Genomic DNA, 66,726 nt, shown 5'->3' on the forward strand with positions numbered 1-66,726 from the left:
TATCCATCACTTCCATTTGTAACCAATAAAAATGTTAATTAAAGCATGCCGAACAGCAGAGTGACCGATGTTGTTGTGTGTCTTTGTGGAGAAGCTGAGCTGGAGAGAGACAGACTCAGCCACAAGTCCTGGTCCTCAGGGAAGGGGAGGGCATTGCGCCCTGAGCTCAGGAGCTGGGTTTAACTCCCTCTGTCCCACCCTCTCCAACCTGGCCTCCCCATTACCTCTCCCCTACTCTTTCTCCTCAATTCTCTCTCTCTCTCTTTCAGTTCACACTCTCTTTCTCAACCCTCTCCCTCATCCCCCTTTCTCTCTCACACACTCCCCCCACTCCCCCAACGCCGGTTCCTCCACCTAACTCCACTCTTCCCTCTCCCCTCTCTCTCTCTCTCATGCCATCTCTGACTCCCTCCCACAATTCCATCTCTACTCCTCTGTTTTTCGCACTCTGATGCTCACCCTCTGTCTTAGCTCCTCTGTTTCAGCCCCTCTGTTTCTCACCCTCTGTTTCAGCCCCTCTGTTTCAGCCCCTCTGTTTCTCGCCCTCTGTTTCAGCCCCTCTGTTTCTCGCCCTCTGTTTCAGACCCTCTGTTTCTCGCACTCTGCTTCTCACCCTCTGTTTCAACCCTTCTGTTTCTCGCCCTCTGTTTCGCGCCCTCTGTTTCAGACCCTATGTTTCGCGCCCTCTGTTTCAGCCCCTCTGTTTCAGACCCTCTGTTTCAGACCCTCTGTTTCGCGCCCTCTGTTTCAGCCGCTCTGTTTCGCGCCCTCTGTTTCGCGCCCTCTGTTCTGCGCCCTCTGTTTCAGACCCTCTGTTTCAGACCCTCTGTTTCAGACCCTCTGTTTCGCGCCCTCTGTTTCAGCCCCTCTGTTTCGCGCCCTCGGTTTCGCGCCCTCTGTTTCAGACCCTCTGTTTCAGACCCTCTGTTTCTCGCCCTCTGTTTCAGACCCTCTGTTTCGCACCCTCTGTTTCAGACCCTCTGTTTCAGACCCTCTGTTTCTCGCTCGCTGTTTCGCGCCCTCTGTTTCGCGCCCACTGTTTCAGACAATCTGTTTCAGACCCTCTGTTTCATCAACTCTGTTTCGCGCCCTCTGTTTCAGCCCCTCTGTTTCAGCCCCTCTGTTTCAGACCCTCTGTTTCAAACCCTCTGTTTCAGACCCACTGTTTCTCGCCCTCTGTTTCAGCCCCTCTGTTTCAGACCCTCCGTTTCAGCACCTCTGTTTCACACCCTCTGTTTCAGACCCTCTGTTTCAGACGCTCTGTTTCTGGCCCTCTGTTTCAGCCCCTCTGTTTCAGACCCACTGTTTCGCTCCCTCTGTTTCAGACCGTCTGTTTCAGACCATCTGTTTCTCGCCCTCTGTTTCGCGCCCTCTGTTTCGCGCCCTCTGTTTCAGACCCTCTGTTTGTCGCCCTCTGTTTCTCGCCCTCTGTTTCGGCCCCTCTGTTTCTCGCCCTCTGTTTCGGCCCCTCTGTTTCTCGCCCTCAGTTTCAGACCCTCTGTTTCGCGCCCTCGGTTTCGCGCCCTCGGTTTCAGACCCTCTGTTTTAGACCCTCTGTTTCTCGCCCTCTGTTTCGCGCCCTCTGTTTCAGACCCTCTGTTTCAGACCCTCTGTTTCTCGCCCTCAGTTTCAGACCCTCTGTTTCGCGCCCTCGGTTTCAGACCCTCTGTTTTAGACCCTCTGTTTCTCGTCCTCTGTTTCGCGCCCTCTGTTTCAGACCCTCTGTTTCGCGCCCTCTGTTTCAGACCCTCTGTTTCAGCCCCTCTGTTTCAGCCACTCTGTTTCGCGCCCTCTGTTTCGCGCCCTCTGTTTCGCGCCCTCTGTTTCTCGCCCTCTGTTTCAGACCCTCTGTTTCAGACCCTCCGTTTCAGCCCCTCTGTTTCGCGCCCTCAGTTTCGCTCCCTCTGTTTCAGACCCTCTGTTTCAGACCCTCTGTTTCTGGCCCTCTGTTTCAGCCCCTCTGTTTCAGACCCTCTGTTTCAGACCCTCTGTTTCGCACCCTCTGTTTCAGACCCTCTGTTTCAGCCCACTGTTTCTCGCCCTCTGTTTCGCGCCCTCTGTTTCAGACCCAATGTTTCGCGCCCTCTTTTTCAGGAAATCTGTTTCAGCCCCTCTGTTTCAGACCCTCTGTTTCAGACCCTCTGTTTCGCGCCCTCTGTTTCAGCCCCTCTGTTTCAGCCCCTCTGTTTCGCGCACTCTGTTTCGCGCCCTCTGTTTCGCGACCTCTGTTTCAGACCCTCTGTTTCTCGCCCTCTGTTTCAGACCCTCCGTTTCAGCCCCTCTGTTTCGCGCCCTCAGTTTCGCTCCCTCTGTTTCAGACCCTCTGTTTCAGACCCTCTGTTTCAGCCCCTCTGTTTCGCGCCCTCTGTTTCAGACCCTCTGTTTCAGACACTCTGTTTGTCGCCCTCTGTTTCTCGCCCTCTGTTTCGGCCCCTCTGTTTCTCGCCCTCAGTTTCAGACCCTCTGTTTCGCGCCCTCGGTTTCGCGCCCTCGGTTTCAGACCCTCTGTTTTAGACCCTCTGTTTCTCGCCCTCTGTTTCGCGACCTCTGTTTCAGACCCTCTGTTTCGCGCCCTCTGTTTCAGACCCTCTGTTTCAGACCCTCTGTTTCAGACCCTCTGTTTCGCGCCATCTGTTTCGCGCCCTCTGTTCCGCGCCCTCTGTTTCAGACCCTTTGTTTCTCGCCCTCTGTTTCAGCCCCTCTGTTTCAGCCGCTCTGTTTCAGACCCTCTGTTTCAGACCCTTTGTTTCGCGTCCTCTGTTTCAGCCCCTCTGTTTCAGCCCCTCGGTTTCGCGCCCTCTGTTTCGCGCCTTCTGTTTCAGACCCTCTGTTTCAGACCCTCTGTTTCAGACCCTCTGTTTCGCGCCCTCTGTTCCGCGCCCTCTGTTTCAGACCCTCTGTTTGTCGCCCTCTGATTCAGCCCCTCTGTTTCGCGCCCTCTGTTTCGCGCCCTCTGTTCCGCGCCCTCTGTTTCAGACCCTCTGTTTCAGACCCTCTGTTTCGCGCCATCAGTTTCGCGCCCTCTGTTCCGCGCCCTCTGTTTCAGACCCTTTGTTTCTCGCCCTCTGTTTCAGCCCCTCTGTTTCAGCCGCTCTGTTTCAGACCCTCTGTTTCAGACCCTTTGTTTCGCGCCCTCTGTTACAGCCCATCTGTTTCAGACCCTCTGTTTCTCGCCCTCTGTTTCGCGCCCTCTGTTTCAGACCCTCTGTTTCGCGCCCTCTGTTTCAGACCCTCTGTTTCAGACCCTCTGTTTCAGACCCTCTGTTTCGCGCCCTCTGTTTCGCGCCCTCTGTTCCGCGCCCTCTGTTTCAGACCCTCTGTTTCTCGCCCTCTGTTTCAGCCCCTCTGTTTCAGCCGCACTGTTTCAGACCCTCTGTTTCAGACCCTCTGTTTCGCGCCCTCTGTTTCAGACCCCCCGTTTCGCGCCCTCTGTTTCGCGCCCTCTGTTTCGCCCCCTCTGTTTCAGACCCTCTGTTTCTCGCCCTCTGTTTCAGAACCTCTGTTTCAGACCCTCTGTTTCGCGCCCTCTGTTTCAGCCCCTCTGTTTCGCGCCCTCTGTTTCAGACCCTCTGTTTCAGACCCTCTATTTCTCGCCCTCTGTTTCAGACCCTCTGTTTCAGACCCTCCGTTTCAGCACCTCTGTTTCGCACCCTCTGTTTCAGCCCCTCTGTTTCAGACCCTCTTTTTCAGACCCTCTGCTTCGCGCCCTCTGTTTCGCGCCCTCTGTTCCGCGCCCTCTGTTTCAGACCCTCTGTTTCAGACCCTCTGTTTCTCGCCCTCTGTTTCAGACCCTCTGTTTCAGACCCTCCTTTTCAGCCCCTCTGTTTCAGACCCTCTGTTTCTCGCCCTCTGTTTCAGCCCCTCTGTTTCAGACCCTCTGTTTCAGACCCTCTGTTTCGCGCCCTCTGTTTCAGCCCCTCTGTTTCAGCCCCTCTGTTTCTCGCCCTCTGTTTCGCGCCCTCTGTTTCAGACCCTCTGTTTCGCGCCCTCTGTTTCAGCCCCTCTGTTTCAGACCCTTTGTTTCAGACCCTCTGTTTCTCGCCCTCTGTTTCGCGCCCTCTGTTTCGCGCCCTCTGTTTCAGCCCCTCTGTTTCAGGCCCTCTGTTTCAGGCACTCTGTTTCGCGCCCTCTGTTTCGCGCCCTCTGTTTCAGACTGTGTTTCGCGCCCTCTGTTTCAGACCCTCTGTTTCTCGCCCTCTGTTTCGCGCCCTCTGTTCCGCACCCTCTGTTACAGACCCTCTGTTTCAGACCCTCTGTTTCTCGCCCTCTGTTTCAGCCCTTCTGTTTCAGTCCCTCTGTTTCAGACCCTCTGTTTCGCGTCCTCTGTTTCGCGCCCTCTGTTCCGCGCCCTCTGTTTCAGCCCCTCTGTTTCGCACCCTCTGTTTCAGACCCTCTGTTTCAGACCCTCTGTTTCAGACCCTCTGTTTCGCGCCCTCTGTTTCGCGCCCTCTGTTTCGCGCCCTCTGTTTCAGACCCTATGTTTCGCGCCCTCTGTTTCAGCCCCTCTGTTTCAGCCCCTCTGTATCAGACCCTCTGTTTCAGACCCTCTGTTTCTCGCCCTCTGCTTCAGACCCTCTGTTTCGCGCCCTCTGTTTCGCGCCCTCTGTTCCGCGCCCTCTGTTTCAGACCCTCTGTTTCAGACCCTCTGTTTCTCGCCCTCTGTTTCAGACCCTCTGTTTCAGACCCTCTGTTTCGCGCCCTCTTTTTCAGCCCCTCTGTTTCAGACCCTCTGTTTCAGACCCTCTGTTTCGCGCCCTCTGTTTCAGCCCCTCTGTTTCGCACCCTCTGTTTCAGACCCTCTGTTTCAGACCCTCTGTTTCAGACCCTCTGTTTCGCGCCCTCTGTTTCGCGCCCTCTGTTTCGCGCCCTCTGTTTCAGACCCTATGTTTCGCGCCCGCTGTTTCAGCCCCTCTGTTTCAGCCCCTCTGTATCAGACCCTCTGTTTCAGACCCTCTGTTTCTCGCCCTCTGCTTCAGACCCTCTGTTTCGCGCCCTCTGTTTCGCGCCCTCTGTTCCGCGCCCTCTGTTTCAGACCCTCTGTTTCAGACCCTCTGTTTCTCGCCCTCTGTTTCAGACCCTCTGTTTCAGACCCTCTGTTTCGCGCCCTCTTTTTCAGCCCCTCTGTTTCGCGCCCTCTGTTTCAGACCCTCTGTTTCAGACCCTCTATTTCTCGCCCTCTGTTTCAGACCCTCTGTTTCAGTCCCTCCGTTTCAGCACCTCTGTTTCGCACCCTCTGTTTCACACCCTCTGTTTCAGACCCTCTGTTTCTCGCCCAATGTTTCGCGCCGTCTGTTTCGCGCCCTCTGTTTCATACAATCTGTTTCAGACCCTCTGTTTCAGACCCTCTGTTTCATCCACTCTGTTTCGCGCCCTCTGTTTCAGCCCTTCTGTTTCAGACCCTCTGTTTCAGACCCTCTGTTTCAGACCCTCTGTTTCTCGCGCTCTGTTTCGCGCCCTCTGTTTCGCGCCCTCTGTTTCAGACCCTCTGTTTGGCGCCCTCTGTTTCGCGCCCTCTGTTTAAGACCCTCTGTTTCGCGCCCTCTGTTTCAGCCCCTCTGTTTCAGACCCTCTGTTTCAGACCCTCTGTTTCTCGCGCTCTGTTTCGCGCCCTCTGTTTCGCGCCCTCTGTTTCAGACCCTCTGTTTGGCGCCCTCTGTTTCGTGCCCTCTGTTTAAGACCCTCTGTTTCGCGCCCTCTGTTTCAGCCCCTCTGTTTTAGACCCTCTGTTTCTTGACCTCTGTTTCGCGCCCTCTGTTTCAGACCCTCTGTTTCGCGCCCTCTGTTTCAGCCCCTCTGTTTCAGCCCCTCTGTTTCTCGGCCTCTGTTTCGCGCCCTCTGTTTCAGACCCTCTGTTTCGCGCCCTCTGTTTCAGCCCCTCTGTTTCAGACCCTTTGTTTCTCGCCCTCTGTTTCTCGCCCTCTGTTTCGCGCCCTCTGTTTCGCGCCCTCTGTTTCAGACTCTCTGTTTCAGACCCTCTGTTTCGCGCCCTCTGTTCCGCGCCCTCTGTTTCAGACTGTCTGTTTCTCGCCCTCTGTTTCAGCCCCTCTGTTTCAGACCCTCTGTTTCAGACCCTCTGTTTCAGACTCTCTGTTTCAGACACTCTGTTTCGCGCCCTCTGTTTCAGCACCTCTGTTTCGCGCCCTCTGTTTCGCGCCCTCTGTTTCAGACCCTCTGTTTCAGACCCTCTGTTTCTCGCCCTCTGTTTCAGAACCTCTGTTTCAGACCCTCCGTTTCAGCCCCTCTGTTTCTGGGCCTCTGTTTCGCTCCCTCTGTTTCAGACGCTCGGTTTCAGACCCTCTGTTTCAGACCCTCTGTTTCAGACCCTCTGTTTCGCGCCCTCTGTTTCGCGCCCTCTGATTCAGACCCTATGTTTCGCGCCCTCTGTTTCAGCCCCTCTGTTTCAGCCCCTCTGTTTTAGACCCTCTGTTTCTCGCCCTCTGCTTCAGACCCTCTGTTTCGCGCCCTCTGTTTCCCGCCCTCTGTTCCGCGCCCTCTGTTTCAGACCCTCTGTTTCAGACCCTCTGTTTCTCGCCCTCTGTTTCAGCCCCTCTGTTTCAGACCCTCTGTTTCAGACCCTCTGTTTCGCGCACTCTGTTTCAGCCCCTCTGTTTCGTGCCCTCTGTTTCAGACCCTCTGTTTCAGACCCTCTATTTCTCGCCCTCTGTTTCAGACCCTCTGTTTCAGACCCTCTGTTTCAGACCCTCTGTTTCAGACCCTCTGTTTCTCGCCCTCTGTTTCAGCCCCTCTGTTTCTCGCCCTCTGTTTCTCGCGCTCTGTTTCGCGCCCTTTGTTTCGCGCCCTCTGTTTCAGACCCTCTGTTTGGCGCCCTCTGTTTCGCGCCCTCTGTTTCAGACCCTCTGTTTCAGACCCTCTGTTTCAGCCCCTCTGTTTCAGACCCTCTGTTTCAGACCCTCTGTTTCGCGCCGTCGGTTTCGCGCCCTCGATTTCAGACCCTCTGTTTTAGACCCTCTGTTTCTTGCCCTCTGTTTCGCGCCCTCTGTTTCAGACCCTCTGTTTCGCGCCCTCTGTTTCAGACCCTCTGTTTCAGACCCTCTGTTTCTCGCCCTCTGTTTCGCGCCCTCTGTTTCGCCCCCTCTGTTTCAGACCCTCTGTTTCTCGCCCTCTGTTTCTCGCCCTCTGTTTCTCGCCCTCTGTTTCAGACCCTCCGTTTCAGCCCCTCTGTTTCGCGCCCTCTGTTTCAGACCCTCTGTTTCTCGCCCTCTGTTTCGCGCCCTCTGTTCCGCACCCTCTGTTTCAGACCCTCTGTTTCAGACCCTCTGTTTCGCGCCCTCTGTTTCAGCCCCTCTGTTTCAGATCCTCGGTTTCGCGCCCTCGGTTTCGCGCCCTCGGTTTCAGACCCTCTGTTTTAGACCCTCTGTTTCTCGCCCTCTGTTTCGCGCCCTCTGTTTCAGACCCTCTGTTTCGCGCCCTCTGTTTCGCGCCCTCTGTTTCAGACCCTCTGTTTCAGACCCTCTGTTTCAGACACTCTGTTTCAGACCCTCTGTTTCGCGCCCTCTGTTTCGCGCCCTCTGTTCCGCGCCCTCTGTTTCAGACCCTCTGTTTCTCGCCCACTGTTTCAGCCGCTCTGTTTCAGACCCTCTGTTTCAGACCCTCTGTTTCGCGCCCTCTGTTTCAGCCCCTCTGTTACGCGCCCTCTGTTTCGCGCCCTCTGTTTCGCGCCCTCTGTTTCAGACCCTCTGTTTCTCGCCCTCTGTTTCAGACCCTCCGTTTCAGACCCTCCGTTTCAGACCCTCTGTTTCGCTCCCTCTGTTTCAGACCCTCTGTTTCAGACCCTCTGTTTCTCGCCCTCTGTTTCGCGCCCTCTGTTTCAGACCCTCTGTTTCGCGCCCTCTGTTTCAGCCCCTCTGTTTCAGCCCCTCTGTTTCAGACCCTCTGTTTCAGACCCTCTGTTTCGCGCCCTCTGTTTCGCGCCCTCTGTTCCGCGCCCTCTGTTTCAGACCCTCTGTTTCAGACCCTCTGTTTCTCGCCCTCTGTTTAAGCCGCTCTGTTTCAGCCCCTCTGTTTCTCGCCCTCTGTTTAAGACCCTCTGTTTCTCGCCCTCTGTTTCAGCCGCTCTGTTTCAGCCCCTCTGTTTCAGCCCCTCTGTTTCAGACCCTCTGTTTCAGACCCTCCGTTTCAGCCCCTCTGTTTCTTGCCCTCTGTTTCGCTCCCACTGTTTCAGACCCTCTGTTTCAGACCGTCTGTTTCAGACCCTCTGTTTCTGGCCCTCTGTTTCAGACCCTCTGTTTCAGACCCTCTGTTTCAGACCCTCTGTTTCGCGGCCTCTGTTTCGCGCCCTCTGTTTCAGACCCTATGTTTCGCGCCCTCTGTTTCAGCCCCTCTGTTTCATCCCCTCTGTTTCAGACCCTCTGTTTCAGACCCTCTGTTTCTTGCCCTCTGCTTCAGACCCTCTGTTTCGCGCCCTCTGTTTCCCGCCCTCTGTTTCAGACCCTCTGTTTCAGACCCTCTGTTTCTCGCCCTCTGTTTCAGCCCCTCTGTTTCAGACCCTCTGTTTCAGACCCTCTGTTTCGCGCCCTCTGTTTCAGCCTCTCTGTTTCGCGCCCTCTGTTTCAGACCCTCTGTTTCAGACCCTCTATTTCTCGCCCTCTGTTTCAGACCCTCTGTTTCAGACCCTCCGTTTCAGCACCTCTGTTTCGCACCCTCTGTTTCAGACCCTCTGTTTCAGACCCTCTGTTTCTCGCCCACTGTTTCGCGCCCTCTGTTTCGCGCCCTCTGTTTCAGACAATCTGTTTCAGACCCTCTGCTTCAGACCCTCTGTTTCATCCACTCTGTTTCGCGCCCTCTGTTTCAGCCCTTCTGTTTCAGACCCTCTGTTACAGACCCTCTGTTTCTCGCCCTCTGTTTCAGCCCCTCTGTTTCTCGCCCTCTGTTTCTCGCCCTCTGTTTCGCGCCGTCGGTTTCAGACCCTCTGTTTCTCGCCCTCTGTTTCAGCCCCTCTGTTTCAGACCCTCTGTTTCGCGCCCTCTGTTTCAGACCCTCTGTTTCAGACCCTCTGTTTCTCGCCCTCTGTTTCTTGCCCTCTGTTTCGCGCCCTCTGTTTCTGACCCTCTGTTTCGCGCCCTCTGTTTCAGACCCTCTGTTTCAGACCCTCTGTTTTAGACCCTCTGTTTCTTTCCCTCTGTTTCGCGCCCTCTGTTTCTGACCCTCTGTTTCGCGCCCTCTGTTTCAGACCCTCTGTTTCAGACCCTCTGTTTCTCGCCCTCTGTTTCGCGCCCTCTGTTTCAGACCCTCTGTTTCACGCCCTCTGTTTCAGCCCGTCTGTTTCAGACCCTCTGTTTCAGACCCTCGGTTTCGCGCCCTCGGTTTCGCGTCCTCGGTTTCAGACCCTCTGTTTTAGACCCTCTGTTTCTCGCCCTCTGTTTCGCGCCCTCTGTTTCAGACCCTCTGTTTCGCGCCCTCTGTTTCAGACCCTCTGTTTCAGACCCTCCTTTTCAGCCCCTCTGTTTCTCGCCCTCTGTTTCAGCCCCTCTGTTTCAGACCCTCTGTTTCAGACCCTCTGTTTCAGACCCTCTGTTTCGCGCCCTCTGTTTCAGCCCCTCTGTTTCAGCCCCTCTGTTTCTCGCCCTCTGTTTCGCGCCCTCTGTTTCAGACCCTCTGTTTCGCGCCCTCTGTTTCAGCCCCTCTGTTTCAGACCCTTTGTTTCAGACCCTCTGTTTCTCGCCCTCTGTTTCGCGCCCTCTGTTTCGCGCCCTCTGTTTCAGCCCCTCTGTTTCAGACCCTCTGTTTCAGGCCCTCTGTTTCAGGCCCTCTGTTTCGCGCCCTCTGTTTCGCGCCCTCTGTTTCAGACTGTGTTTCGCGCCCTCTGTTTCAGCCCCTCTGTTCCGCGCCCTCTGTTTCAGACCCTCTGTTTCAGACCCTCTGTTTCTCGCCCTCTGTTTCAGCCCCTCTGTTTCAGACCCTCTGTTTCTCGCCCTCTGTTTCGCGCCCTCTGTTTCAGACCCTCTGTTTCTCGCCCTCTGTTTCTCGCCCTCTGTTTCGGACCCTCTGTTTCTCGCCCTCTGTTTCGGCCCCTCTGTTTCTCGCCCTCAGTTTCAGACCCTCTGTTTCGCGCCCTCGGTTTCAGACCCTCTGTTTTAGACCCTCTGTTTCTCGCCCTCTGTTTCGCGCCCTCTGTTTCAGACCCTCTGTTTCAGACCCTCTGTTTCGGACCCTCTGTTTCAGACTCTCTGTTTCGCGCCCTCTGTTTCGCGCCCTCTGTTCCGCGCCCTCTGTTTCAGCCCCTCTGTTTCAGCCGCTCTGTTTCAGCCCCTCTGTTTAGAGCCGCTCTGTTTCAGACCCTCTGTTTCGCGCCCTCTGTTTCGCGCCCTCTGTTTCAGCCCCTCTTTTTCGCGCCCTCTGTTTCGCGCCCTCTGTTTCAGACCCTCTGTTTCTCGCCCTCTGTTTCTCGCCCTCTGTTTCAGACCCTCCATTTCAGCCCCTCTGTTTCGCGCCCTCTGTTTCGCGTCCTCGGTTTCAGACCCTCTGTTTTAGACCCTCTGTTTCTCGCCCTCTGTTTCGCGCCCTCTGTTTCAGACCCTCTGTTTCGCGCCCTCTGTTTCAGACCCTCTGTTTCAGACCCTCCTTTTCAGCCCCTCTGTTTCTCGCCCTCTGTTTCAGCCCCTCTGTTTCAGACCCTCTGTTTCAGACCCTCTGTTTCAGCCCCTCTGTTTCTCGCCCTCTGTTTCAGCCCCTCTGTTTCAGACCCTCTGTTTCAGACCCTCTGTTTCAGACCCTCTGTTTCGCGCCCTCTGTTTCAGCCCCTCTGTTTCAGCCCCTCTGTTTCTCGCCCTCTGTTTCGCGCCCTCTGTTTCAGACCCTCTGTTTCAGCCCCTCTGTTTCAGACCCTCTGTTTCAGACCCTCTGTTTCAGACCCTCTGTTTCTCGCCCTCTGTTTCGCGCCCTCTGTTTCGCGCCCTCTGTTTCGCGCCCTCTGTTTCAGACCCTCTGTTTCAGACCCTCTGTTTCTCGCCCTCTGTTTCAGAACCTCTGTTTCAGACCCACCGTTTCAGCCCCTCTGTTTCGCTCCCTCTGTTTCAGACGCTCTGTTTCAGACCCTCTGTTTCTGACCCTCTGTTTCAGACCCTCTGTTTCAGACCCTCTGTTTCAGACCCTCTGTTTCGCGCCCTCTGTTTCGCGCCCTCTGTTTCAGACCCTATGTTTCGCGCCCTCTGTTTCAGCCCCTCTGTTTCAGCCCCTCTGTATCAGACCCTCTGTTTCAGACCCTCTGTTTCTCGCCCTCTGCTTCAGACCCTCTGTTTCGCGCCCTCTGTTTCGCGCCCTCTGTTCCGCGCCCTCTGTTTCAGACCCTCTGTTTCTCGCCCTCTGTTTCAGCCCCTCTGTTTCAGACCCTCTGTTTCAGACCCTCTGTTTCGCGCCCTCTTTTTCAGCCCCTCTGTTTCGCGCCCTCTGTTTCAGACCCTCTGTTTCAGACCCTCTATTTCTCGCCCTCTGTTTCAGACCCTCTGTTTCAGACCCTCCGTTTCAGCACCTCTGTTTCGCACCCTCTGTTTCACACCCTCTGTTTCAGACCCACTGTTTCTCGCCCAATGTTTCGCGCCGTCTGTTTCGCGCCCTCTGTTTCATACAATCTGTTTCAGACCCTCTGTTTCAGACCCTCTGTTTCATCCACTCTGTTTCGCGCCCTCTGTTTCAGCCCTTCTGTTTCAGACCCTCTGTTTCAGACCCTCTGTTTCAGACCCTCTGTTTCTCGCGCTCTGTTTCGCGCCCTCTGTTTCGCGCCCTCTGTTTCAGACCCTCTGTTTGGCGCCCTCTGTTTCGCGCCCTCTGTTTCAGACCCTCTGTTCCGCGCCCTCTGTTTCAGACCCTCTGTTTCAGACCCTCTGTTTCTCGCCCTCTGTTTCAGCCCCTCTGTTTCAGACCCTCTGTTTCTCGCCCTCTGTTTCGCGCCCTCTGTTTCAGACCCTCTGTTTCTCGCCCTCTGTTTCTCGCCCTCTGTTTCGGACCCTCTGTTTCTCGCCCTCTGTTTCGGCCCCTCTGTTTCTCGCCCTCAGTTTCAGACCCTCTGTTTCGCGCCCTCGGTTTCAGACCCTCTGTTTCTCGCCCTCTGTTTCGCGCCCTCTGTTCCGCGCCCTCTGTTTCAGACCCTCTGTTTCAGACCCTCTGTTTCTCGCCCTCTGTTTAAGCCGCTCTGTTTCAGCCCCTCTGTTTCTCGCCCTCTGTTTAAGACCCTCTGTTTCTCGCCCTCTGTTTCAGCCGCTCTGTTTCAGCCCCTCTGTTTCAGCCCCTCTGTTTCAGACCCTCTGTTTCAGACCCTCCGTTTCAGCCCCTCTGTTTCTTGCCCTCTGTTTCGCTCCCACTGTTTCAGACCCACTGTTTCAGACCGTCTGTTTCAGACCCTCTGTTTCTGGCCCTCTGTTTCAGACCCTCTGTTTCAGACCCTCTGTTTCGCGGCCTCTGTTTCGCGCCCTCTGTTTCAGACCCTATGTTTCGCGCCCTCTGTTTCAGCCCCTCTGTTTCATCCCCTCTGTTTCAGACCCTCTGTTTCAGACCCTCTGTTTCTTGCCCTCTGCTTCAGACCCTCTGTTTCGCGCCCTCTGTTTCCCGCCCTCTGTTTCAGACCCTCTGTTTCAGACCCTCTGTTTCTCGCCCTCTGTTTCAGCCCCTCTGTTTCAGACCCTCTGTTTCAGACCCTCTGTTTCGCGGCCTCTGTTTCGCGCCCTCTGTTTCAGACCCTATGTTTCGCGCCCTCTGTTTCGCGCCCTCTGTTTCAGACCCTCTGTTTCAGACCCTCTGTTTCTCGCCCTCTGTTTCAGAACCTCTGTTTCAGACCCTCCGTTTCAGCCCCTCTGTTTCTGGGCCTCTGTTTCGCTCCCTCTGTTTCAGACGCTCGGTTTCAGACCCTCTGTTTCAGACCCTCTGTTTCAGACCCTCTGTTTCGCGCCCTCTGTTTCGCGCCCTCTGATTCAGACCCTATGTTTCGCGCCCTCTGTTTCAGCCCCTCTGTTTCAGCCCCTCTGTTTCAGACCCTCTGTTTCTCGCCCTCTGCTTCAGACCCTCTGTTTCGCGCCCTCTGTTTCCCGCCCTCTGTTCCGCGCCCTCTGTTTCAGACCCTCTGTTTCAGACCCTCTGTTTCTCGCCCTCTGTTTCAGCCCCTCTGTTTCAGACCCTCTGTTTCAGACCCTCTGTTTCGCGCACTCTGTTTCAGCCCCTCTGTTTCGTGCCCTCTGTTTCAGACCCTCTGTTTCAGACCCTCTATTTCTCGCCCTCTGTTTCAGACCCTCTGTTTCAGACCCTCTGTTTCAGACCCTCTGTTTCTCGCCCTCTGTTTCAGCCCCTCTGTTTCTCGCCCTCTGTTTCTCGCGCTCTGTTTCGCGCCCTTTGTTTCGCGCCCTCTGTTTCAGACCCTCTGTTTGGCGCCCTCTGTTTCGCGCCCTCTGTTTCAGACCCTCTGTTTCAGACCCTCTGTTTCAGCCCCTCTGTTTCAGACCCTCTGTTTCAGACCCTCTGTTTCGCGCCGTCGGTTTCGCGCCCTCGATTTCAGACCCTCTGTTTTAGACCCTCTGTTTCTTGCCCTCTGTTTCGCGCCCTCTGTTTCAGACCCTCTGTTTCGCGCCCTCTGTTTCAGACCCTCTGTTTCAGACCCTCTGTTTCTCGCCCTCTGTTTCGCGCCCTCTGTTTCGCCCCCTCTGTTTCAGACCCTCTGTTTCTCGCCCTCTGTTTCTCGCCCTCTGTTTCTCGCCCTCTGTTTCAGACCCTCCGTTTCAGCCCCTCTGTTTCGCGCCCTCTGTTTCAGACCCTCTGTTTCTCGCCCTCTGTTTCGCGCCCTCTGTTCCGCACCCTCTGTTTCAGACCCTCTGTTTCAGACCCTCTGTTTCGCGCCCTCTGTTTCAGCCCCTCTGTTTCAGATCCTCGGTTTCGCGCCCTCGGTTTCGCGCCCTCGGTTTCAGACCCTCTGTTTTAGACCCTCTGTTTCTCGCCCTCTGTTTCGCGCCCTCTGTTTCAGACCCTCTGTTTCGCGCCCTCTGTTTCGCGCCCTCTGTTTCAGACCCTCTGTTTCAGACCCTCTGTTTCAGACACTCTGTTTCAGACCCTCTGTTTCGCGCCCTCTGTTTCGCGCCCTCTGTTCCGCGCCCTCTGTTTCAGACCCTCTGTTTCTCGCCCACTGTTTCAGCCGCTCTGTTTCAGACCCTCTGTTTCAGACCCTCTGTTTCGCGCCCTCTGTTTCAGCCCCTCTGTTACGCGCCCTCTGTTTCGCGCCCTCTGTTTCGCGCCCTCTGTTTCAGACCCTCTGTTTCTCGCCCTCTGTTTCAGACCCTCCGTTTCAGACCCTCCGTTTCAGACCCTCTGTTTCGCTCCCTCTGTTTCAGACCCTCTGTTTCAGACCCTCTGTTTCTCGCCCTCTGTTTCGCGCCCTCTGTTTCAGACCCTCTGTTTCGCGCCCTCTGTTTCAGCCCCTCTGTTTCAGCCCCTCTGTTTCAGACCCTCTGTTTCAGACCCTCTGTTTCGCGCCCTCTGTTTCGCGCCCTCTGTTCCGCGCCCTCTGTTTCAGACCCTCTGTTTCAGACCCTCTGTTTCTCGCCCTCTGTTTAAGCCGCTCTGTTTCAGCCCCTCTGTTTCTCGCCCTCTGTTTAAGACCCTCTGTTTCTCGCCCTCTGTTTCAGCCGCTCTGTTTCAGCCCCTCTGTTTCAGCCCCTCTGTTTCAGACCCTCTGTTTCAGACCCTCCGTTTCAGCCCCTCTGTTTCTTGCCCTCTGTTTCGCTCCCACTGTTTCAGACCCTCTGTTTCAGACCGTCTGTTTCAGACCCTCTGTTTCTGGCCCTCTGTTTCAGACCCTCTGTTTCAGACCCTCTGTTTCAGACCCTCTGTTTCGCGGCCTCTGTTTCGCGCCCTCTGTTTCAGACCCTATGTTTCGCGCCCTCTGTTTCAGCCCCTCTGTTTCATCCCCTCTGTTTCAGACCCTCTGTTTCAGACCCTCTGTTTCTTGCCCTCTGCTTCAGACCCTCTGTTTCGCGCCCTCTGTTTCCCGCCCTCTGTTTCAGACCCTCTGTTTCAGACCCTCTGTTTCTCGCCCTCTGTTTCAGCCCCTCTGTTTCAGACCCTCTGTTTCAGACCCTCTGTTTCGCGCCCTCTGTTTCAGCCTCTCTGTTTCGCGCCCTCTGTTTCAGACCCTCTGTTTCAGACCCTCTATTTCTCGCCCTCTGTTTCAGACCCTCTGTTTCAGACCCTCCGTTTCAGCACCTCTGTTTCGCACCCTCTGTTTCAGACCCTCTGTTTCAGACCCTCTGTTTCTCGCCCACTGTTTCGCGCCCTCTGTTTCGCGCCCTCTGTTTCAGACAATCTGTTTCAGACCCTCTGCTTCAGACCCTCTGTTTCATCCACTCTGTTTCGCGCCCTCTGTTTCAGCCCTTCTGTTTCAGACCCTCTGTTACAGACCCTCTGTTTCTCGCCCTCTGTTTCAGCCCCTCTGTTTCTCGCCCTCTGTTTCTCGCCCTCTGTTTCGCGCCGTCGGTTTCAGACCCTCTGTTTCTCGCCCTCTGTTTCAGCCCCTCTGTTTCAGACCCTCTGTTTCGCGCCCTCTGTTTCAGACCCTCTGTTTCAGACCCTCTGTTTCTCGCCCTCTGTTTCTTGCCCTCTGTTTCGCGCCCTCTGTTTCTGACCCTCTGTTTCGCGCCCTCTGTTTCAGACCCTCTGTTTCAGACCCTCTGTTTTAGACCCTCTGTTTCTTTCCCTCTGTTTCGCGCCCTCTGTTTCTGACCCTCTGTTTCGCGCCCTCTGTTTCAGACCCTCTGTTTCAGACCCTCTGTTTCTCGCCCTCTGTTTCGCGCCCTCTGTTTCAGACCCTCTGTTTCACGCCCTCTGTTTCAGCCCGTCTGTTTCAGACCCTCTGTTTCAGACCCTCGGTTTCGCGCCCTCGGTTTCGCGTCCTCGGTTTCAGACCCTCTGTTTTAGACCCTCTGTTTCTCGCCCTCTGTTTCGCGCCCTCTGTTTCAGACCCTCTGTTTCGCGCCCTCTGTTTCAGACCCTCTGTTTCAGACCCTCCTTTTCAGCCCCTCTGTTTCTCGCCCTCTGTTTCAGCCCCTCTGTTTCAGACCCTCTGTTTCAGACCCTCTGTTTCAGACCCTCTGTTTCGCGCCCTCTGTTTCAGCCCCTCTGTTTCAGCCCCTCTGTTTCTCGCCCTCTGTTTCGCGCCCTCTGTTTCAGACCCTCTGTTTCGCGCCCTCTGTTTCAGCCCCTCTGTTTCAGACCCTTTGTTTCAGACCCTCTGTTTCTCGCCCTCTGTTTCGCGCCCTCTGTTTCGCGCCCTCTGTTTCAGCCCCTCTGTTTCAGACCCTCTGTTTCAGGCCCTCTGTTTCAGGCCCTCTGTTTCGCGCCCTCTGTTTCGCGCCCTCTGTTTCAGACTGTGTTTCGCGCCCTCTGTTTCAGCCCCTCTGTTCCGCGCCCTCTGTTTCAGACCCTCTGTTTCAGACCCTCTGTTTCTCGCCCTCTGTTTCAGCCCCTCTGTTTCAGACCCTCTGTTTCTCGCCCTCTGTTTCGCGCCCTCTGTTTCAGACCCTCTGTTTCTCGCCCTCTGTTTCTCGCCCTCTGTTTCGGACCCTCTGTTTCTCGCCCTCTGTTTCGGCCCCTCTGTTTCTCGCCCTCAGTTTCAGACCCTCTGTTTCGCGCCCTCGGTTTCAGACCCTCTGTTTTAGACCCTCTGTTTCTCGCCCTCTGTTTCGCGCCCTCTGTTTCAGACCCTCTGTTTCAGACCCTCTGTTTCGGACCCTCTGTTTCAGACTCTCTGTTTCGCGCCCTCTGTTTCGCGCCCTCTGTTCCGCGCCCTCTGTTTCAGCCCCTCTGTTTCAGCCGCTCTGTTTCAGCCCCTCTGTTTAGAGCCGCTCTGTTTCAGACCCTCTGTTTCGCGCCCTCTGTTTCGCGCCCTCTGTTTCAGCCCCTCTTTTTCGCGCCCTCTGTTTCGCGCCCTCTGTTTCAGACCCTCTGTTTCTCGCCCTCTGTTTCTCGCCCTCTGTTTCAGACCCTCCATTTCAGCCCCTCTGTTTCGCGCCCTCTGTTTCGCGTCCTCGGTTTCAGACCCTCTGTTTTAGACCCTCTGTTTCTCGCCCTCTGTTTCGCGCCCTCTGTTTCAGACCCTCTGTTTCGCGCCCTCTGTTTCAGACCCTCTGTTTCAGACCCTCCTTTTCAGCCCCTCTGTTTCTCGCCCTCTGTTTCAGCCCCTCTGTTTCAGACCCTCTGTTTCAGACCCTCTGTTTCAGCCCCTCTGTTTCTCGCCCTCTGTTTCAGCCCCTCTGTTTCAGACCCTCTGTTTCAGACCCTCTGTTTCAGACCCTCTGTTTCGCGCCCTCTGTTTCAGCCCCTCTGTTTCAGCCCCTCTGTTTCTCGCCCTCTGTTTCGCGCCCTCTGTTTCAGACCCTCTGTTTCAGCCCCTCTGTTTCAGACCCTCTGTTTCAGACCCTCTGTTTCAGACCCTCTGTTTCTCGCCCTCTGTTTCGCGCCCTCTGTTTCGCGCCCTCTGTTTCGCGCCCTCTGTTTCAGACCCTCTGTTTCAGACCCTCTGTTTCTCGCCCTCTGTTTCAGAACCTCTGTTTCAGACCCACCGTTTCAGCCCCTCTGTTTCGCTCCCTCTGTTTCAGACGCTCTGTTTCAGACCCTCTGTTTCTGACCCTCTGTTTCAGACCCTCTGTTTCAGACCCTCTGTTTCAGACCCTCTGTTTCGCGCCCTCTGTTTCGCGCCCTCTGTTTCAGACCCTATGTTTCGCGCCCTCTGTTTCAGCCCCTCTGTTTCAGCCCCTCTGTATCAGACCCTCTGTTTCAGACCCTCTGTTTCTCGCCCTCTGCTTCAGACCCTCTGTTTCGCGCCCTCTGTTTCGCGCCCTCTGTTCCGCGCCCTCTGTTTCAGACCCTCTGTTTCTCGCCCTCTGTTTCAGCCCCTCTGTTTCAGACCCTCTGTTTCAGACCCTCTGTTTCGCGCCCTCTTTTTCAGCCCCTCTGTTTCGCGCCCTCTGTTTCAGACCCTCTGTTTCAGACCCTCTATTTCTCGCCCTCTGTTTCAGACTCTCTGTTTCAGACCCTCCGTTTCAGCACCTCTGTTTCGCACCCTCTGTTTCACACCCTCTGTTTCAGACCCACTGTTTCTCGCCCAATGTTTCGCGCCGTCTGTTTCGCGCCCTCTGTTTCATACAATCTGTTTCAGACCCTCTGTTTCAGACCCTCTGTTTCATCCACTCTGTTTCAGCCCTTCTGTTTCAGACCCTCTGTTTCAGACCCTCTGTTTCAGACCCTCTGTTTCTCGCGCTCTGTTTCGCGCCCTCTGTTTCGCGCCCTCTGTTTCAGACCCTCTGTTTGGCGCCCTCTGTTTCGCGCCCTCTGTTTCAGACCCTCTGTTCCGCGCCCTCTGTTTCAGACCCTCTGTTTCAGACCCTCTGTTTCTCGCCCTCTGTTTCAGCCCCTCTGTTTCAGACCCTCTGTTTCTCGCCCTCTGTTTCGCGCCCTCTGTTTCAGACCCTCTGTTTCTCGCCCTCTGTTTCTCGCCCTCTGTTTCGGACCCTCTGTTTCTCGCCCTCTGTTTCGGCCCCTCTGTTTCTCGCCCTCAGTTTCAGACCCTCTGTTTCGCGCCCTCGGTTTCAGACCCTCTGTTTTAGACCCTCTGTTTCTCGCCCTCTGTTTCGCGCCCTCTGTTCCGCGCCCTCTGTTTCAGACCCTCTGTTTCAGACCCTCTGTTTCTCGCCCTCTGTTTAAGCCGCTCTGTTTCAGCCCCTCTGTTTCTCGCCCTCTGTTTAAGACCCTCTGTTTCTCGCCCTCTGTTTCAGCCGCTCTGTTTCAGCCCCTCTGTTTCAGCCCCTCTGTTTCAGACCCTCTGTTTCAGACCCTCCGTTTCAGCCCCTCTGTTTCTTGCCCTCTGTTTCGCTCCCACTGTTTCAGACCCACTGTTTCAGACCGTCTGTTTCAGACCCTCTGTTTCTGGCCCTCTGTTTCAGACCCTCTGTTTCAGACCCTCTGTTTCGCGGCCTCTGTTTCGCGCCCTCTGTTTCAGACCCTATGTTTCGCGCCCTCTGTTTCAGCCCCTCTGTTTCATCCCCTCTGTTTCAGACCCTCTGTTTCAGACCCTCTGTTTCTTGCCCTCTGCTTCAGACCCTCTGTTTCGCGCCCTCTGTTTCCCGCCCTCTGTTTCAGACCCTCTGTTTCAGACCCTCTGTTTCTCGCCCTCTGTTTCAGCCCCTCTGTTTCAGACCCTCTGTTTCAGACCCTCTGTTTCGCGCCCTCTGTTTCAGCCTCTCTGTTTCGCGCCCTCTGTTTCAGACCCTCTGTTTCAGACCCTCTATTTCTCGCCCTCTGTTTCAGACCCTCTGTTTCAGACCCTCCGTTTCAGCACCTCTGTTTCGCACCCTCTGTTTCAGACCCTCTGTTTCAGACCCTCTGTTTCTCGCCCACTGTTTCGCGCCCTCTGTTTCGCGCCCTCTGTTTCAGACAATCTGTTTCAGACCCTCTGCTTCAGACCCTCTGTTTCATCCACTCTGTTTCGCGCCCTCTGTTTCAGCCCTTCTGTTTCAGACCCTCTGTTACAGACCCTCTGTTTCTCGCCCTCTGTTTCAGCCCCTCTGTTTCTCGCCCTCTGTTTCTCGCCGTCTGTTTCGCGCCGTCGGTTTCGCGCCCTCGGTTTCAGACCCTCTGTTTTAGACCCTCTGTTTCTTGCCCTCTGTTTCGCGCCCTCTGTTTCTGACCCTCTGTTTCGCGCCCTCTGTTTCAGACCCTCTGTTTCAGACCCTCTGTTTCTCGCCCTCTGTTTCGCGCCCTCTGTTTCAGACCCTCTGTTTCACGCCCTCTGTTTCAGCCCGTCTGTTTCAGACCCTCTGTTTCAGACCCTCGGTTTCGCGCCCTCGGTTTCGCGTCCTCGGTTTCAGACCCTCTGTTTTAGACCCTCTGTTTCTCGCCCTCTGTTTCGCGCCCTCTGTTTCAGACCCTCTGTTTCGCGCCCTCTGTTTCAGACCCTCTGTTTCAGACCCTCCTTTTCAGCCCCTCTGTTTCTCGCCCTCTGTTTCAGCCCCTCTGTTTCAGACCCTCTGTTTCAGACCCTCTGTTTCAGACCCTCTGTTTCGCGCCCTCTGTTTCAGCCCCTCTGTTTCAGCCCCTCTGTTTCTCGCCCTCTGTTTCGCGCCCTCTGTTTCAGACCCTCTGTTTCGCGCCCTCTGTTTCAGCCCCTCTGTTTCAGACCCTTTGTTTCAGACCCTCTGTTTCTCGCCCTCTGTTTCGCGCCCTCTGTTTCGCGCCCTCTGTTTCAGCCCCTCTGTTTCAGACCCTCTGTTTCAGGCCCTCTGTTTCAGGCCCTCTGTTTCGCGCCCTCTGTTTCGCGCCCTCTGTTTCAGACTGTGTTTCGCGCCCTCTGTTTCAGCCCCTCTGTTCCGCGCCCTCTGTTTCAGACCCTCTGTTTCAGACCCTCTGTTTCTCGCCCTCTGTTTCAGCCCCTCTGTTTCAGACCCTCTGTTTCTCGCCCTCTGTTTCGCGCCCTCTGTTTCAGACCCTCTGTTTCTCGCCCTCTGTTTCTCGCCCTCTGTTTCGGACCCTCTGTTTCTCGCCCTCTGTTTCGGCCCCTCTGTTTCTCGCCCTCAGTTTCAGGCCCTCTGTTTCGCGCCCTCGGTTTCAGACCCTCTGTTTTAGACCCTCTGTTTCTCGCCCTCTGTTTCGCGCCCTCTGTTTCAGACCCTCTGTTTCAGACCCTCTGTTTCGGACCCTCTGTTTCAGACTCTCTGTTTCGCGCCCTCTGTTTCGCGCCCTCTGTTCCGCGCCCTCTGTTTCAGCCCCTCTGTTTCAGCCGCTCTGTTTCAGCCCCTCTGTTTAGAGCCGCTCTGTTTCAGACCCTCTGTTTCGCGCCCTCTGTTTCGCGCCCTCTGTTTCAGCCCCTCTTTTTCGCGCCCTCTGTTTCGCGCCCTCTGTTCCGCGCCCTCTGTTTCAGCCCCTCTGTTTCAGCCGCTCTGTTTCAGCCCCTCTGTTTAGAGCCGCTCTGTTTCAGACCCTCTGTTTCGCGCCCTCTGTTTCGCGCCCTCTGTTTCAGCCCCTCTTTTTCGCGCCCTCTGTTTCGCGCCCTCTGTTTCAGACCCTCTGTTTCTCGCCCTCTGTTTCTCGCCCTCTGTTTCAGACCCTCCATTTCAGCCCCTCTGTTTCGCGCCCTCTGTTTCGCGTCCTCGGTTTCAGACCCTCTGTTTTAGACCCTCTGTTTCTCGCCCTCTGTTTCGCGCCCTCTGTTTCAGACCCTCTGTTTCGCGCCCTCTGTTTCAGACCCTCTGTTTCAGACCCTCCTTTTCAGCCCCTCTGTTTCTCGCCCTCTGTTTCAGCCCCTCTGTTTCAGACCCTCTGTTTCAGACCCTCTGTTTCAGCCCCTCTGTTTCTCGCCCTCTGTTTCAGCCCCTCTGTTTCAGACCCTCTGTTTCAGACCCTCTGTTTCAGACCCTCTGTTTCGCGCCCTCTGTTTCAGCCCCTCTGTTTCAGCCCCTCTGTTTCTCGCCCTCTGTTTCGCGCCCTCTGTTTCAGACCCTCTGTTTCAGCCCCTCTGTTTCAGACCCTCTGTTTCAGACCCTCTGTTTCAGACCCTCTGTTTCTCGCCCTCTGTTTCGCGCCCTCTGTTTCGCGCCCTCTGTTTCGCGCCCTCTGTTTCAGACCCTCTGTTTCAGACCCTCTGTTTCTCGCCCTCTGTTTCAGAACCTCTGTTTCAGACCCACCGTTTCAGCCCCTCTGTTTCGCTCCCTCTGTTTCAGACGCTCTGTTTCAGACCCTCTGTTTCTGACCCTCTGTTTCAGACCCTCTGTTTCAGACCCTCTGTTTCGCGCCCTCTGTTTCGCGCCCTCTGTTTCAGACCCTATGTTTCGCGCCCTCTGTTTCAGCCCCTCTGTTTCAGCCCCTCTGTATCAGACCCTCTGTTTCAGACCCTCTGTTTCTCGCCCTCTGCTTCAGATCCTCTGTTTCGCGCCCTCTGTTTCGCGCCCTCTGTTCCGCGCCCTCTGTTTCAGACCCTCTGTTTCTCGCTCTCTGTTTCAGCCCCTCTGTTTCAGACCCTCTGTTTCAGACCCTCTGTTTCGCGCCCTCTTTTTCAGCCCCTCTGTTTCGCGCCCTCTGTTTCAGACCCTCTGTTTCAGACCCTCTATTTCTCGCCCTCTGTTTCAGACCCTCTGTTTCAGACCCTCCGTTTCAGCACCTCTGTTTCGCACCCTCTGTTTCACACCCTCTGTTTCAGACCCACTGTTTCTCGCCCAATGTTTCGCGCCGTCTGTTTCGCGCCCTCTGTTTCATACAATCTGTTTCAGACCCTCTGTTTCAGACCCTCTGTTTCATCCACTCTGTTTCGCGCCCTCTGTTTCAGCCCTTCTGTTTCAGACCCTCTGTTTCAGACCCTCTGTTTCAGACCCTCTGTTTCTCGCGCTCTGTTTCGCGCCCTCTGTTTCGCGCCCTCTGTTTCAGACCCTCTGTTTGGCGCCCTCTGTTTCGCGCCCTCTGTTTCAGACCCTCTGTTTCGCGCCCTCTGTTTCAGACCCTCTGTTTCAGACCCTCTGTTTCTCGCCCTCTGTTTCAGCCCCTCTGTTTCAGACCCTCTGTTTCTCGCCCTCTGTTTCGCGCCCTCTGTTTCAGACCCTCTGTTTCTCGCCCTCTGTTTCGGACCCTCTGTTTCTCGCCCTCTGTTTCGGCCCCTCTGTTTCTCGCCCTCAGTTTCAGACCCTCTGTTTCGCGCCCTCGGTTTCAGACCCTCTGTTTTAGACCCTCTGTTTCTCGCCCTCTGTTTCGCGCCCTCTGTTTCAGACCCTCTGTTTCAGACCCTCTGTTTCGGACCCTCTGTTTCAGACTCTCTGTTTCGCGCCCTCTGTTTCGCGCCCTCTGTTCCGCGCCCTCTGTTTCAGCCCCTCTGTTTCAGCCGCTCTGTTTCAGCCCCTCTGTTTAGAGCCGCTCTGTTTCAGACCCTCTGTTTCGCGCCCTCTGTTTCGCGCCCTCTGTTTCAGCCCCTCTTTTTCGCGCCCTCTGTTTCGCGCCCTCTGTTTCAGACCCTCTGTTTCTCGCCCTCTGTTTCTCGCCCTCTGTTTCAGACCCTCCATTTCAGCCCCTCTGTTTCGCGCCCTCTGTTTCGCGTCCTCGGTTTCAGACCCTCTGTTTTAGAACCTCTGTTTCTCGCCCTCTGTTTCGCGCCCTCTGTTTCAGACCCTCTGTTTCGCGCCCTCTGTTTCAGACCCTCTGTTTCAGACCCTCCTTTTCAGCCCCTCTGTTTCTCGCCCTCTGTTTCAGCCCCTCTGTTTCAGACCCTCTGTTTCAGACCCTCTGTTTCAGCCCCTCTGTTTCTCGCCCTCTGTTTCAGCCCCTCTGTTTCAGACCCTCTGTTTCAGACCCTCTGTTTCAGACCCTCTGTTTCGCGCCCTATGTTTCAGCCCCTCTGTTTCAGCCCCTCTGTTTCTCGCCCTCTGTTTCGCGCCCTCTGTTTCAGACCCTCTGTTTCGCGCCCTCCGTTTCAGCCCCTCTGTTTCAGACCCTTTGTTTCAGACCCTCTGTTTCTCGCCCTCTGTTTCGCGCCCTCTGTTTCGCGCCCTCTGTTTCAGCCCCTCTGTTTCAGACCCTCTGTTTCAGGCCCTCTGTTTCGCGCCCTCTGTTTCGCGCCCTCTGTTTCAGACTGTGTTTCGCGCCCTCTGTTTCAGCCCCTCTGTTCCGCGCCCTCTGTTTCAGACCCTCTGTTTCAGACCCTCTGTTTCTCGCCCTCTGTTTCAGCCCCTCTGTTTCAGACCCTCTGTTTCTCGCCCTCTGTTTCGCGCCCTCTGTTTCAGACCCTCTGTTTCTCGCCCTCTGTTTCTCGCCCTCTGTTTCGGACCCTCTGTTTCTCGCCCTCTGTTTCGGCCCCTCTGTTTCTCGCCCTCAGTTTCAGACCCTCTGTTTCGCGCCCTCGGTTTCAGACCCTCTGTTTTAGACCCTCTGTTTCTCGCCCTCTGTTTCGCGCCCTCTGTTTCAGACCCTCTGTTTCAGACCCTCTGTTTCGGACCCTCTGTTTCAGACTCTCTGTTTCGCGCCCTCAGTTTCGCGCCCTCTGTTCCGCGCCCTCTGTTTCAGCCCCTCTGTTTCAGCCGCTCTGTTTCAGCCCCTCTGTTTAGAGCCCTTCTGTTTCAGACCCTCTGTTTCAGACCCTCTGTTTCGTGTCCTCTGTTTCGCGCCCTCTGTTCCGCGCCCTCTGTTTCAGACCCTCTGTTTCTCGCCCTCTGTTTCAGCCCCTCTGTTTCAGCCCCTCTGTTTCAGACCCTCTGTTTCAGACCCTCTGTTTCAGACCCTCTGTTTCGCGCCCTCTGTTTCAGCCCCTCTGTTTCGCGCCCTCTGTTTCGCGCCCTCTGTTTCAGACCCTCTGTTTCAGACCCTCTGTTTCTCGCCCTCTGTTTCAGAACCTCTGTTTCAGACCCACCGTTTCAGCCCCTCTGTTTCGCTCCCTCTGTTTCAGACGCTCTGTTTCAGACCCTCTGTTTCTGACCCTCTGTTTCAGACCCTCTGTTTCAGACCCTCTGTTTCGCGCCCTCTGTTTCGCGCCCTCTGTTTCGCGCCCTCTGTTTCAGACCCTATGTTTCGCGCCCTCTGTTTCAGCCCCTCTGTTTCAGCCCCTCTGTATCAGACCCTCTGTTTCAGACCCTCTGTTTCTCGCCCTCTGCTTCAGACCCTCTGTTTCGCGCCCTCTGTTTCGCGCCCTCTGTTCCGCGCCCTCTGTTTCAGACCCTCTGTTTCAGACCCTCTGTTTCTCGCCCTCTGTTTCAGCCCCTCTGTTTCAGCCCCTCTGTTTCAGACCCTCTGTTTCGCGCCCTCTTTTTCAGCCCCTCTGTTTCGCGCCCTCTGTTTCAGACCCTCTGTTTCAGACCCTCTATTTCTCGCCCTCTGTTTCAGACCCTCTGTTTCAGACCCTCCGTTTCAGCACCTCTGTTTCGCACCCTCTGTTTCACACCCTCTGTTTCAGACCCACTGTTTCTCGCCCAATGTTTCGCGCCGTCTGTTTCGCGCCCTCTGTTTCATACAATCTGTTTCAGACCCTCTGTTTCAGACCCTCTGTTTCATCCACTCTGTTTCGCGCCCTCTGTTTCAGCCCTTCTGTTTCAGACCCTCTGTTTCAGACCCTCTGTTTCAGACCCTCTGTTTCTCGCGCTCTGTTTCGCGCCCTCTGTTTCGCGCCCTCTGTTTCAGACCCTCTGTTTGGCGCCCTCTGTTTCGCGCCCTCTGTTTCAGACCCTCTGTTTGGCGCCCTCTGTTTCGCGCCCTCTGTTTCAGACCCTCTGTTTCAGACCCTCTGTTTCGCGCCGTCGGTTTCGCGCCCTCGATTTCAGACCCTCTGTTTTAGACCCTCTGTTTCTTGCCCTCTGTTTCGCGCCCTCTGATTCAGACCCTCTGTTTCAGACCCTCTGTTTCGCGCCCTCTGTTTCAGCCCCTCTGTTTCAGCCCCTCTGTTTCTCGCCCTCTGTTTCGCGCCCTCTGTTTCAGACCCTCTGTTTCGCGCCCTCTGTTTCAGCCCCCCTGTTTCAGACCCTTTGTTTCAGACCCTCTATTTCTCGCCCTCTGTTTCGCGCCCTCAGTTTCGCGCCCTCTGTTTCAGACCCACTGTTTCAGACCCTCTATTTCTCGCCCTCTGTTTCGCGCCCTCTGTTTCAGACTGTCTGTTTCGCGCCCTCTGTTTCAGACCCTCTGTTTCTCGCCCTCTGTTTCGCGCCCTCTGTTCCGCACCCTCTGTTTCAGACCCTCTGTTTCAGACCCTCTGTTTCTCGCCCTCTGTTTCAGCCCTTCTGTTTCAGACCCTCTGTTTCAGACCCTCTGTTTCGCGCCCTCTGTTCCGCGCCCTCTGTTTCAGACCCTCTGTTTCTCGCCCTCTGTTTCAGCCCCTCTGTTTCAGACCCTCTGTTTCAGACCCTCTGTTTCAGACCCTCTGTTTCGCGCCCTCTGTTTCAGCACCTCTGTTTCGCGCCCTCTGTTTCGCGCCCTCTGTTTCAGACCCTCTGTTTCAGACCCTCTGTTTCTCGCCCTCTGTTTCAGAACCTCTGTTTCAGACCCTCCGTTTCAGCCCCTCTGTTTCTGGGCTTCTGTTTCGCTCCCTCTGTTTCAGACCCTCTGTTTCAGACCCTCTGTTTCAGACCCTCTGTTTCAGACCCTCTGTTTCGCGCCCTCTGTTTCGCGCCCTCTGTTTCAGACCCTATGTTTCGCGCCCTCTGTTTCAGCCCCTCTGTTTCAGCCCCTCTGTTTCAGACCCTCTGTTTCTCGCCCTCTGCTTCAGACCCTCTGTTTCGCGCCCTCTGTTTCCCGCCCTCTGTTCCGCGCCCTCTGTTTCAGACCCTCTGTTTCAGACCCTCTGTTTCTCGCCCTCTGTTTCAGACCCTCTGTTTCAGACCCTCTGTTTCGCGCACTCTGTTTCAGCCCCTCTGTTTCGTGCCCTCTGTTTCAGACCCTCTGTTTCAGACCCTCTATTTCTCGCCCTCTGTTTCAGACCCTCTGTTTCAGACCCTCCGTTTCAGCACCTCTGTTTCGCACCCTCTCTTTCACACCCGCTGTTTCAGTCCCTCTGTTTCTCGCCCAATGTTTCGCGCCGTCTGTTTCGCACCCTCTGTTTCAGACAATCTGTTTCAGACCCTCTGTTTCAGACCCTCTGTTTCATCCACTCTGTTTCGCGCCCTCTGTTTCAGCCCTTCTGTTTCAGACCCTCTGTTTCAGACCCTCTGTTTCAGACCCTCTGTTTCTCGCCCTCTGTTTCAGCCCCTCTGTTTCTCGCCCTCTGTTTCTCGCGCTCTGTTTCGCGCCCTTTGTTTCGCGCCCTCTGTTTCAGACCCTCTGTTTGGTGCCCTCTGTTTCGCGCCCTCTGTTTCAGACCCTCTGTTTCGCGCCCTCTGTTTCAGCCCCTCTGTTTCAGACCCTCTGTTTCAGACCCTCTGTTTCGCGCCGTCGGTTTCGCGCCCTCGATTTCAGACCCTCTGTTTTAGACCCTCTGTTTCTTGCCCTCTGTTTCGCGCCCTCTGTTTCAGACCCTCTGTTTCGCACCCTCTGTTTCAGACCCTCTGTTTCAGACCCTCTGTTTCTCGCCCTCTGTTTCGCGCCCTCTGTTTCGCCCCCTCTGTTTCAGACCCTCTGTTTCTCGCCCTCTGTTTCAGAACCTCTGTTTCAGACCCTCCGTTTCAGCCCCTCTGCTTCGCGCCCTCTGTTTCGCTCCCTCTGTTTCAGACCCTCTGTTTCAGACCCTCTGTTTCTCGCCCTCTGTTTCGCGCCCTCTGTTTCAGACCCTCTGTTTCGCGCCCTCTGTTTCAGCCCCTCTGTTTCAGATCCTCTGTTTCGCGCCCTCGGTTTCGCGCCCTCGGTTTCAGACCCTCTGTTTTAGACCCTCTGTTTCTCGCCCTCTGTTTCGTGCCCTCTGTTTCAGACCCTCTGTTTCGCGCCCTCTGTTTCAGACCCTCTGTTTCAGACCCCCTGTTTCAGACACTCTGTTTCAGACCCTCTGTTTCGCGCCCTCTGTTTCGCGCCCTCTGTTCCGCGCCCTCTGTTTCAGACCCTCTGTTTCTCGCCCACTGTTTCAGCCGCTCTGTTTCAGACCCTCTGTTTCAGACCCTCTGTTTCGCGCCCTCTGTTTCAGCCCCTCTGTTACGCGCCCTCTGTTTCGCGCCCTCTGTTTCGCGCCCTCTGTTTCAGACCCTCTGTTTCTCGCCCTCTGTTTCAGACCCTCTGTTTCAGACCCTCCGTTTCAGACCCTCTGTTTCTCGCCCTCTGTTTCGCTCCCTCTGTTTCAGACCCTCTGTTTCAGACCCTCTGTTTCTCGCCCTCTGTTTCGCGCCCTCTGTTTCAGACCCTCTGTTTCGCGCCCTCTGTTTCAGCCCCTCTGTTTCAGCCCCTCTGTTTCAGACCCTCTGTTTCAGACCCTCTGTTTCGCGCCCTCTGTTTCGCGCCCTCTGTTCCGCGCCCTCTGTTTCAGACCCTCTGTTTCAGACCCTCTGTTTCTCGCCCTCTGTTTAAGCCGCTCTGTTTCAGCCCCTCTGTTTCTCGCCCTCTGTTTAAGACCCTCTGTTTCTCGCCCTCTGTTTCAGCCGCTCTGTTTCAGCCCCTCTGTTTCTCGCCCTCTGTTTCAGACACTCCTTTTCAGCCCCTCTGTTTCAGACCCTCTGTTTCTCGCCCTCTGTTTCAGCCCTTCTGTTTCAGCCCCTCTGTTTCAGCCCCTCTGTTTCTCGCCCTCTGTTTCGCGCCCTCTGTTTCAGACCCTCTTTTTCGCGCCCTCTGTTTCAGCCCCTCTGTTTCAGACCCTTTGTTTCAGACCCTCTGTTTCTCGCCCTCTGTTTCGCGCCCTCTGCTTCGCGCCCTCTGTTTCAGCCCCTCTGTTTCAGACCCTCTGTTTCAGACCCTCTATTTCTCGCCCTCTGTTTCGCGCCCTCTGTTTCAGACTGTCTGTTTCGCGCCCTCTGTTTCACACCCTCTGTTTCTCGCCCTCTGTTTCGCGCCCTCTGTTCCGCACCCTCTGTTTCAGACCCTCTGTTTCAGACCCTCTGTTTCTCGCTCTCTGTTTCAGCCCTTCTGTTTCAGACCCTCTGTTTCAGACCCTCTGTTTCGCGCCCTCTGTTCCGCGCCCTCTGTTCCGCGCCCTCTGTTTCAGACCCTCTGTTTCTCGCCCTCTGTTTCAGCCCCTCTGTTTCAGACCCTCTGTTTCAGACCCTCTGTTTCAGACCCTCTGTTTCGCGCCCTCTGTTTCAGCCCCTCTGTTTCGCGCCCTCTGTTTCGCGCCCTCTGTTTCAGACCCTCTGTTTCAGACCCTCTGTTTCTCGCCCTCTGTTTCAGAACCTCTGTTTCAGACCCTCCGTTTCAGCCCCTCTGTTTCTTGCCCTCTGTTTCGCTCCCACTGTTTCAGACCCTCTGTTTCAGACCGTCTGTTTCAGACCCTCTTTTTCGCGCCCTCTGTTTCAGCCCCTCTGTTTCAGACCCTTTGTTTCAGACCCTCTGTTTCTCGCCCTCTGTTTCGCGCCCTCTGTTTCGCGCCCTCTGTTTCAGCCCCTCTGTTTCAGACCCTCTGTTTCAGACCCTCTATTTCTCGCCCTCTGTTTCGCGCCCTCTGTTTCAGACTGTCTGTTTCGCGCCCTCTGTTTCACACCCTCTGTTTCTCGCCCTCTGTTTCGCGCCCTCTGTTCCGCACCCTCTGTTTCAGACCCTCTGTTTCAGACCCTCTGTTTCTCGCTCTCTGTTTCAGCCCTTCTGTTTCAGACCCTCTGTTTCAGACCCTCTGTTTCGCGCCCTCTGTTCCGCGCCCTCTGTTTCAGACCCTCTGTTTCAGACCCTCTGTTTCTCGCCCTCTGTTTCAGACCCTCTGTTTCAGACCCTCTGTTTCAGACCCTCTGTTTCAGACCCTCTGTTTCGCGCCCTCTGTTTCAGCCCCTCTGTTTCGCGCCCTCTGTTTCGCGCCCTCTGTTTCAGACCCTCTGTTTCAGACCCTCTGTTTCTCGCCCTCTGTTTCAGAACCTCTGTTTCAGACCCTCCGTTTCAGCCCCTCTGTTTCTTGCCCTCTGTTTCGCTCCCTCTGTTTCAGACCCTCTGTTTCAGACCCTCTGTTTCGCGCCCTCTGTTTCGCGCCCTCTGTTTCAGACCCTATGTTTCGCGCCCTCTGTTTCAGCCCCTCTGTTTCAGCCCCTCTGTTTCAGACCCTCTGTTTCAGACCCTCTGTTTCTTGCCCTCTGCTTCAGACCCTCTGTTTCGCGCCCTCTGTTTCCCGCCCTCTGTTCCGCGCCCTCTGTTTCAGACCCTCTGTTTCAGACCCTCTGTTTCTCGCCCTCTGTTTCAGCCCCTCTGTTTCAGACCCTCTGTTTCAGACCCTCTGTTTCGCGCCCTCTGTTTCAGAACCTCTGTTTCAGACCCTCCGTTTCAGCCCCTCTGCTTCGCGCCCTCTGTTTCGCTCCCTCTGTTTCAGACCCTCTGTTTCAGACCCTCTGTTTCTCGCCCTCTGTTTCGCGCCCTCTGTTTCAGACCCTCTGTTTCGCGCCCTCTGTTTCAGCCCCTCTGTTTCAGATCCTCTGTTTCGCGCCCTCGGTTTCGCGCCCTCGGTTTCAGACCCTCTGTTTTAGACCCTCTGTTTCTCGCCCTCTGTTTCGCGCCCTCTGTTTCAGACCCTCTGTTTCGCGCCCTCTGTTTCAGACCCTCTGTTTCAGACCCTCTGTTTCAGACACTCTGTTTCAGACCCTCTGTTTCGCGCCCTCTGTTTCGCGCCCTCTGTTCCGCGCCCTCTGTTTCAGACCCTCTGTTTCTCGCCCACTGTTTCAGCCGCTCTGTTTCAGACCCTCTGTTTCAGACCCTCTGTTTCGCGCCCTCAGTTTCAGCCCCTCTGTTACGCGCCCTCTGTTTCGCGCCCTCTGTTTCGCACCCTCTGTTTCAGACCCTCTGTTTCTCGCCCTCTGTTTCAGACCCTCTGTTTCAGACCCTCCGTTTCAGACCCTCTGTTTCTTGCCCTCTGTTTCGCTCCCTCTGTTTCAGACCCTCTGTTTCAGACCCTCTGTTTCTCGCCCTCTGTTTCGCGCCCTCTGTTTCAGACCCTCTGTTTCGCGCCCTCTGTTTCAGCCCCTCTGTTTCAGCCCCTCTGTTTCAGACCCTCTGTTTCAGACCCTCTGTTTCGCGCCCTCTGTTTCGCGCCCTCTGTTTCAGACCCTCTGTTTCAGACCCTCTGTTTCAGACCCTCTGTTTCTCGCCCTTTGTTTAAGCCGCTCTGTTTCAGCCCCTCTGTTTCTCGCCCTCTGTTTAAGACCCTCTGTTTCTCGCCCTCTGTTTCAGCCGCTCTGTTTCAGCCCCTCTGTTTCTCGCCCTCTGTTTCAGACCCTCTGTTTCAGACACTCCTTTTCAGCCCCTCTGTTTCAGACCCTCTGTTTCTCGCCCTCTGTTTCAGACCCTCTGTTTCAGACCCTCTGTTTCGCGCCCTCTGTTTCAGCCCCTCTGTTTCAGCCCCTCTGTTTCTCGCCCTCTGTTTCGCGCCCTCTGTTTCAGACCCTCTTTTTCGCGCCCTCTGTTTCAGCCCCTCTGTTTCAGACCCTTTGTTTCAGACCCTCTGTTTCTCGCCCTCTGTTTCGCGCCCTCTGTTTCGCGCCCTCTGTTTCAGCCCCTCTGTTTCAGACCCTCTGTTTCAGACCCTCTATTTCTCGCCCTCTGTTTCGCGCCCTCTGTTTCAGACTGTCTGTTCCGCACCCTCTGTTTCAGACCCTCTGTTTCAGACCCTCTGTTTCTCGCTCTCTGTTTCAGCCCTTCTGTTTCAGACCCTCTGTTGCAGACCCTCTGTTTCGCGCCCTCTGTTCCGCGCCCTCTGTTCCGCGCCCTCTGTTTCAGACCCTCTGTTTCTCGCCCTCTGTTTCAGCCCCTCTGTTTCAGACCCTCTGTTTCAGACCCTCTGTTTCAGACCCTCTGTTTCTCGCCCTCTGTTTCAGCCGCTCTGTTTCAGCCCCTCTGTTTCTCGCCCTCTGTTTCAGACCCTCTGTTTCAGACACTCCTTTTCAGCCCCTCTGTTTCAGACCCTCTGTTTCTCGCCCTCTGTTTCAGACCCTCTGTTTCAGACCCTCTGTTTCGCGCCCTCTGTTTCAGCCCCTCTGTTTCAGCCCCTCTGTTTCTCGCCCTCTGTTTCGCGCCCTCTGTTTCAGACCCTCTTTTTCGCGCCCTCTGTTTCAGCCCCTCTGTTTCAGACCCTTTGTTTCAGACCCTCTGTTTCTCGCCCTCTGTTTCGCGCCCTCTGTTTCGCGCCCTCTGTTTCAGCCCCTCTGTTTCAGACCCTCTGTTTCAGACCCTCTATTTCTCGCCCTCTGTTTCGCGCCCTCTGTTTCAGACTGTCTGTTCCGCACCCTCTGTTTCAGACCCTCTGTTTCAGACCCTCTGTTTCTCGCTCTCTGTTTCAGCCCTTCTGTTTCAGACCCTCTGTTGCAGACCCTCTGTTTCGCGCCCTCTGTTCCGCGCCCTCTGTTCCGCGCCCTCTGTTTCAGACCCTCTGTTTCTCGCCCTCTGTTTCAGCCCCTCTGTTTCAGACCCTCTGTTTCAGACCCTCTGTTTCAGACCCTCTGTTTCGCGCCCTCTGTTTCAGCCCCTCTGTTTCGCGCCCTCTGTTTCGCGCCCTCTGTTTCAGACCCTCTGTTTCAGACCCTCTGTTTCTCGCCCTCTGTTTCAGAACCTCTGTTTCAGACCCTCCGTTTCAGCCCCTCTGTTTCTTGCCCTCTGTTTCGCTCCCACTGTTTCAGACCCTCTGTTTCAGACCGTCTGTTTCAGACCCTCTTTTTCGCGCCCTCTGTTTCAGCCCCTCTGTTTCAGACCCTTTGTTTCAGACCCTCTTTTTCTCGCCCTCTGTTTCGCGCCCTCTGTTTCGCGCCCTCTGTTTCAGCCCCTCTGTTTCAGACCCTCTGTTTCAGACCCTCTATTTCTCGCCCTCTGTTTCGCGCCCTCTGTTTCAGACTGTCTGTTTCGCGCCCTCTGTTTCACACCCTCTGTTTCTCGCCCTCTGTTTCGCGCCCTCTGTTCCGCACCCTCTGTTTCAGACCCTCTGTTTCAGACCCTCTGTTTCTCGCTCTCTGTTTCAGCCCTTCTGTTTCAGACCCTCTGTTTCAGACCCTCTGTTTCGCGCCCTCTGTTCCGCGCCCTCTGTTCCGCGCCCTCTGTTTCAGACCCTCTGTTTCAGACCCTCTGTTTCAGACCCTCTGTTTCAGACCCTCTGTTTCGCACCCTCTGTTTCAGCCCCTCTGTTTCGCGCCCTCTGTTTCGCGCCCTCTGTTTCAGACCCTCTGTTTCAGACCCTCTGTTTCTCGCCCTCTGTTTCAGAACCTCTGTTTCAGACCCTCCGTTTCAGCCCCTCTGTTTCTTGCCCTCTGTTTCGCTCCCTCTGTTTCAGACCCTCTGTTTCAGACCCTCTGTTTCAGACCCTCTGTTTCGCGCCCTCTGTTTCGCGCCCTCTGTTTCAGACCCTATGTTTCGCGCCCTCTGTTTCAGCCCCTCTGTTTCAGCCCCTCTGTTTCAGACCCTCTGTTTCAGACCCTCTGTTTCTTGCCCTCTGCTTCAGACCCTCTGTTTCGCGCCCTCTGTTTCCCGCCCTCTGTTCCGCGCCCTCTGTTTCAGACCCTCTGTTTCAGACCCTCTGTTTCTCGCCCTCTGTTTCAGACCCTCTGTTTCAGACCCTCTGTTTCAGACCCTCTGTTTCGCGCCCTCTGTTTCAGCCTCTCTGTTTCGCGCCCTCTGTTTCAGACCCTCTGTTTCAGACCCTCTATTTCTCGCCCTCTGTTTCAGACCCTCTGTTTCAGACCCTCCGTTTCAGCACCTCTGTTTCGCACCCTCTGTTTCAGACCCTCTGTTTCAGACCCTCTGTTTCTCGCCCACTGTTTCGCGCCCTCTGTTTCGCGCCCTCTGTTTCAGACAATCTGTTTCAGACCCTCTGTTTCAAACCCTCTGTTTCATCCACTCTGTTTCGCGCCCTCTGTTTCAGCCCCTCTGTTTCAGACCCTCTGTTACAGACCCTCTGTTTCTCGCCCTCTGTTTCAGCCCCTCTGTTTCTCGCCCTCTGTTTCTCGCCCTCTGTTTCGCGCCCTCTGTTTCAGACCCTCTGTTTGGCGCCCTCTGTTTCGCGCCCTCTGTTTCAGACCCTCTGTTTCGCGCCCTCTGTTTCAGCCCCTCTGTTTCAGACCCTCTGTTTCAGACCCTCTGTTTCGCGCCGTCGGTTTCGCGCCCTCGGTTTCAGACCCTCTGTTTTAGACCCTCTGTTTCTTGCCCTCTGTTTCGCGCCCTCTGTTTCAGACCCTCTGTTTCGCGCCCTCTGTTTCAGACCCTCTATTTCAGACCCTCTGTTTCTCGCCCTCTGTTTCGCGCCCTCTGTTTCAGACCCTCTGTTTCACGCCCTCTGTTTCAGCCCGTCAGTTTCAGACCCTCTGTTTCAGACCCTCGGTTTCGCGCCCTCGGTTTCGCGCCCTCGGTTTCAGACCCTCTGTTTTAGACCCTCTGTTTCTCGCCCTCTGTTTCGCGCCCTCTGTTTCAGACCCTCTGTTTCGCGCCCTCTGTTTCAGACCCTCTGTTTCAGACACTCTGTTTCAGACCCTCTGTTTCGCGCCCTCTGTTCCGCGCCCTCTGTTCCGCGCCCTCTGTTTCAGACCCTCTGTTTCTCGCCCACTGTTTCAGCCGCTCTGTTTCAGACCCTCTGTTTCAGACCCTCTGTTTCGCGCCCTCTGTTTCAGCCCCTCTGTTTCGCGCCCTCTGTTTCGCGCCCTCTGTTTCGCGCCCTCTGTTTCAGACCCTCTGTTTCAGATCCTCCGTTTCAGCCCCTCTGTTTCGCGCCCTCTGTTTCGCTCCCTCTGTTTCAGACCCTCTGTTTCAGACCCTCTGTTTCTCGCCCTCTGTTTCGCGCCCTCTGTTTCAGACCCTCTGTTTCGCGCCCTCTGTTTCAGCCCCTCTGTTTCAGCGCCTCTGTTTCAGACCCTCTGTTTCAGACCCTCTGTTTCGCGCCCTCTGTTCCGCGCCCTCTGTTCCGCGCCCTGTGTTTCAGACCCTCTGTTTCAGACCCTCTGTTTCTCGCCCTCTGTTTCAGCCGCTCTGTTTCAGCCCCTCTGTTTCTCGCCCTCTGTTTCAGACCCTCTGTTTGAGACCCTCCTTTTCAGCCCCTCTGTTTCAGACCCTCTGTTTCTCGCCCACTGTTTCAGCCACTCTGTTTCAGACCCTCTGTTTCAGACCCTCTGTTTCGCGCCCTCTGTTTCAGCCCCTCTGTTTCGCGCCCTCTGTTTCGCGCCCTCTGTTTCGCGCCCTCTGTTTCAGACCCTCTGTTTCTCGCCCTCTGTTTCAGACCCTCTGTTTCAGATCCTCCGTTTCAGCCCCTCTGTTTCGCGCCCTCTGTTTCGCTCCCTCTGTTTCAGCCCCTCTGTTTCAGACCCTCTGTTTCTCGCCCTCTGTTTCGCGCCCTCTGTTTCAGACCCTCTGTTTCGCGCCCTCTGTTTCAGCCCCTCTGTTTCAGCCCCTCTGTTTCAGACCCTCTGTTTCAGACCCTCTGTTTCGCGCCCTCTGTTCCGCGCCCTCTGTTCCGCGCCCTCTGTTTCAGACCCTCTGTTTCAGACCCTCTGTTTCTCGCCCTCTGTTTCAGCCGCTCTGTTTCAGCCCCTCTGTTTCTCGCCCTCTGTTTCAGACCCTCTGTTTCAGACCCTCCTTTTCAGCCCCTCTGTTTCAGACCCTCTGTTTCTCGCCCTCTGTTTCAGACCCTCTTTTACAGACCCTCTGTTTCAGACCCTCTGTTTCGCGCCCTCTGTTTCAGCCCCTCTGTTTCAGCCCCTCTGTTTCTCGCCCTCTGTTTCGCGCCCTCTGTTTCAGACCCTCTGTTTCGCGCCCTCTGTTTCAGCCCCTCTGTTTCAGACCCTCTGTTTCAGACCCTCTGTTTCTCGCCCTCTGTTTCGCGCCCTCTGTTTCAGACTGTCTGTTTCGCGCCCTCTGTTTCAGACCCTCTGTTTCTCGCCCTCTGTTTCGCGCCCTCTGTTCCGCACCCTCTGTTTCAGACCCTCTGTTTCAGACCCTCTGTTTCTCGCCCTCTGTTTCAGCCCTTCTGTTTCAGACCCTCTGTTTCAGACCCTCTGTTTCACGCCCTCTGTTTCGCGCCCTCTGTTCCGCGCCCTCTGTTTCAGACCCTCTGTTTCTCGCCCTCTGTTTCAGACCCTCTGTTTCAGACCCTCTGTTTCAGACCCTCTGTTTCAGACCCTCTGTTTCGCGCCCTCTGTTTCAGCCCCTCTGTTTCGCGCCCTCTTTTTCGCGCCCTCTGTTTCAGACCCTCTGTTTCTCGCCCTCTGTTTCAGAACCTCTGTTTCAGACCCTCCGTTTCAGAACCTCTGTTTCAGACCCTCCGTTTCAGACCCTCTGTTTCTTGCCCTCTGTTTCGCTCCCTCTGTTTCAGACCCTCTGTTTCAGACCCTCTGTTTCAGACCCTCTGTTTCTGGCCCTCTGTTTCTGGCCCTCTGTTTCAGACCCTCTGTTTCAGACGCTCTGTTTCGCGCCCTCTGTTTCGCGCCCTCTGTTTCAGACCCTATGTTTCGCGCCCTCTGTTTCAGCCCCTCTGTTTCAGACCCTCTGTTTCAGACCCTCTGTTTCTTGCCCTCTGCTTCAGACCCTCTGTTTCGCGCCCTCTGTTTCGCGCCCTCTGTTCCGCGCCCTCTGTTTCAGACCCTCTGTTTCAGACCCTCTGTTTCTCGCCCTCTGTTTCAGCCCCACTGTTGCAGACCCTCTGTTTCAGACCCTCTGTTTCGCGCCCTCTGTTTCAGCCCCTCTGTTTCGCGCCCTCTGTTTCAGACCCTCTGTTTCAGACCCTCCGTTTCAGCACCTCTGTTTCGCACCCTCTGTTTCAGACCCTCTGTTTCAGACCCTCTGTTTCTCGCCCACTGTTTCGCGCCCTCTGTTTCGCTCCCTCTGTTTCAGACAATCTGTTTCAGACCCTCTGTTTCAGACCCTCTGTTTCATCCACTCTGTTTCGCGCCCTCTGTTTCAGCCCTTCTGTTTCAGACCCTCTGTTTCAGACCCTCTGTTTCAGACCCTCTGTTTCTCGCCCTCTGTTTCAGCCCCTCTGTTTCTCGCCCTCTGTTTCTCGCGCTCTGTTTCGCATCCTCTGTTTCGCGCCCTCTGTTTCAGACCCTCTGTTTGGCGCCCTCTGTTTCGCGCCCTCTGTTTCAGACCCTCTGTTTCAGACCCTCTGTTTCAGACCCTCTGTTTCGCGCCCTCTGTTTCGCGCCCTCGGTTTCAGACCCTCTGTTTTAGACCCTCTGTTTCAGCCCCTCTGTTTCTTGCCCTCTGTTTCGCTCCCTCTGTTTCAGACCCTCTGTTTCAGACCCTCTGTTTCAGACCCTCTGTTTCTGGCCCTCTGTTTCTGGCCCTCTGTTTCAGACCCTCTGTTTCAGACGCTCTGTTTCGCGCCCTCTGTTTCGCGCCCTCTGTTTCAGACCCTATGTTTCGCGCCCTCTGTTTCAGCCCCTCTGTTTCAGACCCTCTGTTTCAGACCCTCTGTTTCTTGCCCTCTGCTTCAGACCCTCTGTTTCGCGCCCTCTGTTTCGCGCCCTCTGTACCACGCCCTCTGTTTCAGACCCTCTGTTTCAGACCCTCTGTTTCTCGCCCTCTGTTTCAGCCCCACTGTTGCAGACCCTCTGTTTCAGACCCTCTGTTTCAGACCCTCTGTTTCGCGCCCTCTGTTTCAGCCCCTCTGTTTCGCGCCCTCTGTTTCAGACCCTCTGTTTCAGACCCTCCGTTTCAGCACCTCTGTTTCGCACCCTCTGTTTCAGACCCTCTGTTTCAGACCCTCTGTTTCTCGCCCACTGTTTCGCGCCCTCTGTTTCGCGCCCTCTGTTTCAGACAATCTGTTTCAGACCCTCTGTTTCAGACCCTCTGTTTCATCCACTCTGTTTCGCGCCCTCTGTTTCAGACCCTCTGTTTCAGACCCTCTGTTTCAGACCCTCTGTTTGTCGCCCTCTGTTTCAGCCCCTCTGTTTCTCGCCCTCTGTTTCTCGCGCTCTGTTTCGCGTCCTCTGTTTCGCGCCCTCTGTTTCAGACCCTCTGTTTGGCGCCCTCTGTTTCGCGCCCTCTGTTTCAGACCCTCTGTTTCAGACCCTCTGTTTCAGACCCTCTGTTTCGCGCCCTCTGTTTCGCGCCCTCGGTTTCAGACCCTCTGTTTTAGACCCTCTGTTTCTCGCCCTCTGTTTCCCGCCCTCTGTTTCAGACCCTCTGTTTCGCGCCCTCTGTTTCGCGCCCTCGGTTTCAGACCCTCTGTTTTAGACCCTCTGTTTCTCGCCCTCTGTTTCCCGCCCTCTGTTTCAGACCCTCTGTTTCGCGCCCTCTGTTTCAGACCCTCTGTTTCAGACCCTCCGTTTCAGCACCTCTGTTTCGCACCCTCTGTTTCAGACCCTCTGTTTCAGACCCTCTGTTTCTCGCCCACTGTTTCGCGCCCTCTGTTTCGCGCCCTCTGTTTCAGACAATCTGTTTCAGACCCTCTGTTTCAGACCCTCTGTTTCATCCACTCTGTTTCGCGCCCTCTGTTTCAGCCCTTCTGTTTCAGACCCTCTGTTTCAGACCCTCTGTTTCAGACCCTCTGTTTCTCGCCCTCTGTTTCAGCCCCTCTGTTTCTCGCCCTCTGTTTCTCGCGCTCTGTTTCGCGTCCTCTGTTTCGCGCCCTCTGTTTCAGACCCTCTGTTTGGCGCCCTCTGTTTCGCGCCCTCTGTTTCAGACCCTCTGTTTCAGACCCTCTGTTTCAGACCCTCTGTTTCGCGCCCTCTGTTTCGCGCCCTCGGTTTCAGACCCTCTGTTTTAGACCCTCTGTTTCTCGCCCTCTGTTTCCCGCCCTCTGTTTCAGACCCTCTGTTTCGCGCCCTCTGTTTCAGACCCTCTGTTTCAGACCCTCTGTTTCTCGCCCTCTGTTTCGCGCCCTCTGTTCTGCGCCCTCTGTTTCAGACCCTCTGTTTGTCTCCCTCTGTTTCTCGCCCTCTGTTTCGGACCCTCTGTTTCTCGCCCTCTGTTTCGGCCCCTCTGTTTCTCGCCCTCAGTTTCAGACCCTCTGTTTCGCGCCCTCGGTTTCGCGCCCTCGGTTTCAGACCCTCTGTTTTACACCCTCTGTTTCTCGCCCTCTGTTTCGGCCCCTCTGTTTCTCGCCCTCAGTTTCAGACCCTCTGTTTCGCGCCCTCGGTTTCGCGCCCTCTGTTTCAGACCCTCTGTTTCGCGCCCTCTGTTTCAGCCCCTCTGTTTCAGCCCCTCTGTTTCAGACCCTCTGTTTCAGACCCTCTGTTTCGCGCCCTCTGTTTCAGACCCTCTGTTTCTCGCACTCTGTTTCTCACCCTCTGTTTCAACCCTTCTGTTTCTCGCCCTCTGTTTCAGCCCCTCCGTTTCTCGCCCCCTGTTTCAGCCCCTCTGTTTCTCGCCCTCTGATTCGGCCCGTCTGTTTCTCACCCACTGTTTCAGCCTCTCTGTTTATCGCCCATTGTGGCAGCCCCACTGTTTCTCGCCCTCTCTTTCAGCCCCTGTGTTTCAGCCCCTGTGTTTCAGCCCCTCTGTTTCTCGCCCTCTGTTTCAGACCCTCTGTTTCAGCCCCTCTGTTTCAGCCCCTCTGTTTCAGCCCCTCTGTTTCTTGCCCTCTGTTTCAGCCCCTCTGTTTCAGACCCTCTGTTTCAGACCCTCTGTTTCAGCCCCTCTGTTTCAGACCCTCTGTTTCAGACCCTCTGTTTCAGACCCTCTGTTTCGCGCCCTCTGTTTCAGACCCTCTGTTTCGCGCCCTCTGTTTCAGACCCTCTGTTTCAGACCCTGTTTCAGACCCTCTGTTTCGCGCCCTCTGTTTCGCCCCCTCTGTTCCGCGCCCTCTGTTTCAGACCCTCTGTTTCTCGCCCTCTGTTTCAGCACCTCTGTTTCAGACCCTCCGTTTCAGCCCCTCTGTTTCGCGCCCTCTGTTTCAGACAATCTGTTTCAGACCCTCTGTTTCAGACCCTGTGTTTCATCCACTCTGTTTCGCGCCCTCTGTTTCAGCCCTTCTGTTTCAGACCCTCTGTTTCAGACCCTCTGTTTCAGACCCTCTGTTTCTCGCCCTCTGTTTCAGCCCCTCTGTTTCTCGCCCTCTGTTTCTCGCGCTCTGTTTCGCGTCCTCTGTTTCGCGCCCTCTGTTTCAGACCCTCTGTTTGGCGCCCTCTGTTTCGCGCCCTCTGTTTCAGACCCTCTGTTTCAGACCCTCTGTTTCAGACCCTCTGTTTCGCGCCCTCTGTTTCGCGCCCTCGGTTTCAGACCCTCTGTTTTAGACCCTCTGTTTCTCGCCCTCTGTTTCCCGCCCTCTGTTTCAGACCCTCTGTTTCGCGCCCTCTGTTTCAGACCCTCTGTTTCAGACCCTCTGTTTCAGACCCTCTGTTTCTCGCCCTCTGTTTCGCGCCCTCTGTTCTGCGCCCTCTGTTTCAGACCCTCTGTTTGTCGCCCTCTGTTTCTCGCCCTCTGTTTCGGACCCTCTGTTTCTCGCCCTCTGTTTCGGCCCCTCTGTTTCTCGCCCTCAGTTTCAGACCCTCTGTTTCGCGCCCTCGGTTTCGCGCCCTCGGTTTCAGACCCTCTGTTTTACACCCTCTGTTTCTCGCCCTCTGTTTCGGCCCCTCTGTTTCTCGCCCTCAGTTTCAGACCCTCTGTTTCGCGCCCTCGGTTTCGCGCCCTCTGTTTCAGACCCTCTGTTTCGCGAACTCTGTTTCAGCCCCTCTGTTTCAGCCCCTCTGTTTCAGACCCTCTGTTTCAGACCCTCTGTTTCGCGCCCTCTGTTTCAGACCCTCTGTTTCTCGCACTCTGTTTCTCACCCTCTGTTTCAACCCTTCTGTTTCTCGCCCTCTGTTTCAGCCCCTCCGTTTCTCGCCCCCTGTTTCAGCCCCTCTGTTTCTCGACCTCTGATTCGGCCCGTCTGTTTCTCACCCACTGTTTCAGCCTCTCTGTTTATCGCCCATTGTGGCAGCCCCACTGTTTCTCGCCCTCTCTTTCAGCCCCTGTGTTTCAGCCCCTGTGTTTCAGCCCCTCTGTTTCTCGCCCTCTGTTTCAGACCCTCTGTTTCAGCCCCTCTGTTTCAGCCCCTCTGTTTCAGCCCCTCTGTTTCTTGCCCTCTGTTTCAGCCCCTCTGTTTCAGACCCTCTGTTTCAGACCCTCTGTTTCAGCCCCTCTGTTTCAGACCCTCTGTTTCAGACCCTCTGTTTCAGACCCTCTGTTTCGCGCCCTCTGTTTCAGACCCTCTGTTTCGCGCCCTCTGTTTCAGACCCTCTGTTTCAGACCCTGTTTCAGACCCTCTGTTTCTCGCCCTCTGTTTCTTGCCCTCTGTTTCGCTCCCTCTGTTTCAGACCCTCTGTTTCAGACCCTCTGTTTCAGACCCTCTGTTTCGCGCCCTCTGTTTCGCGCCCTCTGTTTCAGACCCTATGTTTCGCGCCCTCTGTTTCAGCCCCTCTGTTTCAGCCCCTCTGTTTCAGACCCTCTGTTTCAGACCCTCTGTTTCTTGCCCTCTGCTTCAGACCCTCTGTTTCGCGCCCTCTGTTTCCCGCCCTCTGTTCCGCGCCCTCTGTTTCAGACCCTCTGTTTCAGACCCTCTGTTTCTCGCCCTCTGTTTCAGACCCTCTGTTTCAGACCCTCTGTTTCGCGCCCTCTGTTTCAGCCTCTCTGTTTCGCGCCCTCTGTTTCAGACCCTCTGTTTCAGACCCTCTATTTCTCGCCCTCTGTTTCAGACCCTCTGTTTCAGACCCTCCGTTTCAGCACCTCTGTTTCGCACCCTCTGTTTCAGACCCTCTGTTTCAGACCCTCTGTTTCTCGCCCACTGTTTCGCGCCCTCTGTTTCGCGCCCTCTGTTTCAGACAATCTGTTTCAGACCCTCTGTTTCAAACCCTCTGTTTCATCCACTCTGTTTCGCGCCCTCTGTTTCAGCCCCTCTGTTTCAGACCCTCTGTTACAGACCCTCTGTTTCTCGCCCTCTGTTTCAGCCCCTCTGTTTCTCGCCCTCTGTTTCTCGCCCTCTGTTTCGCGCCCTCTGTTTCAGACCCTCTGTTTGGCGCCCTCTGTTTCGCGCCCTCTGTTTCAGACCCTCTGTTTCGCGCCCTCTGTTTCAGCCCCTCTGTTTCAGACCCTCTGTTTCAGACCCTCTGTTTCGCGCCGTCGGTTTCGCGCCCTCGGTTTCAGACCCTCTGTTTTAGACCCTCTGTTTCTTGCCCTCTGTTTCGCGCCCTCTGTTTCAGACCCTCTGTTTCGCGCCCTCTGTTTCAGACCCTCTATTTCAGACCCTCTGTTTCTCGCCCTCTGTTTCGCGCCCTCTGTTTCAGACCCTCTGTTTCACGCCCTCTGTTTCAGCCCGTCAGTTTCAGACCCTCTGTTTCAGACCCTCGGTTTCGCGCCCTCGGTTTCGCGCCCTCGGTTTCAGACCCTCTGTTTTAGACCCTCTGTTTCTCGCCCTCTGTTTCGCGCCCTCTGTTTCAGACCCTCTGTTTCGCGCCCTCTGTTTCAGACCCTCTGTTTCAGACACTCTGTTTCAGACCCTCTGTTTCGCGCCCTCTGTTCCGCGCCCTCTGTTCCGCGCCCTCTGTTTCAGACCCTCTGTTTCTCGCCCACTGTTTCAGCCGCTCTGTTTCAGACCCTCTGTTTCAGACCCTCTGTTTCGCGCCCTCTGTTTCAGCCCCTCTGTTTCGCGCCCTCTGTTTCGCGCCCTCTGTTTCGCGCCCTCTGTTTCAGACCCTCTGTTTCAGATCCTCCGTTTCAGCCCCTCTGTTTCGCGCCCTCTGTTTCGCTCCCTCTGTTTCAGACCCTCTGTTTCAGACCCTCTGTTTCTCGCCCTCTGTTTCGCGCCCTCTGTTTCAGACCCTCTGTTTCGCGCCCTCTGTTTCAGCCCCTCTGTTTCAGCGCCTCTGTTTCAGACCCTCTGTTTCAGACCCTCTGTTTCGCGCCCTCTGTTCCGCGCCCTCTGTTCCGCGCCCTGTGTTTCAGACCCTCTGTTTCAGACCCTCTGTTTCTCGCCCTCTGTTTCAGCCGCTCTGTTTCAGCCCCTCTGTTTCTCGCCCTCTGTTTCAGACCCTCTGTTTGAGACCCTCCTTTTCAGCCCCTCTGTTTCAGACCCTCTGTTTCTCGCCCACTGTTTCAGCCACTCTGTTTCAGACCCTCTGTTTCAGACCCTCTGTTTCGCGCCCTCTGTTTCAGCCCCTCTGTTTCGCGCCCTCTGTTTCGCGCCCTCTGTTTCGCGCCCTCTGTTTCAGACCCTCTGTTTCTCGCCCTCTGTTTCAGACCCTCTGTTTCAGATCCTCCGTTTCAGCCCCTCTGTTTCGCGCCCTCTGTTTCGCTCCCTCTGTTTCAGACCCTCTGTTTCAGACCCTCTGTTTCTCGCCCTCTGTTTCGCGCCCTCTGTTTCAGACCCTCTGTTTCGCGCCCTCTGTTTCAGCCCCTCTGTTTCAGCCCCTCTGTTTCAGACCCTCTGTTTCAGACCCTCTGTTTCGCGCCCTCTGTTCCGCGCCCTCTGTTCCGCGCCCTCTGTTTCAGACCCTCTGTTTCAGACCCTCTGTTTCTCGCCCTCTGTTTCAGCCGCTCTGTTTCAGCCCCTCTGTTTCTCGCCCTCTGTTTCAGACCCTCTGTTTCAGACCCTCCTTTTCAGCCCCTCTGTTTCAGACCCTCTGTTTCTCGCCCTCTGTTTCAGACCCTCTTTTACAGACCCTCTGTTTCAGACCCTCTGTTTCGCGCCCTCTGTTTCAGCCCCTCTGTTTCAGCCCCTCTGTTTCTCGCCCTCTGTTTCGCGCCCTCTGTTTCAGACCCTCTGTTTCGCGCCCTCTGTTTCAGCCCCTCTGTTTCAGACCCTCTGTTTCAGACCCTCTGTTTCTCGCCCTCTGTTTCGCGCCCTCTGTTTCAGACTGTCTGTTTCGCGCCCTCTGTTTCAGACCCTCTGTTTCTCGCCCTCTGTTTCGCGCCCTCTGTTCCGCACCCTCTGTTTCAGACCCTCTGTTTCAGACCCTCTGTTTCTCGCCCTCTGTTTCAGCCCTTCTGTTTCAGACCCTCTGTTTCAGACCCTCTGTTTCACGCCCTCTGTTTCGCGCCCTCTGTTCCGCGCCCTCTGTTTCAGACCCTCTGTTTCTCGCCCTCTGTTTCAGACCCTCTGTTTCAGACCCTCTGTTTCAGACCCTCTGTTTCAGACCCTCTGTTTCGCGCCCTCTGTTTCAGCCCCTCTGTTTCGCGCCCTCTTTTTCGCGCCCTCTGTTTCAGACCCTCTGTTTCTCGCCCTCTGTTTCAGAACCTCTGTTTCAGACCCTCCGTTTCAGAACCTCTGTTTCAGACCCTCCGTTTCAGACCCTCTGTTTCTTGCCCTCTGTTTCGCTCCCTCTGTTTCAGACCCTCTGTTTCAGACCCTCTGTTTCAGACCCTCTGTTTCTGGCCCTCTGTTTCTGGCCCTCTGTTTCAGACCCTCTGTTTCAGACGCTCTGTTTCGCGCCCTCTGTTTCGCGCCCTCTGTTTCAGACCCTATGTTTCGCGCCCTCTGTTTCAGCCCCTCTGTTTCAGACCCTCTGTTTCAGACCCTCTGTTTCTTGCCCTCTGCTTCAGACCCTCTGTTTCGCGCCCTCTGTTTCGCGCCCTCTGTTCCGCGCCCTCTGTTTCAGACCCTCTGTTTCAGACCCTCTGTTTCTCGCCCTCTGTTTCAGCCCCACTGTTGCAGACCCTCTGTTTCAGACCCTCTGTTTCGCGCCCTCTGTTTCAGCCCCTCTGTTTCGCGCCCTCTGTTTCAGACCCTCTGTTTCAGACCCTCCGTTTCAGCACCTCTGTTTCGCACCCTCTGTTTCAGACCCTCTGTTTCAGACCCTCTGTTTCTCGCCCACTGTTTCGCGCCCTCTGTTTCGCGCCCTCTGTTTCAGACAATCTGTTTCAGACCCTCTGTTTCAGACCCTCTGTTTCATCCACTCTGTTTCGCGCCCTCTGTTTCAGCCCTTCTGTTTCAGACCCTCTGTTTCAGACCCTCTGTTTCAGACCCTCTGTTTCTCGCCCTCTGTTTCAGCCCCTCTGTTTCTCGCCCTCTGTTTCTCGCGCTCTGTTTCGCATCCTCTGTTTCGCGCCCTCTGTTTCAGACCCTCTGTTTGGCGCCCTCTGTTTCGCGCCCTCTGTTTCAGACCCTCTGTTTCAGACCCTCTGTTTCAGACCCTCTGTTTCGCGCCCTCTGTTTCGCGCCCTCGGTTTCAGACCCTCTGTTTTAGACCCTCTGTTTCAGCCCCTCTGTTTCTTGCCCTCTGTTTCGCTCCCTCTGTTTCAGACCCTCTGTTTCAGACCCTCTGTTTCAGACCCTCTGTTTCTGGCCCTCTGTTTCTGGCCCTCTGTTTCAGACCCTCTGTTTCAGACGCTCTGTTTCGCGCCCTCTGTTTCGCGCCCTCTGTTTCAGACCCTATGTTTCGCGCCCTCTGTTTCAGCCCCTCTGTTTCAGACCCTCTGTTTCAGACCCTCTGTTTCTTGCCCTCTGCTTCAGACCCTCTGTTTCGCGCCCTCTGTTTCGCGCCCTCTGTACCACGCCCTCTGTTTCAGACCCTCTGTTTCAGACCCTCTGTTTCTCGCCCTCTGTTTCAGCCCCACTGTTGCAGACCCTCTGTTTCAGACCCTCTGTTTCAGACCCTCTGTTTCGCGCCCTCTGTTTCAGCCCCTCTGTTTCGCGCCCTCTGTTTCAGACCCTCTGTTTCAGACCCTCCGTTTCAGCACCTCTGTTTCGCACCCTCTGTTTCAGACCCTCTGTTTCAGACCCTCTGTTTCTCGCCCACTGTTTCGCGCCCTCTGTTTCGCGCCCTCTGTTTCAGACAATCTGTTTCAGACCCTCTGTTTCAGACCCTCTGTTTCATCCACTCTGTTTCGCGCCCTCTGTTTCAGCCCTTCTGTTTCAGACCCTCTGTTTCAGACCCTCTGTTTCAGACCCTCTGTTTCTCGCCCTCTGTTTCAGCCCCTCTGTTTCTCGCCCTCTGTTTCTCGCGCTCTGTTTCGCGTCCTCTGTTTCGCGCCCTCTGTTTCAGACCCTCTGTTTGGCGCCCTCTGTTTCGCGCCCTCTGTTTCAGACCCTCTGTTTCAGACCCTCTGTTTCAGACCCTCTGTTTCGCGCCCTCTGTTTCGCGCCCTCGGTTTCAGACCCTCTGTTTTAGACCCTCTGTTTCTCGCCCTCTGTTTCCCGCCCTCTGTTTCAGACCCTCTGTTTCGCGCCCTCTGTTTCGCGCCCTCGGTTTCAGACCCTCTGTTTTAGACCCTCTGTTTCTCGCCCTCTGTTTCCCGCCCTCTGTTTCAGACCCTCTGTTTCGCGCCCTCTGTTTCAGACCCTCTGTTTCAGACCCTCCGTTTCCGCACCTCTGTTTCGCACCCTCTGTTTCAGACCCTCTGTTTCAGACCCTCTGTTTCTCGCCCACTGTTTCGCGCCCTCTGTTTCGCGCCCTCTGTTTCAGACAATCTGTTTCAGACCCTCTGTTTCAGACCCTCTGTTTCATCCACTCTGTTTCGCGCCCTCTGTTTCAGCCCTTCTGTTTCAGACCCTCTGTTTCAGACCCTCTGTTTCAGACCCTCTGTTTCTCGCCCTCTGTTTCAGCCCCTCTGTTTCTCGCCCTCTGTTTCTCGCGCTCTGTTTCGCGTCCTCTGTTTCGCGCCCTCTGTTTCAGACCCTCTGTTTGGCGCCCTCTGTTTCGCGCCCTCTGTTTCAGACCCTCTGTTTCAGACCCTCTGTTTCAGACCCTCTGTTTCGCGCCCTCTGTTTCGCGCCCTCGGTTTCAGACCCTCTGTTTTAGACCCTCTGTTTCTCGCCCTCTGTTTCCCGCCCTCTGTTTCAGACCCTCTGTTTCGCGCCCTCTGTTTCAGACCCTCTGTTTCAGACCCTCTGTTTCAGACCCTCTGTTTCGCGCCCTCTGTTTCGCGCCCTCTGTTCTGCGCCCTCTGTTTCAGACCCTCTGTTTGTCGCCCTCTGTTTCTCGCCCTCTGTTTCGGACCCTCTGTTTCTCGCCCTCTGTTTCGGCCCCTCTGTTTCTCGCCCTCAGTTTCAGACCCTCTGTTTCGCGCCCTCGGTTTCGCGCCCTCGGTTTCAGACCCTCTGTTTTACACCCTCTGTTTCTCGCCCTCTGTTTCGGCCCCTCTGTTTCTCGCCCTCAGTTTCAGACCCTCTGTTTCGCGCCCTCGGTTTCGCGCCCTCTGTTTCAGACCCTCTGTTTCGCGCCCTCGGTTTCGCGCCCTCTGTTTCAGACCCTCTGTTTCGCGCCCTCTGTTTCAGCCCCTCTGTTTCAGCCCCTCTGTTTCAGACCCTCTGTTTCAGACCCTCTGTTTCGCGCCCTCTGTTTCAGACCCTCTGTTTCTCGCACTCTGTTTCTCACCCTCTGTTTCAACCCTTCTGTTTCTCGCCCTCTGTTTCAGCCCCTCCGTTTCTCGCCCCCTGTTTCAGCCCCTCTGTTTCTCGCCCTCTGATTCGGCCCGTCTGTTTCTCACCCACTGTTTCAGCCTCTCTGTTTATCGCCCATTGTGGCAGCCCCACTGTTTCTCGCCCTCTCTTTCAGCCCCTGTGTTTCAGCCCCTGTGTTTCAGCCCCTCTGTTTCTCGCCCTCTGTTTCAGACCCTCTGTTTCAGCCCCTCTGTTTCAGCCCCTCTGTTTCAGCCCCTCTGTTTCTTGCCCTCTGTTTCAGCCCCTCTGTTTCAGACCCTCTGTTTCAGACCCTCTGTTTCAGCCCCTCTGTTTCAGACCCTCTGTTTCAGACCCTCTGTTTCAGACCCTCTGTTTCGCGCCCTCTGTTTCAGACCCTCTGTTTCGCGCCCTCTGTTTCAGACCCTCTGTTTCAGACCCTGTTTCAGACCCTCTGTTTCGCGCCCTCTGTTTCGCGCCCTCTGTTCCGCGCCCTCTGTTTCAGACCCTCTGTTTCTCGCCCTCTGTTTCAGCACCTCTGTTTCAGACCCTCCGTTTCAGCCCCTCTGTTTCGCGCCCTCTGTTTCAGACAATCTGTTTCAGACCCTCTGTTTCAGACCCTGTGTTTCATCCACTCTGTTTCGCGCCCTCTGTTTCAGCCCTTCTGTTTCAGACCCTCTGTTTCAGACCCTCTGTTTCAGACCCTCTGTTTCTCGCCCTCTGTTTCAGCCCCTCTGTTTCTCGCCCTCTGTTTCTCGCGCTCTGTTTCGCGTCCTCTGTTTCGCGCCCTCTGTTTCAGACCCTCTGTTTGGCGCCCTCTGTTTCGCGCCCTCTGTTTCAGACCCTCTGTTTCAGACCCTCTGTTTCAGACCCTCTGTTTCGCGCCCTCTGTTTCGCGCCCTCGGTTTCAGACCCTCTGTTTTAGACCCTCTGTTTCTCGCCCTCTGTTTCCCGCCCTCTGTTTCAGACCCTCTGTTTCGCGCCCTCTGTTTCAGACCCTCTGTTTCAGACCCTCTGTTTCAGACCCTCTGTTTCTCGCCCTCTGTTTCGCGCCCTTTGTTCTGCGCCCTCTGTTTCAGACCCTCTGTTTGTCGCCCTCTGTTTCTCGCCCTCTGTTTCGGACCCTCTGTTTCTCGCCCTCTGTTTCGGCCCCTCTGTTTCTCGCCCTCAGTTTCAGACCCTCTGTTTCGCGCCCTCGGTTTCGCGCCCTCGGTTTCAGACCCTCTGTTTTACACCCTCTGTTTCTCGCCCTCTGTTTCGGCCCCTCTGTTTCTCGCCCTCAGTTTCAGACCCTCTGTTTCGCGCCCTCGGTTTCGCGCCCTCTGTTTCAGACCCTCTGTTTCGCGCACTCTGTTTCAGCCCCTCTGTTTCAGCCCCTCTGTTTCAGACCCTCTGTTTCAGACCCTCTGTTTCGCGCCCTCTGTTTCAGACCCTCTGTTTCTCGCACTCTGTTTCTCACCCTCTGTTTCAACCCTTCTGTTTCTCGCCCTCTGTTTCAGCCCCTCCGTTTCTCGCCCCCTGTTTCAGCCCCTCTGTTTCTCGACCTCTGATTCGGCCCGTCTGTTTCTCACCCACTGTTTCAGCCTCTCTGTTTATCGCCCATTGTGGCAGCCCCACTGTTTCTCGCCCTCTCTTTCAGCCCCTGTGTTTCAGCCCCTGTGTTTCAGCCCCTCTGTTTCTCGCCCTCTGTTTCAGACCCTCTGTTTCAGCCCCTCTGTTTCAGCCCCTCTGTTTCAGCCCCTCTGTTTCTTGCCCTCTGTTTCAGCCCCTCTGTTTCAGACCCTCTGTTTCAGACCCTCTGTTTCAGCCCCTCTGTTTCAGACCCTCTGTTTCAGACCCTCTGTTTCAGACCCTCTGTTTCGCGCCCTCTGTTTCAGACCCTCTGTTTCGCGCCCTCTGTTTCAGACCCTCTGTTTCAGACCCTGTTTCAGACCCTCTGTTTCTCGCCCTCTGTTTCGCGCCCTCTGTTCCGCGCCCTCTGTTTCAGACCCTCTGTTTCTCGCCCTCTGTTTCAGCACCTCTGTTTCAGACCCTCCGTTTCAGCCCCTCTGTTTCGCGCCCTCTGTTTCAGACCCTCTGTTTCACGCCCTCTGTTTCAGCCCCTCTGTTTCAGACCCTTTGTTTCAGACCCTCTGTTTCTCGCCCTCTGTTTCGCGCCCTCTGTTTCGCGCCCTCTGTTTCAGCCCCTCTGTTTCAGCCCCTCTGTTTCTCGCCCTCTGTTTCGCGCCCTCTGTTTCAGACCCTCTGTTTCGCGCCCTCTGTTTCAGACCCTCTGTTTCTCGCCCTCTGTTTCGCGCCATCTGTTCCGCACCCTCTGTTTCAGACCCTCTGTTTCAGACCCTCTGTTTCAGACCCTCTGTTTCGCGCCCTCTGTTTCAGCCCCTCTGTTTCGCGCCCTCTGTTTCGCGCCCTCTGTTCCGCGCCCTCTGTTTCAGACCCTCAGTTTCAGACCCTCTGTTTCTCGCCCTCTGTTTCAACCCCTCTGTTTCAGACCCTCTGTTTCCGACCCTCATTTTCGCGCCCTCTGTTTCAGCCCCTCTGTTTCGCGCACTCTGTTTCGCGCCCTCTGTTTCAAACCCTCTGTTTCAGACCCTCTGTTTCTCGCCCTCTGTTTCAGAACCTCTGTTTCAGACCCTCCGTTTCAGCCCCTCTGTTTCTTGCCCTCTGTTTCGCTCCCTCTGTTTCAGACCCTCTGTTTCAGACCCTCTGTTTCTGGCCCTCTGTTTCAGCCCCTCTGTTTCAGACCCTCTGTTTCAGACCCTATGTTTCGCGCCCTCTGTTTCAGCCCCTCTGTTTCAGCCCCTCTGTTTCAGACCCTCTGTTTCGCGCCCTCTGCTTCAGACCCTCTGTTTCGCGCCCTCTGTTTCAGCCCCTCTGTTTCCCGCCCTCTGTTTCGCGCCCTCTGTTTCAGACCCTATGTTTCGCGCCCTCTGTTTCAGCCCCTCTGTTTCAGACCCTCTGTTTCAGACCCTCTGTTTCAGACCCTCTGTTTCAGACCCTCTGTTTCGCGCCCTCTGCTTCAGATCCTCTGTTTCGCGCCCTCTGTTTCGCGCCCTCTGTTCCGCGCCCTCTGTTTCAGACCCTCTGTTTCAGACCCTCTGTTTCTCGCCCTCTGTTTCAGCCCCTCTGTTTCGCGCCCTCTGTTTCAGCACCTCTGTTTCGCGCCCTCGGTTTCGCGCCCCCTGTTTCAGAACCTCTGTTTCAGACACTCTATTTCTCGCCCTCTGTTTCAGACCCTCTGTTTCTGGCCCTCTGTTTCAGCCCCTCTGTTTCAGACCCTCTGTTTCAGACCCTCTGTTTCAGACCCTCTGTTTCTCGCCCGCTGTTTCGCGCCCTCTGTTTCGCGCCCTCTGTTTGAGACAATCTGTTTCAGACCCTCTGTTTCAGACCCTCTGTTTCATCCACTCTGTTTCGCGCCCTCTGTTTCAGCCCCTCTGTTTCAGAACCTCTGTTTCAGACCCTCTGTTTCATCCACTCTGTTTCTCGCCCTCTGTTTCAGCCCCTCTGTTTCTCGCCCTCTGTTTCTCGCGCTCTGTTTCGCGCCATCTGTTCCGCACCCTCGGTTTCAGACCCTCTGTTTCTCGCCCTCTGTTTCAGCCCCTCTGCTTCAGACCCTCTGTTTCAGACCCTCTGTTTCTCGCCCTCTGTTTCAGCCCCTCTGTTTCAGACCCTCTGTTTCAGACCCTCTGTTTCAGACCCTCTGTTTCGCGCCCTCTGTTTCAGCCCGTCTGTTTCGCGCCCTCTGTTTCGCGCCCTCTGTTCCGCGCCCTCTGTTTCAGACCCTCAGTTTCAGACCCTCTGTTTCTCGCCCTCTGTTTCAACCCCTCTGTTTCAGACCCTCTGTTTCCGACCCTCATTTTCAGGCCCTCTGTTTCAGCCCCTCTGTTTCGCGCCCTCTGTTTCGCGCCCTCTGTTTCAAACCCTCTGTTTCAGACCCTCTGTTTCTCGCCCTCTGTTTCAGAACCTCTGTTTCAGACCCTCCGTTTCAGCCCCTCTGTTTCTTGCCCTCTGTTTCGCTCCCTCTGTTTCAGACCCTCTGTTTCAGACCCTCTGTTTCAGCCCCTCTGTTTCAGACCCTCTGTTTCAGACCCGATGTTTCGCGCCCTCTGTTTCAGCCCCTCTGTTTCAGCCCCTCTGTTTCAGACCCTCTGTTTCGCGCCCTCTGCTTCAGACCCTCTGTTTCGCGCCCTCTGTTTCAGCCCCTCTGTTTCTCGCCCTCTGTTTCGCGCCCTCTGTTTCAGACCCTATGTTTCGCGCCCTCTGTTTCAGCCCCTCTTTTTCAGACCCTCTGTTTCAGACCCTCTGTTTCGCGCCCTCTGCTTCAGACCCTCTGTTTCAGCACCTCTGTTTCGCGCCCTCTGTTCCGCGCCCTCTGTTTCAGACCCTCTGTTTCAGACCCTCTGTTTCTCGCCCTCTGTTTCAGCCCCTCTGTTTCGCGCCCTCTGTTTCAGCACCTCTGTTTCGCGCCCTCGGTTTCGCGCCCCCTGTTTCAGAACCTCTGTTTCAGACACTCTATTTCTCGCCCTCTGTTTCAGACCCTCTGTTTCAGACCCTCCGTTTCAGCACCTCTGTTTCGCACCCTCTGTTTCAGACCCTCTGTTTCAGACCCTCTGTTTCTCGCCCGCTGTTTCGCGCCCTCTGTTTCGCGCCCTCTGTTTCAGACAATCTGTTTCAGACTCTCTGTTTCAGACCCTCTGTTTCATCCACTCTGTTTCGCGCCCTCTGTTTCAGCCCCTCTGTTTCAGCCCCTCTGTTTCAGACCCTCTGTTTCATACCCTCTGTTTCTCGCCCTCTGTTTCAGCCCCTCTGTTTCTCGCCCTCTGTTTCTCGCGCTCTGTTTCGCGCCATCTGTTCCGCACCCTCGGTTTCAGACCCTCTGTTTCTCGCCCTCTGTTTCAGACCCTCTGTTTCAGACCCTCTGTTTCAGACCCTCTGTTTCGCGCCCTCTGTTTCAGCCCCTCTGTTTCGCGCCCTCTGTTTCGCGCCCTCTGTTCCGCGCCCTCTGTTTCAGACCCTCAGTTTCAGACCCTCTGTTTCTCGCCCTCTGTTTCAGCCCCTCTGTTTCAGACCCTCTGTTTCAGATCCTCTGTTTCTCGCCCTCTGTTTCAGCCCCTCTGTTTCAGACCCTCTGTTTCAGACCCTCTGTTTCGCGCCCTCTGTTTCAGCCCCTCTGTTTCGCGCCCTCTGTTTCGCGCCCTCTGTTCCGCGCCCTCTGTTTCAGACCCTCAGTTTCAGACCCTCTGTTTCTCGCTCTCTGTTTCAACCCCTCTGTTTCAGACCCTCTGTTTCCGACCCTCATTTTCGCGCCCTCTGTTTCAGCCCCTCTGTTTCGCGCCCTCTGTTTCGCGCCCTCTGTTTCAAACCCTCTGTTTCAGACCCTCTGTTTCTCGCCCTCTGTTTCAGAACCTCTGTTTCAGACCCTCTGTTTCGCGCCCTCTGTTTCTTGCCCTCTGTTTCGCTCCCTCTGTTTCAGACCCTCTGTTTCAGACCCTCTGTTTCTGGCCCTCTGTTTCAGCCCCTCTGTTTCAGACCCTCTGTTTCAGACCCTATGTTTCGCGCCCTCTGTTTCAGCCCCTCTGTTTCAGCCCCTCTGTTTCAGACCCTCTGTTTCGCGCCCTCTGCTTCAGACCCTCTGTTTCGCGCCCTCTGTTTCAGCCCCTCTGTTTCTCGCCCTCTGTTTCGCGCCCTCTGTTTCAGACCCTATGTTTCGCGCCCTCTGTTTCAGCCCCTCTGTTTCAGCCCCGCTGTTTCAGACCCTCTGTTTCAGACCCTCTGTTTCGCGCCCTCTGCTTCAGACCCTCTGTTTCGCGCGCTCTGTTTCGCGCCCTCTGTTCCGCGCCCTCTGTTTCAGACCCTCTGTTTCAGACCCTCTGTTTCTCGCCCTCTGTTTCAGCCCCTCTGTTTCGCGCCCTCTGTTTCAGCACCTCTGTTTCGCGCCCTCGGTTTCGCGCCCCCTGTTTCAGAACCTCTGTTTCAGACACTCTATTTCTCGCCCTCTGTTTCAGACCCTCTGTTTCAGAGCCTCCGTTTCAGCACCTCTGTTTCGCACCCTCTGTTTCAGACCCTCTGTTTCAGACCCTCTGTTTCTCGCCCGCTGTTTCGCGCCCTCTGTTTCGCGCCCTCTGTTTCAGACAATCTGTTTCAGACCCTCTGTTTCAGACCCTCTGTTTCATACACTCTGTTTCGCGCCCTCTGTTTCAGCCCCTCTGTTTCAGAACCTCTGTTTCAGACCCTCTGTTTCATACCCTCTGTTTCTCGCCCTCTGTTTCAGCCCCTCTGTTTCTCGCCCTCTGTTTCAGACCCTCTGTTTCAGACCCTCTGTTTCAGACCCTCTGTTTCGCGCCCTCTGTTTCAGCCCCTCTGTTTCGCGCCCTCTGTTTCGCGCCCTCTGTTCCGCGCCCTCTGTTTCAGACCCTCAGTTTCAGACCCTCTGTTTCTCGCCCTCTGTTTCAGCCCCTCTGTTTCAGACCCTCTGTTTCAGACCCTCTGTTTCGCGCCCTCTGTTTCAGCCCCTCTGTTTCGCGCCCTCTGTTTCAGAACCTCTGTTTCAGACCCTCCGTTTCAGCCCCTCTGTTTCTTGCCCTCTGTTTCGCTCCCTCTGTTTCAGACCCTCTGTTTCAGACCCTCTGTTTCTGGCCCTCTGTTTCAGACCCTCTGTTTCAGACCCTCTGTTTCTGGCCCTCTGTTTCTGGCCCTCTGTTTCAGACCCTCTGTTTCAGACGCTCTGTTTCGCGCCCTCTGTTTCGCGCCCTCTGTTTCAGACCCTATGTTTCGCGCCCTCTGTTTCAGCCCCTCTGTTTCAGACCCTCTGTTTCAGACCCTCTGTTTCTTGCCCTCTGCTTCAGACCCTCTGTTTCGCGCCCTCTGTTTCGCGCCCTCTGTTCCGCGCCCTCTGTTTCAGACCCTCTGTTTCAGACCCTCTGTTTCTCGCCCTCTGTTTCAGCCCCACTGTTGCAGACCCTCTGTTTCAGACCCTCTGTTTCGCGCCCTCTGTTTCAGCCCCTCTGTTTCGCGCCCTCTGTTTCAGACCCTCTGTTTCAGACCCTCCGTTTCAGCACCTCTGTTTCGCACCCTCTGTTTCAGACCCTCTGTTTCAGACCCTCTGTTTCTCGCCCACTGTTTCGCGCCCTCTGTTTCGCGCCCTCTGTTTCAGACAATCTGTTTCAGACCCTCTGTTTCAGACCCTCTGTTTCATCCACTCTGTTTCGCGCCCTCTGTTTCAGCCCTTCTGTTTCAGACCCTCTGTTTCAGACCCTCTGTTTCAGACCCTCTGTTTCTCGCCCTCTGTTTCAGCCCCTCTGTTTCTCGCCCTCTGTTTCTCGCGCTCTGTTTCGCATCCTCTGTTTCGCGCCCTCTGTTTCAGACCCTCTGTTTGGCGCCCTCTGTTTCGCGCCCTCTGTTTCAGACCCTCTGTTTCAGACCCTCTGTTTCAGACCCTCTGTTTCGCGCCCTCTGTTTCGCGCCCTCGGTTTCAGACCCTCTGTTTTAGACCCTCTGTTTCAGCCCCTCTGTTTCTTGCCCTCTGTTTCGCTCCCTCTGTTTCAGACCCTCTGTTTCAGACCCTCTGTTTCAGACCCTCTGTTTCTGGCCCTCTGTTTCTGGCCCTCTGTTTCAGACCCTCTGTTTCAGACGCTCTGTTTCGCGCCCTCTGTTTCGCGCCCTCTGTTTCAGACCCTATGTTTCGCGCCCTCTGTTTCAGCCCCTCTGTTTCAGACCCTCTGTTTCAGACCCTCTGTTTCTTGCCCTCTGCTTCAGACCCTCTGTTTCGCGCCCTCTGTTTCGCGCCCTCTGTACCACGCCCTCTGTTTCAGACCCTCTGTTTCAGACCCTCTGTTTCTCGCCCTCTGTTTCAGCCCCACTGTTGCAGACCCTCTGTTTCAGACCCTCTGTTTCAGACCCTCTGTTTCGCGCCCTCTGTTTCAGCCCCTCTGTTTCGCGCCCTCTGTTTCAGACCCTCTGTTTCAGACCCTCCGTTTCAGCACCTCTGTTTCGCACCCTCTGTTTCAGACCCTCTGTTTCAGACCCTCTGTTTCTCGCCCACTGTTTCGCGCCCTCTGTTTCGCGCCCTCTGTTTCAGACAATCTGTTTCAGACCCTCTGTTTCAGACCCTCTGTTTCATCCACTCTGTTTCGCGCCCTCTGTTTCAGCCCTTCTGTTTCAGACCCTCTGTTTCAGACCCTCTGTTTCAGACCCTCTGTTTCTCGCCCTCTGTTTCAGCCCCTCTGTTTCTCGCCCTCTGTTTCTCGCGCTCTGTTTCGCGTCCTCTGTTTCGCGCCCTCTGTTTCAGACCCTCTGTTTGGCGCCCTCTGTTTCGCGCCCTCTGTTTCAGACCCTCTGTTTCAGACCCTCTGTTTCAGACCCTCTGTTTCGCGCCCTCTGTTTCGCGCCCTCGGTTTCAGACCCTCTGTTTTAGACCCTCTGTTTCTCGCCCTCTGTTTCCCGCCCTCTGTTTCAGACCCTCTGTTTCGCGCCCTCTGTTTCGCGCCCTCGGTTTCAGACCCTCTGTTTTAGACCCTCTGTTTCTCGCCCTCTGTTTCCCGCCCTCTGTTTCAGACCCTCTGTTTCGCGCCCTCTGTTTCAGACCCTCTGTTTCAGACCCTCCGTTTCAGCACCTCTGTTTCGCACCCTCTGTTTCAGACCCTCTGTTTCAGACCCTCTGTTTCTCGCCCACTGTTTCGCGCCCTCTGTTTCGCGCCCTCTGTTTCAGACAATCTGTTTCAGACCCTCTGTTTCAGACCCTCTGTTTCATCCACTCTGTTTCGCGCCCTCTGTTTCAGCCCTTCTGTTTCAGACCCTCTGTTTCAGACCCTCTGTTTCAGACCCTCTGTTTCTCGCCCTCTGTTTCAGCCCCTCTGTTTCTCGCCCTCTGTTTCTCGCGCTCTGTTTCGCGTCCTCTGTTTCGCGCCCTCTGTTTCAGACCCTCTGTTTGGCGCCCTCTGTTTCGCGCCCTCTGTTTCAGACCCTCTGTTTCAGACCCTCTGTTTCAGACCCTCTGTTTCGCGCCCTCTGTTTCGCGCCCTCGGTTTCAGACCCTCTGTTTTAGACCCTCTGTTTCTCGCCCTCTGTTTCCCGCCCTCTGTTTCAGACCCTCTGTTTCGCGCCCTCTGTTTCAGACCCTCTGTTTCAGACCCTCTGTTTCAGACCCTCTGTTTCGCGCCCTCTGTTTCGCGCCCTCTGTTCTGCGCCCTCTGTTTCAGACCCTCTGTTTGTCGCCCTCTGTTTCTCGCCCTCTGTTTCGGACCCTCTGTTTCTCGCCCTCTGTTTCGGCCCCTCTGTTTCTCGCCCTCAGTTTCAGACCCTCTGTTTCGCGCCCTCGGTTTCGCGCCCTCGGTTTCAGACCCTCTGTTTTACACCCTCTGTTTCTCGCCCTCTGTTTCGGCCCCTCTGTTTCTCGCCCTCAGTTTCAGACCCTCTGTTTCGCGCCCTCAGTTTCGCGCCCTCTGTTTCAGACCCTCTGTTTCGCGCCCTCGGTTTCGCGCCCTCTGTTTCAGACCCTCTGTTTCGCGCCCTCTGTTTCAGCCCCTCTGTTTCAGCCCCTCTGTTTCAGACCCTCTGTTTCAGACCCTCTGTTTCGCGCCCTCTGTTTCAGACCCTCTGTTTCTCGCACTCTGTTTCTCACCCTCTGTTTCAACCCTTCTGTTTCTCGCCCTCTGTTTCAGCCCCTCCGTTTCTCGCCCCCTGTTTCAGCCCCTCTGTTTCTCGCCCTCTGATTCGGCCCGTCTGTTTCTCACCCACTGTTTCAGCCTCTCTGTTTATCGCCCATTGTGGCAGCCCCACTGTTTCTCGCCCTCTCTTTCAGCCCCTGTGTTTCAGCCCCTGTGTTTCAGCCCCTCTGTTTCTCGCCCTCTGTTTCAGACCCTCTGTTTCAGCCCCTCTGTTTCAGCCCCTCTGTTTCAGCCCCTCTGTTTCTTGCCCTCTGTTTCAGCCCCTCTGTTTCAGACCCTCTGTTTCAGACCCTCTGTTTCAGCCCCTCTGTTTCAGACCCTCTGTTTCAGACCCTCTGTTTCAGACCCTCTGTTTCGCGCCCTCTGTTTCAGACCCTCTGTTTCGCGCCCTCTGTTTCAGACCCTCTGTTTCAGACCCTGTTTCAGACCCTCTGTTTCGCGCCCTCTGTTTCGCGCCCTCTGTTCCGCGCCCTCTGTTTCAGACCCTCTGTTTCTCGCCCTCTGTTTCAGCACCTCTGTTTCAGACCCTCCGTTTCAGCCCCTCTGTTTCGCGCCCTCTGTTTCAGACAATCTGTTTCAGACCCTCTGTTTCAGACCCTGTGTTTCATCCACTCTGTTTCGCGCCCTCTGTTTCAGCCCTTCTGTTTCAGACCCTCTGTTTCAGACCCTCTGTTTCAGACCCTCTGTTTCTCGCCCTCTGTTTCAGCCCCTCTGTTTCTCGCCCTCTGTTTCTCGCGCTCTGTTTCGCGTCCTCTGTTTCGCGCCCTCTGTTTCAGACCCTCTGTTTGGCGCCCTCTGTTTCGCGCCCTCTGTTTCAGACCCTCTGTTTCAGACCCTCTGTTTCAGACCCTCTGTTTCGCGCCCTCTGTTTCGCGCCCTCGGTTTCAGACCCTCTGTTTTAGACCCTCTGTTTCTCGCCCTCTGTTTCCCGCCCTCTGTTTCAGACCCTCTGTTTCGCGCCCTCTGTTTCAGACCCTCTGTTTCAGACCCTCTGTTTCAGACCCTCTGTTTCTCGCCCTCTGTTTCGCGCCCTTTGTTCTGCGCCCTCTGTTTCAGACCCTCTGTTTGTCGCCCTCTGTTTCTCGCCCTCTGTTTCGGACCCTCTGTTTCTCGCCCTCTGTTTCGGCCCCTCTGTTTCTCGCCCTCAGTTTCAGACCCTCTGTTTCGCGCCCTCGGTTTCGCGCCCTCGGTTTCAGACCCTCTGTTTTACACCCTCTGTTTCTCGCCCTCTGTTTCGGCCCCTCTGTTTCTCGCCCTCAGTTTCAGACCCTCTGTTTCGCGCCCTCGGTTTCGCGCCCTCTGTTTCAGACCCTCTGTTTCGCGCACTCTGTTTCAGCCCCTCTGTTTCAGCCCCTCTGTTTCAGACCCTCTGTTTCAGACCCTCTGTTTCGCGCCCTCTGTTTCAGACCCTCTGTTTCTCGCACTCTGTTTCTCACCCTCTGTTTCAACCCTTCTGTTTCTCGCCCTCTGTTTCAGCCCCTCCGTTTCTCGCCCCCTGTTTCAGCCCCTCTGTTTCTCGACCTCTGATTCGGCCCGTCTGTTTCTCACCCACTGTTTCAGCCTCTCTGTTTATCGCCCATTGTGGCAGCCCCACTGTTTCTCGCCCTCTCTTTCAGCCCCTGTGTTTCAGCCCCTGTGTTTCAGCCCCTCTGTTTCTCGCCCTCTGTTTCAGACCCTCTGTTTCAGCCCCTCTGTTTCAGCCCCTCTGTTTCAGCCCCTCTGTTTCTTGCCCTCTGTTTCAGCCCCTCTGTTTCAGACCCTCTGTTTCAGACCCTCTGTTTCAGCCCCTCTGTTTCAGACCCTCTGTTTCAGACCCTCTGTTTCAGACCCTCTGTTTCGCGCCCTCTGTTTCAGACCCTCTGTTTCGCGCCCTCTGTTTCAGACCCTCTGTTTCAGACCCTGTTTCAGACCCTCTGTTTCTCGCCCTCTGTTTCGCGCCCTCTGTTCCGCGCCCTCTGTTTCAGACCCTCTGTTTCTCGCCCTCTGTTTCAGCACCTCTGTTTCAGACCCTCCGTTTCAGCCCCTCTGTTTCGCGCCCTCTGTTTCAGACCCTCTGTTTCACGCCCTCTGTTTCAGCCCCTCTGTTTCAGACCCTTTGTTTCAGACCCTCTGTTTCTCGCCCTCTGTTTCGCGCCCTCTGTTTCGCGCCCTCTGTTTCAGCCCCTCTGTTTCAGCCCCTCTGTTTCTCGCCCTCTGTTTCGCGCCCTCTGTTTCAGACCCTCTGTTTCGCGCCCTCTGTTTCAGACCCTCTGTTTCTCGCCCTCTGTTTCGCGCCATCTGTTCCGCACCCTCTGTTTCAGACCCTCTGTTTCAGACCCTCTGTTTCAGACCCTCTGTTTCGCGCCCTCTGTTTCAGCCCCTCTGTTTCGCGCCCTCTGTTTCGCGCCCTCTGTTCCGCGCCCTCTGTTTCAGACCCTCAGTTTCAGACCCTCTGTTTCTCGCCCTCTGTTTCAACCCCTCTGTTTCAGACCCTCTGTTTCCGACCCTCATTTTCGCGCCCTCTGTTTCAGCCCCTCTGTTTCGCGCCCTCTGTTTCGCGCCCTCTGTTTCAAACCCTCTGTTTCAGACCCTCTGTTTCTCGCCCTCTGTTTCAGAACCTCTGTTTCAGACCCTCCGTTTCAGCCCCTCTGTTTCTTGCCCTCTGTTTCGCTCCCTCTGTTTCAGACCCTCTGTTTCAGACCCTCTGTTTCTGGCCCTCTGTTTCAGCCCCTCTGTTTCAGACCCTCTGTTTCAGACCCTATGTTTCGCGCCCTCTGTTTCAGCCCCTCTGTTTCAGCCCCTCTGTTTCAGACCCTCTGTTTCGCGCCCTCTGCTTCAGACCCTCTGTTTCGCGCCCTCTGTTTCAGCCCCTCTGTTTCCCGCCCTCTGTTTCGCGCCCTCTGTTTCAGACCCTATGTTTCGCGCCCTCTGTTTCAGCCCCTCTGTTTCAGACCCTCTGTTTCAGACCCTCTGTTTCAGACCCTCTGTTTCAGACCCTCTGTTTCGCGCCCTCTGCTTCAGATCCTCTGTTTCGCGCCCTCTGTTTCGCGCCCTCTGTTCCGCGCCCTCTGTTTCAGACCCTCTGTTTCAGACCCTCTGTTTCTCGCCCTCTGTTTCAGCCCCTCTGTTTCACGCCCTCTGTTTCAGCACCTCTGTTTCGCGCCCTCGGTTTCGCGCCCCCTGTTTCAGAACCTCTGTTTCAGACACTCTATTTCTCGCCCTCTGTTTCAGACCCTCTGTTTCTGGCCCTCTGTTTCAGCCCCTCTGTTTCAGACCCTCTGTTTCAGACCCTCTGTTTCAGACCCTCTGTTTCTCGCCCGCTGTTTCGCGCCCTCTGTTTCGCGCCCTCTGTTTGAGACAATCTGTTTCAGACCCTCTGTTTCAGACCCTCTGTTTCATCCACTCTGTTTCGCGCCCTCTGTTTCAGCCCCTCTGTTTCAGAACCTCTGTTTCAGACCCTCTGTTTCATCCACTCTGTTTCTCGCCCTCTGTTTCAGCCCCTCTGTTTCTCGCCCTCTGTTTCTCGCGCTCTGTTTCGCGCCATCTGTTCCGCACCCTCGGTTTCAGACCCTCTGTTTCTCGCCCTCTGTTTCAGCCCCTCTGCTTCAGACCCTCTGTTTCAGACCCTCTGTTTCTCGCCCTCTGTTTCAGCCCCTCTGTTTCAGACCCTCTGTTTCAGACCCTCTGTTTCAGACCCTCTGTTTCGCGCCCTCTGTTTCAGCCCGTCTGTTTCGCGCCCTCTGTTTCGCGCCCTCTGTTCCGCGCCCTCTGTTTCAGACCCTCAGTTTCAGACCCTCTGTTTCTCGCCCTCTGTTTCAACCCCTCTGTTTCAGACCCTCTGTTTCCGACCCTCATTTTCAGGCCCTCTGTTTCAGCCCCTCTGTTTCGCGCCCTCTGTTTCGCGCCCTCTGTTTCAAACCCTCTGTTTCAGACCCTCTGTTTCTCGCCCTCTGTTTCAGAACCTCTGTTTCAGACCCTCCGTTTCAGCCCCTCTGTTTCTTGCCCTCTGTTTCGCTCCCTCTGTTTCAGACCCTCTGTTTCAGACCCTCTGTTTCAGCCCCTCTGTTTCAGACCCTCTGTTTCAGACCCGATGTTTCGCGCCCTCTGTTTCAGCCCCTCTGTTTCAGCCCCTCTGTTTCAGACCCTCTGTTTCGCGCCCTCTGCTTCAGACCCTCTGTTTCGCGCCCTCTGTTTCAGCCCCTCTGTTTCTCGCCCTCTGTTTCGCGCCCTCTGTTTCAGACCCTATGTTTCGCGCCCTCTGTTTCAGCCCCTCTTTTTCAGACCCTCTGTTTCAGACCCTCTGTTTCGCGCCCTCTGCTTCAGACCCTCTGTTTCAGCACCTCTGTTTCGCGCCCTCTGTTCCGCGCCCTCTGTTTCAGACCCTCTGTTTCAGACCCTCTGTTTCTCGCCCTCTGTTTCAGCCCCTCTGTTTCGCGCCCTCTGTTTCAGCACCTCTGTTTCGCGCCCTCGGTTTCGCGCCCCCTGTTTCAGAACCTCTGTTTCAGACACTCTATTTCTCGCCCTCTGTTTCAGACCCTCTGTTTCAGACCCTCCGTTTCAGCACCTCTGTTTCGCACCCTCTGTTTCAGACCCTCTGTTTCAGACCCTCTGTTTCTCGCCCGCTGTTTCGCGCCCTCTGTTTCGCGCCCTCTGTTTCAGACAATCTGTTTCAGACTCTCTGTTTCAGACCCTCTGTTTCATCCACTCTGTTTCGCGCCCTCTGTTTCAGCCCCTCTGTTTCAGCCCCTCTGTTTCAGACCCTCTGTTTCATACCCTCTGTTTCTCGCCCTCTGTTTCAGCCCCTCTGTTTCTCGCCCTCTGTTTCTCGCGCTCTGTTTCGCGCCATCTGTTCCGCACCCTCGGTTTCAGACCCTCTGTTTCTCGCCCTCTGTTTCAGACCCTCTGTTTCAGACCCTCTGTTTCAGACCCTCTGTTTCGCGCCCTCTGTTTCAGCCCCTCTGTTTCGCGCCCTCTGTTTCGCGCCCTCTGTTCCGCGCCCTCTGTTTCAGACCCTCAGTTTCAGACCCTCTGTTTCTCGCCCTCTGTTTCAGCCCCTCTGTTTCAGACCCTCTGTTTCAGATCCTCTGTTTCTCGCCCTCTGTTTCAGCCCCTCTGTTTCAGACCCTCTGTTTCAGACCCTCTGTTTCGCGCCCTCTGTTTCAGCCCCTCTGTTTCGCGCCCTCTGTTTCGCGCCCTCTGTTCCGCGCCCTCTGTTTCAGACCCTCAGTTTCAGACCCTCTGTTTCTCGCTCTCTGTTTCAACCCCTCTGTTTCAGACCCTCTGTTTCCGACCCTCATTTTCGCGCCCTCTGTTTCAGCCCCTCTGTTTCGCGCCCTCTGTTTCGCGCCCTCTGTTTCAAACCCTCTGTTTCAGACCCTCTGTTTCTCGCCCTCTGTTTCAGAACCTCTGTTTCAGACCCTCTGTTTCGCGCCCTCTGTTTCTTGCCCTCTGTTTCGCTCCCTCTGTTTCAGACCCTCTGTTTCAGACCCTCTGTTTCTGGCCCTCTGTTTCAGCCCCTCTGTTTCAGACCCTCTGTTTCAGACCCTATGTTTCGCGCCCTCTGTTTCAGCCCCTCTGTTTCAGCCCCTCTGTTTCAGCCCCTCTGTTTCGCGCCCTCTGCTTCAGACCCTCTGTTTCGCGCCCTCTGTTTCAGCCCCTCTGTTTCTCGCCCTCTGTTTCGCGCCCTCTGTTTCAGACCCTATGTTTCGCGCCCTCTGTTTCAGCCCCTCTGTTTCAGCCCCGCTGTTTCAGACCCTCTGTTTCAGACCCTCTGTTTCGCGCCCTCTGCTTCAGACCCTCTGTTTCGCGCGCTCTGTTTCGCGCCCTCTGTTCCGCGCCCTCTGTTTCAGACCCTCTGTTTCAGACCCTCTGTTTCTCGCCCTCTGTTTCAGCCCCTCTGTTTCGCGCCCTCTGTTTCAGCACCTCTGTTTCGCGCCCTCGGTTTCGCGCCCCCTGTTTCAGAACCTCTGTTTCAGACACTCTATTTCTCGCCCTCTGTTTCAGACCCTCTGTTTCAGAGCCTCCGTTTCAGCACCTCTGTTTCGCACCCTCTGTTTCAGACCCTCTGTTTCAGACCCTCTGTTTCTCGCCCGCTGTTTCGCGCCCTCTGTTTCGCGCCCTCTGTTTCAGACAATCTGTTTCAGACCCTCTGTTTCAGACCCTCTGTTTCATACACTCTGTTTCGCGCCCTCTGTTTCAGCCCCTCTGTTTCAGAACCTCTGTTTCAGACCCTCTGTTTCATACCCTCTGTTTCTCGCCCTCTGTTTCAGCCCCTCTGTTTCTCGCCCTCTGTTTCAGACCCTCTGTTTCAGACCCTCTGTTTCAGACCCTCTGTTTCGCGCCCTCTGTTTCAGCCCCTCTGTTTCGCGCCCTCTGTTTCGCGCCCTCTGTTCCGCGCCCTCTGTTTCAGACCCTCAGTTTCAGACCCTCTGTTTCTCGCCCTCTGTTTCAGCCCCTCTGTTTCAGACCCTCTGTTTCAGACCCTCTGTTTCGCGCCCTCTGTTTCAGCCCCTCTGTTTCGCGCCCTCTGTTTCAGAACCTCTGTTTCAGACCCTCCGTTTCAGCCCCTCTGTTTCTTGCCCTCTGTTTCGCTCCCTCTGTTTCAGACCCTCTGTTTCAGACCCTCTGTTTCTGGCCCTCTGTTTCATCCCCTCCGTTTCAGACTCTCTGTTTCAGACCCTCTGTTTCGCGCCCTCTGTTTCAGACCCTCTGTTTCAGCCCCTCTGTTTCTCGCCCTCTGTTTCGCACCCTCTGTTTCAGACCCTATGTTTAACGCCCTCTGTTTCAGCCCCTCTGTTTCAGCCCCTCTGTTTCAGACCCTCTGTTTCGCGCCCTCTGTTTCAGACCCTCTGTTTCTCGCCCTCTGTTTCAGACCCTCCGTTTCAGACCCTCCGTTTCAGCCCCTCTGTTTCGCGCCCTCTGTTTCGCTCCCTCTGTTTCAGACACTCTGTTTCAGCCCCTCTGTTTCGCGCCCTCTGTTTCGCGCCCTCTGTTTCAGACCCTCTGTTTCAGACCCTCTGTTTCAGACCCTCCGTTTCAGCCCCTCTGTTTCGCGCCCTCTGTTTCGCTCCCTCTGTTTCTGGCCCTCTGTTTCTGGCCCTCTGTTTCTGGCCCTCTGTTTCAGCCCCTCTGTTTCAGACCCTCTGTTTCAGACCCTCTGTTTCGCGCCCTCTGTTTCAGACCCTCTGTTTCAGCCCCTCTGTTTCTCGCGCTCTGTTTCGCGCCCTCTGTTTCAGACCCTATGTTTCGCGCCCTCTGTTTCAGCCCCTCTGTTTCAGACCCTCTGTTTCGCGCCCTCTGCTTCAGACCCTCTGTTTCGCGCCCTCTGTTTCGCGCCCTCTGTTCCGCGCCCTCTGTTTCAGACCCTCCGTTTCAGCCCCTCTTTTTCTTGCCCTCTGATTCGCTCCCTCTGTTTCAGACCCTCTGTTTCAGACCCTCTGTTTCTGGCCCTCTGTTTCAGCCCCTCTGTTTCAGACCCTCTGTTTCAGACCCTCTGTTTCGCGCCCTCTGTTTCAGACCCTCTGTTTCAGCCCCTCTGTTTCTCGCCCTCTGTTTCGCGCCCTCTGTTTCAGACCCTATATTTCGCGCCCTCTGTTTCAGCCCCTCTGTTCCGCGCCCTCTGTTTCAGACCCTCTGTTTCAGACCCTCTGTTTCTCGCCCTCTGTTTCAGCCCCTCTGTTTCAGACCCTCTGTTTCAGACCCTCTGTTTCGCACCCTCTGTTTCAGCCCCTCTGTTTCGAGCCCTCGGTTTCGCGCCCTCGGTTTCAGAACCTCTGTTTCAGACCCTCTATTTCTCGCCCTCTGTTTCAGACCCTCTGTTTCAGACGCTCCGTTTCAGCACCACTGTTTCGCGCCCTCTGTTTCAGCCCCTCTGTTTCAGCCCCTCTGTTTCAGAACCTCTGTTTCAGACCCTCTGTTTCATACCCTCTGTTTCTCGCCCTCTGTTTCAGCCCCTCTCTTTCTCGCCCTCTGTTTCTCGCGCTCTGTTTCGCGCCATCTGTTCCGCACCCTCTGTTTCAGACCCTCTGTTTCTCGCCCTCTGTTTCAGCCCCTCTGTTTCAGAACCCTCTGTTTCAGACCCTCTGTTTCGCGCCCTCTGTTTCAGCCCCTCGGTTTCGCGCCCTCTGTTTCGCGCCCTCTGTTCCGCGCCCTCTGTTTCAGACCCTCAGTTTCAGACCCTCTGTTTCTCGCCCTCTGTTTCAGCCCCTCTGTTTCAGACCCTCTGTTTCAGACTCTCTGTTTCGCGCCCTCTGTTTCAGCCCCTCTGTTTCGCGCCCTCTGTTTCGCGCCCTCTGTTTCAGACCCTCTGTTTCAGACCCTCTGTTTCTCGCCCTCTGTTTCAGAACCTCTGTTTCAGACCCTCCGTTTCAGCCCCTCTGTTTCTTGCCCTCTGTTTCGCTCCCTCTGTTTCAGACCCTCTGTTTCAGACCCTCTGTTTCTGGCCCTCTGTTTCAGCCCCTCTGTTTCAGACCCTCTGTTTCAGACCCTCTGTTTCGCGCCCTCTGTTTCAGACCCTCTGTTTCAGACCCTCTGTTTCAGACTCTCTGTTTCGCGCCCTCTGTTTCAGCCCCTCTGTTTCGCGCCCTCTGTTTCGCGCCCTCTGTTTCAGACCCTCTGTTTCTCGCCCTCTGTTTCAGAACCTCTGTTTCAGACCCTCCGTTTCAGCCCCTCTGTTTCTTGCCCTCTGTTTCGCTCCCTCTGTTTCAGACCCTCTGTTTCAGACCCTCTGTTTCTGGCCCTCTGTTTCAGCCCCTCTGTTTCAGACCCTCTGTTTCAGACCCTCTGTTTCGCGCCCTCTGTTTCAGACCCTCTATTTCAGCCCCTCTGTTTCGCGCCCTCTGTTTCGCGCCCTCTGTTTCAGACCCTATGTTTCGCGCCCTCTGTTTCAGCCCCTCTGTTTCAGCCCCTCTGTTTCAGACCCTCTGTTTCGCGCCCTCTGCTTCAGACCCTCTGTTTCGCGCCCTCTGTTTCGCGCCCTCTGTTCCGCGCCCTCTGTTTCAGACCCTCCGTTTCAGCCCCTCTGTTTCTTGCCCTCTGTTTCGCTCCCTCTGTTTCAGACCCTCTGTTTCAGACCCTCTGTTTCTGGCCCTCTGTTTCAGCCCCTCTGTTTCAGCCCCTCTGTTTCAGACCCTCTGTTTCGCGCCCTCTGTTTCAGACCCTCTGTTTCAGCCCCTCTGTTTCTCGCCCTCTGTTTCGCGCCCTCTGTTTCAGACCCTATGTTTCGCGCCCTCTGTTTCAGCCCCTCTGTTTCAGACCCTCTGTTTCAGACCCTCTGTTTCAGACCCTCTGTTTCAGACCCTCTGTTTCGCGCCCTCTGCTTCAGACCCTCTGTTTCGCGCCCTCTGTTTCGCGCCCTCTGTTCCGCGCCCTCTGTTTCAGACCCTCTGTTGCAGACCCTCTGTTTCTCGCCCTCTGTTTCAGCCCCTCTGTTTCAGCCCCTCTGTTTCAGACCCTCTGTTTCAGACCCTCTGTTTCAGACCCTCTGTTTCAGACCCTCTGTTTCAGCCCCTCTGTTTCGCGCCCTCGGTTTCGCGCCCTCTGTTTCAGAACATCTGTTTCAGACCCTCTATTTCTAGCCCTCTGTTTCAGACCCTCTGTTTCAGACCCTCCGTTTCAGCACCTCTGTTTCGCACCCTCTGTTTCAGACCCTCTGTTTCAGACCCTCTGTTTCTCGCCCACTGTTTCGCGCCCTCTGTTTCGCGCCCTCTGTTTCAGAGAATCTGTTTCAGACCCTCTGTTTCAGCCCCTCTGTTTCGCGCCCTCTGTTTCGCGCCCTCTGTTCCGCGCCCTCTGTTCCGCGCCCTCTGTTTCAGACCCTCTGTTTCAGACCCTCTGTTTCTCGCCCTCTGTTACAGCCCATCTGTTTCAGACCCTCTGTTTCAGACCCTCTGTTTCGCGCCCTCTGTTTCAGCCCCTCTGTTTCAGCCCCTCTGTTTCAGAACCTCTGTTTCAGACCCTCTGTTTCATGCCCTCTGTTTCATACCCTCTGTTTCTCGCCCTCTGTTTCGCGCCCTCTGTTTCAGCCCCTCTGTTTCAGACCCTCTGTTTGTCGCCCTCTGTTTCGCGCCCTCTGTTTCAGACCCTCTGTTTCGCGCCCTCGGTTTCAGACCCTCTGTTTTAGACCCTCTGTTTCTCGCCCTCTGTTTCGCGCCCTCTGTTTCAGACCCTCTGTTTCAGACCCTCTGTTTCAGCCCCTCTGTTTCTCGCCCTCTTTTTCGCGCCCTCTGTTTCAGACCCTCTGTTTCATACCCTCTGTTTCGCGCCCTCTGTTTCAGCCCCTCTGTTTCAGACCCTTTGTTTCAGACCCTCTGT

This window comes from Chiloscyllium punctatum, chromosome 48 (assembly GCF_047496795.1).
Source record: "Chiloscyllium punctatum isolate Juve2018m chromosome 48, sChiPun1.3, whole genome shotgun sequence".
Lineage (NCBI taxonomy): Eukaryota > Metazoa > Chordata > Chondrichthyes > Orectolobiformes > Hemiscylliidae > Chiloscyllium > Chiloscyllium punctatum.